Below are 72,089 nucleotides of genomic sequence, written 5' to 3' on the forward strand. Positions count from 1 at the left end.
TGAAAAATACAAAAAAAATATTCTGGGGCATTTCACAACTCAGAAACTTAGTTTTTTATATGGATGTTTTGTGAAATAGATAGTGTTATACTGAAAATTCATGTTTTCTCATGAAAATTAATCTTTGTCCAAAAGACTGAAATTTTGAAAGACTGGGTTGCTTTTTGATTTAAAAAAACGTTAATTGGACCATTCTTTTTAGTTAGCAGTCACACTTCAAATTTCAAACTGGATGTTTTCAATATTTCTTTGTAAATATCATTGAGAAATTTCATTATGAACATTTCACACACCAAAAGAGGCTGTTAATAACAGAAAACATAAAGTTCTTTTTGACCCTCAGATGCCATAGAAGCTCAAGTTAGAGCTGATCAGGAATCTTTCAACAAATCATTATTTCATTGAAAAATGCTGATTTATTGAAACTGAAACTGTTTGCAATACAGGGTAGGGTATCACAGATTTCTCAATTCAAAAAAAATTGTGAAATTTTTTTCAAAATTGTCTAAACGTTTTGTTTTGACATTTTCCAAACTAAAAATTCTGGTTTTCTGGTTCAAAATGACATTTTTGTTTCAGAATTTAAGCTGGAAAAGGCCTAAAAGGAAAACTTCACAAAATTATCAAAATTAAATATCTTGATTGACCCAAACAAAAAAATATTATTTATTGTTCCCAAATATTTTCTAGATTGCAATTTTTTTGTCCCGATTCTAGACGGAAAATAATTCAAACCGTCAAAAATATTTGTGGGATGGGAAGACCATTTCCCAGTCATCCCTAGCTGAACACCCGCAGGAGAGTGAATTCATTTAGATGAATAGTTATCTGTAATTTTCTCCAAAGATGAAGAAATTTCAAAATCAAATCACAAGACGTAGCACTTTATACACAGACGTAAAAACCTACATCCTGTGAGTTCTTTCATATTCATTTAATAATGTCAGAGGCCAGTGAGAACCAGCCACTTTTGCACTGGTGTCTGTGCTACATCCGTAGGATGGTCTACCTTCGCAAAATAAGTCATTCTGAAATTCCACTCCCATGGCATGTTAGAGCAGTCTAACAACCTAATGAGGCTGACATGGGTTAGGGATCACCTGGGCACAGGGATGCCTCAGCCAAACTCTTTATGTCAGCCATAGGCATGGATATTGGTGTAGATACCACTGTGCTGGGTGTACTCAATTAAAGTATTCCCCTAGGCTGGAGTATTCTTTCCATTGTCAGCTATACCAAAGTGATTAGAGCACAGCCTAGGATCTGAGCCTCTGTTTGTTTGTGCACTGTGATCAATTCTAGTTCATTCGGTCTGTTATTTGCATGACAAAGTTATCAAAGACTGGAGAGCTACAGCTAAATAGAGCAGCTTTCGGGTCTGCATGCGGGGTGTCATTTACAAACAAGCGTACCTGTCTTGTTACACTAATAATCGCTTGTTGTTCAGCAGTGAAAATATGCTGAATAATGAAAGATGCCTGAAGAAAGGAACATTAGAGTGAGCATGTAGTTGCAGTGGATTGTTTCTGTTTGTGTACACAACCCTGAGTAGAGCCGAGGGAATGTCAGGCTTGCCTAGTGGATGAGCACTGGTGCCTCTGCCAAGAGAAACTGCTCTTTAGAACACGCCTGAACTTAATGGAATCTCTCAGAGCTTCCCTGGACCATGAAAACCCTCTTTCAGGAAGACAGCTATGTTGTGGGGTATCAGAAGGCGAATGTCCAAGATAAAACCAGGAGCCTGCAATCACATCTACACAGGCAGACCCATGGCCTTTGGTAAATCAAATTGACTTTAGTATGATACCACATGGGTGCCAGGGTCTGCCCAAATGAATCCATGTGCCTGACCAGGGCCTTACTTCCATAGTAAACTCTTTGGGGCAGAGTCTGTCCTTTTGTTCTGTGTTTGTACAGCAGCTAGCATATTAGGGACCTATGACTGGGGCAGCTAAGCACTGTTGCAATACCAAGGAGTAATAAATGGGCTAAATTTCATTTGAATAGATAAGGATGTAGTGATAAAATTCCCATTAATATTACCTGGCTAATTCTTCACACCACTTACTGAAAATATGCCTTTCTGATGTGTTGTGTGGAAAGATGGTCCTGGTTTTTCAGGATTTGCTATTACGGCAAACAGTGCTATCCAAGAAGGAGTGGTGTTTGTGAAGATTACTCATTGGTCAGAGATGGCATAATACTGATGCAATGACTATAAACTAAAGTAGAGGAAAACCATACATGATCAAACCTAGAAAGTTATGAGGTCTGAAGCCTAGGTTGGACAACAGAACAGTCAGCTGGGGCGATGTTGTGAAGTGTATAGGCAGCCTTGTGATGCCAGCTACAAACAATGGAATGGATTTTCTAAAATTCAGATTCCCAAATACAATTCTAAATTAACATTACTTCAAGATTAAAGAAACCATGACTTCTGTGTGACACATGAGCTCAATTTTAAAAGCAAAAATGTATTTTAGTTCATAAAAAATAAATAAATAACAGTGCTCAAGCGGAAGCATTCTCACATTAATTATTTCTGTCTATTCAAAAAAGCATATCCCTACTTGCTTTTTATTATGCCTTGAAGCACCTTCTTTGAAAAATATGTTAAGAAGCTGCAAGCTATTTTCAAAAAAAAAAAAAAGAAAAAGAAATAATCTTTGGAGCAATTAGAGCTGAACAACAGAATGTATAAATATTTTTTTTACTTATTCCCCCCTTGGTTCAATTCCCCCATTTTCTTCCGCCTCCCATCTCGGCAGCTGCAATGTGAGCATCTTTGCTTAAACTTTGGAAGCAGGCAAGTATTTCTTTTTCATCCCTTAGAGTTGAATCAAAACCTATTCCGTAGAGTTGCTTGCCAATAGCTTTTATAAGGGAATAGGGTGTAGCTCCTGGAGGCTAAATATATCATTTCCATAGTGCATCTGTCTCCACTTTTCTAGGAGAAGCCTAACTATATTGCTGAACCTTCCCTTATAGAAGTAATTATCAGTGGACATGTTGCAAGAAAACTGTGCTTACATAAGACAAAACATTATATAATAGGAACTATGGTCCTTAGCTTGGAATTATCCAGAATGAATTTTACTGTAAGAACAAAGAATACTTGTGATGTCATGGAAGTACCATTAGAGAGCTCCTTTGGTTTCTGTTTGTTTAATAAAATATTGAATTGGCTCAGCATTGGCGCTACTTCAAGCCAATCAGAGTTTTATGTTGTATGTATGTTTTTGAGTAATGCTTATGTTCTGAGACTTGGAGCTGGATTATGAACTCCTTGCTGACATTGGTGAATAGTGATGTGAGTACTCTCATTATGGGTCTACATGTGTGAGTAACTGCTCACCAGAGCAGTCCATTGTCTTTAATGGGACTACTCAAGTGAGCAACTTCTCACAACTGTCGGTAAGACCCTTCATAGATTATAAAGCGAGAAGGGACCATTGTGAACATCTAATCTGACCTCCTGCATAACACAGGCCAGAGAACTTGCCTGAATTGATTCCTTTTGAACTAGAGCATATCTTTTAGAAAAAAATACATTGTCTTGATTTAGAAATGTTTAACATTGGAGATTCCTTCACAGCCCTTGGTAAGTTGTTCCAATGGTTAATTGCTCTCACTTAAAAATTTCCACCTTATTTCTAGTCTAAATTTGTCTAGTTTCAACTTCCAACCATTGGAACTTGTTATACTTTTGTCTGTTAGACTGTGGAGCCCTCTACTATCACATTTCTGTTCCCTATGTAGGTACTTAAAGACTGTGATCAAGTCATCCCTTACCCTTCTCTTTGGTAAGTTAAATAGATTGAGCTTTTGAGTATTTCACTATAACACGTTTTCCAATCCTTCAGTCATTCCTGTGGCCTTCCTCTGATGCCTGTCTCTCTAGTTTTTCAACATTCTTCTTGAAGTGTGGGCACCAGAACTGGACACAGCATTCCAGTAGTGGTTGCACCGATGCCAAAAACAGAGGTAATAAAACCTTTTCACCCCTACTCTGTATTCTCCTGCTTGTATATCCAAGGATCATATTAGTTCTTTTGGCCACACCATTGCACTGGGAGCTCATGTTCAGCTGATTATCCACCATGACCCATCACATGTTTTTCAGAGTCACTGCTTCCCAAGATACAATCCCCCATCCTGTAAGAATGGCTTGCATTCTTTGTTCCTAGCTGTATGACTTTACATTAAGCATACTGAAATGCATATTGCTTGCTTTCACCCAGTTTACCAAGTGATCCAGATTGTTCTGTGTCACTGACCTCTACTCTTCATTCTTGACCACTCCCTCAATTTTGTGTGAGCTACATGCTTTATTAGTAATGATTTTGTGTTCTATTTCAGGTCATTGATAAAAATGCTAAATAGCTTAGGGCCAAGAACCAATCCCTGCAGAACCCCACTAAAAACACACCCATTTGATGATGACTCCCCATTTACAGCTACTTTTTAATCTATTTACTGTGCCCCATGTTGCTTTTGTATGGTTCCAGTTTCTTAATCAAAATGTGTGGTACAAAGCCTAAGTATATTACATCAGCACTGTTATCTTTATCAACCAAATGTGTAATCTCATAAAAAAAACAAATTAGTTTGAAAAGTTCTCTTTTCCATAAATCCATGTTGATTGGCATTGATTATTTTATCCTTCTTTAATTCTTTATTAATCAACTCCTGTATATTTGGGACAGAGAGAATCCATAGCCACCACTAGAATTTTTCACACTGATCCACTGCAACCAAGATTCCTTATTTGGTACCTGTAGATCCTCTTTCCCCTAAACGTGTCTAAGGATGCTAGGCTGCACTTTGTTCTTGCCCTTGCTCCAAAACAATTGGTGATCTTTCTTCCATACAGTCAAACATCTTTTTTACTCATAAGAAATATCACCTCTTAATTTCGCGCATTTTGCTTAGCATCCTTGAAAAGATCTTTGGAGGCCCTGATTAAGGAAGTCACAGGGAGAGCTTCCTCTACCTGAAACTCAGGGAGAAGGAGAGGGGACGCTGAGTTTTAGACCATCTAAATCGCTTTGGGTTCTTGGCCCTAAGCTATTTAGCATTTTTATCAATGACCTGAAATAGAACACAAAATCATGGCAGATGAAAAGGGAAAGAGAGCTTTGCAAACACTTTTCAGGTTAGCAAGGGAGGGAGGGGGCAAGGCATCTTAAAGTCAGTTGTCATTCCCCCCACTCAATGAAGATTCTTTAGCAAGGAAACAATTATATCAGACATCAGGCAGCATGCGTATTTTCTTGGTGACACAATAGTATAGGATTCAGAGTAGCACATATTTGCTTCTCTTGCTCTATATTCTAACAAGATAGAAGCTGTTTGTTATATTATTTACTAAGTTCCTCCAATCTAACCTTTTTATGAGTATGGGTTTCCTACAGAGAGCAAAGACAAATCTACTCCCTGAAGACATGTTAAGAGAACACTAGCTGAAATGTTGAATAATGATAAATTCCTTTGAATTCCTTGTGAGCATTCTAATCCACCATGATGAAACTTTCATGTTTTGTCAGCTATTGTAATTTTGCTTTCACAAATGCAATACAAATTCTTCCTGGGTAAGTGACTTGCACATTTAGCAGTGTCTTTCAGAAGAGTCTCGCTATTGTAGTGTTATAAATGGCATGTGTTTCAGAAGCACTCAGAAACACACAGGTGCCTCTCAATGGTGTATATTTGAGTTCCAATTGTTTTTAGTCATCTGCAGCCAGCTTTTCATTTTGGATAATTACCTTATGCTTTATTAACGGCAGACTGCTGCATTATTGCAAAATTAAGGTTGCATTGTTAAAAATCACAAGAAGTCAGGACATGAAAAGATTAGGATCCCAATTCTCTGTTGCCCAGCATTATATGTAGTTATGAAACCAATGGGATTTGGGTTGAAGAATAAGGCTCCTGGTTCTCAGTGAGGACAGTGTTCATGCCAAGTTTCAATTTTCAGATTTCAGCTGGTTTTACTGTAGCCTCCCCTACCTCCACCCCCAGTTGTTAGATTTTGCACTGTAAAAAAAAACATTTGCTTTTTTCTCTCCTAAAACTCAAAAATAACTCAAAAATCCCTCCTCTTCCCAAAACAATTTTTTTTCCTTTACTCAAAGACTAAACATAGAAAATGACTGCCCAAAATGTGAATGTTTCATAAGGATATGAGGGTAGTATATAATGGAAAAACACTTCACAATCGTAGCTAAAGGACTTGCCTTGTATAATAAAACACAGGATCATATGTGTAAATGGAATATGAGTAAATGCAATACAGTACATATCATACATTCAGTAACAGCAGAAGAGGCAGCCCAGCTAAAAATAATTATGAAGCTCAGCAGCTGTAATTAAAGTAATTTGATGGGTGAAAGGAAACGTTTATGCATCTTGGCAGGAAAAGGTAGTTGGAGGTTTTGGATAGATGTCTTTTATATTTATCTCATGTACTGTACATTATAGTAAATACAGGCACTGGAGAGCTAACTTGACATCTTACTGGAGCAGGGAAAGGGTCAGACTCAGAAATTGTGATTTCTCTGGTGGTTTTCTTACTCCCTAAAGTACATTGGGCTAGATTGTGCAATCCTTCTGTTACTCACAGAAGAAGTCCTATTGAAGTCACTTGTATGAAGATTACTTATGTGAATAAGTGCTCATCAGAGTGATTAAGGATTGTACAATTTAGCCCAATAATAACAGAAATAACTAGCACCAGGGGTTATTTTAGTTAGTCAGGATTGTAAAAAGATATTAACCTTTACATTTTCCTTTTCTTTAACATCAGTGAGTTACTTGACTAACCCCCCACATGATGCTTGGAAAATGTAGAGGTCAATATTTTATCATACTAAAGGAGTGTGATCACACTAGTGCCATCGTTATAAAAACATTTTTGACATTAAAATAAAGAATTACCTAGTGTTTTACCAGGGAGCTGACTTCAGTATTTCCAGCAAAGCTGAGTGGATGTTGTCTGCACTAGCGTAATCATACCTTACAAAAACAGGGAGCTATCTTCACATCTCAATTTACATTATTGATGCAGTATGAAATAAGTCCCGTAGTAGATGAGGACTCTGGGGATTCTCTTGTTTGTCTCCGCATGTTAAATGTCTGCAAGGCATTCCACATCAGAGATAGAAATGCTTAAGTGCATAATTCTTCCTCAAGGCTTTGCTGGGATTTAAACGAACCTTCTTAAACTAATAATAAAATAATCTCATGTATACAAATGTTTCTTTTGGAGAAAGCTGACATGTTACAATGACAGAGTGTTTATGACTCACAAACACCACCTCCACCACCAGGCACTGCTTTATTTAGAAGCAGCAGGCAGTGGAGTGAAAGAGGCAACCTCTAAGTTTCATATCAGGATAAAAGTAGCTAAATGCTTATTTAACAGGGATTAGATATTAATGAAGAAAAAATGCTGGATTTCCAGGACTCTGGCTTTAGGGAACACTCTGTTATTTTACTGAGATGTGTAGTTATGTCTAAATTCAGATTGCAGTTTAGATATAAACAGATGAGGACTTCAAGAATGAAATGTAAACATTCCCAAGTTCTTACAGCTCTAATTTAAGAGAAGTTCCAAGAAAGTATTATTTTAGTCTTAGCTCTGTTTATATTTGATTTTTAAACGTAAAGAATTACTTAGTCAAAGGCAGAAAAAGAAAACAAGAAAGGTGGCTCTCACTGATTGTGTATATTGTAGGTGCTTTACAGCATGCAGTGATAAATTTCCTCGGGTGGGAGAAATTTCTGTGCTTAGTAATCCCTAAAGAAAAAATATTGAAAAGTCTATGACTGTACTGTTCTGTTTCCAAAAGAATGTGCAGGACTCATTCATAAAGTTATAACAAGATTTTAGAAAAAGGCAACATTTTATATTAACTCCCACTTTCTCATGACAAAATGATTGCAGCTTTCTAAAGCCACAAATTAATATTTTTCTTTTTGATAAAACTGGCTAACCCTGACAGTGGACCAAAGCTTGCTCTTTAAAGCATAAGAATATAGGAACAGCCATACTGGGTCAGACCTATGGTCCATCTAGCCCAGTATCGTGTTTCCAACAGTGGTCCGTGCCAGATGCTTCAGAGGGAATGTACGAAACAGAACAATTTTGAGTGATCCATCTCCTGTCATCCAGTCCCAGCCTGGCAATTGGAGGTTTAGGGACAACCGGACCATGGGTTTCATCCCTGACCATCTTGGCTAATAGCCATTGATGTACCTATCCTCCATGAACTTATCTAATTCTTTTTTAAACCAGTTATACTTTTGCCCTTAACAGCATCCCCTAGCAATGAGTTCCACAAGTTGATTCTACGTTGTGTGAAGAACCTTTTGTTTGTTTTAAACCTGCTGCCTATTAATTTCATCGGGTGACCCCCTAGTTCTTGTGTTATATGAAGGGATAAATAACACTTCCCTGTTCACTTTCACCATATCGTTAATGATATTATAAAGCTCTATCATATCCCCCATTAGTCATCACTTTTCTAAGCTGAACAGTCCCAATCTGTTTAATCTCTCACAAATTGAAGCTGTTCCATACCCCTCATCATTTTCATTGCCCTTATCTTGACGTAGACTTTAAGGGCCAAACATGATCATGCTAGTCTGACCTCCTGCACATTGCAGGCTACAGAACCTCCCCCACCCACTCCTGTAATAGACCCCGAAACTCTGGCTGAGTTACTGAAGTCCTCAAATCATGATTTAAAGACTTCAAGTTACAGCAAATGGTTAATTACCCCCACAGTTACAAATTTGCACCTTTTTTCTAGTCTAAGTTTGTCTAGCTTCAACTTCCAGCCATTATCACCACTCAGAGAAGTAAACTGAGGCAGAAAGAGGTGAAGTGACTTGTCCAAGGTTATCCAGTAGCTCAGTAGCAGAACTTGAAATGGAACCTGGATCTCCCGAGTCCTAGTCCAGTGCACTATCCCTAAGGCATACTGCCTCCCAGTGAAATAAAAATGTTTGCTGTATTTAGACTAGTGATAGGAAAATATTTATCAGCAGTTCTAACATATTTCTGGCAACTCTCCCAACATATTGTAGCGTCCTGGCCATCCGTCAAGCTTCAGGCTACTCAAGAACTTCACTAGCTTAAATTGATAAAGGTTTGGGAGAATTCCTGCTGGACCTCCACACCTATGAACTCCAAGTGTGTATCCTCACTCAGTGACACTCTGTATTGTGTTAGGTTTCAGTGCACGAGAGATGCCCATTCCCTCATATGTGGCTAGACAGATCACAAGTCATGATTATTACTCTTGACTGTTAAAAATTCTATTACTTTCTACTACCCCATCTGCCACAGCCCTCCACCCTATACTCTGCATGTTTCTCTTATCCACCCCAAAGAGCCTAGAATCTAAAAGACATGGCCTTCATGTGAAAATTTCCAGTGATGGAGAATCCACCACAACACACGGTAAGTTGACTTTTTGGGACAGGAACTGCCATTTTCTATACATGTGTCCTATGCCTAGCACAGTGGGTTGAACTCTACGTACTATTACAATAAATATTTAATAATAATGGTAATAAAAAGCAGTTATATCGGTTTTTCTTTTTGACTACTCAATTTTTCCTTAAAAATTAAAAAGAACATTGCAGAAACCATTCTTCCTAATTACTGAGGTTACATATTATGGATCTGATCAGATCTCAGTTAACATAGTGTAAATTGGGGGTAACTGTTGATGTCAATGGTGTTATCCCTCAGAATCCCTGTGCTATACTAGGATAAGTAAGATCAGATTTGAGCCCAGTATTCTTAGAACAAAAATATTAATTTCACATGCAAAATCTCTTGACAAATAGTAATAAAAATATTATAATTATAGACCACTATTCACTAGGTCCGATTCTTAACTAGTATAAAGGAGTACTTTCCAATGAAATCCATAAGACTGTGCCCCTTTACACCTAGGGAGGATTTGGCCCATATACTTTGAGCCTTTCCTCCTGTGGTGCACTGTAGCTTAGTTGGCCTTTCTTCTCCTTCCCACCTGATTCTCTCACTTTGATATACTGATGGAATGAATGAGATCATATTACTGCATCTGGCAGCTACAAAGTTTATCTTTTCGGGATATTTAATAAAAGGCCACTAATAATATGCTAATAATTTATTTCCTATTTATGTATGTACATATCTTTCCCATGGCTAGAATTTTCCAAATTCCAAAACATTCAATATGAGTTGCCATTTCCTAGTTCTTCTACTAGAAGGCTATTTGTAAATCTTGAGAGCTCATAAATGCCCTCATTTATGTTTCCCACTAGTCCCAACCATTCTCCTTACTGAAAATTCCAGCATCACCTTGTGCATTTTTCCTCTTGCAATCTCTCATGGGACCGCATAATTCTCGTGCCACAGTTCTTGCATCTAGGTGTTATTTCTCATGTGATTTTAATGAAAGGCAGCTCTGCAGCCACGAAAAGTCCCCTGACAGCTGAAATGGTGTAGATGCATGGGCAGGGCAGAAATCTGGATCTTCATATGTCTTGTATGGTGCAGAGCCCTTCTCTATGGAAAGTCCCTACAAGGCAGTTACAGGTGGGAGTTGGGCATAGGCAGGCTGACGGGGCCAGGAGGAGGGAAGGGGGCAGAGTATATGCTACTATACAGATCCTCCTCCAGTCTTTCTCCTACCATGAAGAGGACTCTGTAATGTTTCACAGAGGCTACGTTAGCCATTGGACACCTCACACATGCATGTGCCCCAGACCCAACTCAGCTACTCAGGATGGGTGTTGGAGCAGAATTTATCCCTATGGGCTTGAACCTGCAGTCCCTGGTCTTTCTTTAGTCTAAGAACTGCATGTTGCTTTCTAGATTGAATCATGTAGTCAAACCAGACAAAAGACCCACGAAGGAATGTGTCTGTGCAGATGTTTTTTGTCTTGTTTGAATAGCAGAAGCATACACTGAACTAATAATACGTTGAATTAAAGGGTGAGTATGTGTTCATAAATGAGAGCGTGCAAGAGAGAGAGGCTACATGTTGGTGTGGTCATATGACGGTTTAATTGGCATAAGCCACATAATTTACTTAAGGCTTTGCCATTTGTGAGTAATGCAGAAATTTAAACCTATGCTCATAAAACATTTGTTGTTCCCTATACATTAATCTTTTGTTCTTATGAACAATCATGTTACATATGTCACACATGAAGGTGTGTTGTGGTATTAAGTTTTTACTGACATTTCTTTGGGATGACTTTGTTGCTTACTCATAAAATATCTACCTAAATATGTTTTTGCTATGACACATATTTTAGAAAAATGTTTAGAGTGTTTTAAAAATTGGGATGATATTTTATTTTTCGATCCTTCTCTCTGTAGGCATACTAACTTCATAGGCACCCCTGGGTGAGATCAATATCAGTTCCAATACATTTTTAAAACTCTTGGTTAAAAGTTGTAGAAAAATTGTTAAACTAGGTCTTCTAGTATGTCATGTTTTCTTGGTTGAGTAACTTGTGAACTGCCAGGACTAGCTATAAATACCCCCAAAATGTATTCTTTATTTATCCACAATACACAGTCTTTACTTCAGTAACCCAATTTTAAAACTTTCATTGTCCTTGGTGAGATTCCAGTGGGTTTGCCAGCCTTGAAGCAGAAGGAAACTCTGTTGGCAAGAGAATAAAGTCCAATATACATTTATGGTCTAGAATTATCACTCTTAGATAGTTGACAGGTTCCACATCCTAGTGCAAAGCAACTCATATTTTATCCTCAAATCCATAAATCTTACTCCCACTTAGATTGCTTTCTTAATTATCTCCCCAACCTTCTGCAGAATGGTCTCCTTTGCTAGATTTGGAAATATCTTCATTTCATACCACTTCATCTTCTTTGTTCCAAGCTCTTTTAATTGGTAAATTAGCCCATTTCTATTTAAAGAACAACAATTTTCTCTATTTTTGGAAGAGCAGTGGGAAACTTTTACCTCACCTAACCCTGTCATGTACCATAACCCTATATTGTTCTGGGAGACAGCCAAAACTTTTCTCAGGGGTGCTATTATTTCTCTTAGCTATAAAGATATTTTAGATTTGAAAACTAAAATTCCGAATTGAGACAGGGATTTCAAGCACAAATTTTCCATTTATACCCAAAGCTAAATTAGAGGCTGTCAGAGTATCTTAGAATAACCTTATAGATCAGAAAATTGCCTCATCTCTTACTTTATAAGCACTGATTTTATTTGCTTGGTAGCAAGCCAAAGTAAGTGCTGGCTTAGCAAACTGGGTCCCAAAGAATGTCCAATTTTATTCCTTCCAATAGGTATTCCAAAGGACAGTTAGTTAGCCACAATATGAAATAATATGGCCAAGGTTTTCTAATCAGTTGATTATATTCTGAGTGGGATGACAAGCCAGTTCTTTGTTTGCTGTTTCCTGCTAACAGTGAAATCCTACTTTCTCTTGGGTTCATTCAGAGACGCTGAACAGCTGTGAAGTAATAGATGTTGTTTAAGATTCACAGACTAGTGAGGTACTGGATCCTTGTAGATCTGGCAAAGTTCTGTGTGCACATGCCCCCATATTCAACAGAAGCCTAGCTGCATTTGAAAGAAACTTGCTGCTCCAAGAAACTCTGTACTCGAAGTCATTGTTGTCCTCTTCCAAAGACAGACAGACCTTAGAGCTGTGTAAAACTATTTTGGCCAAAACTTTTTTGGAGACCAATGCAGGTTCAGCTAAGTTTCACAAATTCATGTTTGTTTCACTGAATTGTTCATTTCAGTAAAAAAAAAATTTCATTTTGACATTTTTTAAATTAAACATTTTTATTTTTTTGGTTTGAAATTACTTTTTGTTTCAACATTTCGTTTAATTTTTTTTAATCAAAAAACTTGTAGAAACTGCTGAAATTGAAAAGAAACATTTGATTTTGTCAAAATAAAACATTTTTTCTACCCAAAGTTAATGGTTTTCAACTCTGTGATTCACCAAACTTTTTCTTTTTACATTTTCAGTCTGATCCAAAATTAAATTTGTATTTGACTTTTGAAACTGGTGGAAATTATTTCATAAACAATTTTGCCTGGGGAATTGTACCCACAGAAAGTGTCACTTTTCTGCAACGTTTTGGTAGTCTTTACACTATTGCTTAAAATATTGTAATGTGACATTTGGGCAGATCTACCCCACTGGCCCCGTTGTCTAAGGTCAGGAAACCACAGTGGAGATAGATGAATGAGATCTCCAGCAGCTATCACCTCCATTACCTTGTACAACAGATTATTTGCAGGATACAGAATTTGGAAGCTGCACGTGCAGTTTGTATCCATAGGGTGACAGAAGCTGGGTAGCATACCCAGATGTATACCACATGCAAATGGGCTGTGAAGGTTTTGCCAGAGCATAAAGCCATTTCTGAATGTGCTGCCCTCAGAGCCCCTGGTGGCATTCTCCTTGTCATGGCTCCTGGGATGCACGTACGCACGCATACACGCACAAACACCAACACAACTGTGACTGGAAAAGCCAGACCAGAGACTTTAATTAGCTAATCAGCTAGAGTTAAAAAATTCATGTTAACAAGAGGCTCTAATGGTGTCTAATCTAATACACTGGCAGTGAAACAGTGATGATTTTAGGTGCTGTGTAACTCGGCTAGAACCTTCATAGAAGCTAGTAACACTCTGCCCTGCTTTCATTGAAATATGTGGTTACATTCATTTCAGTGAGGGTTTGTTGGTTTGGGGGGGTTTTCCCTCTTGATGTTTGATCAAGCATGTTGTTATTCCAAACACCGCAATCTCCTAAGGAAGGAGGTGGTGCACAGGGAAGAAGATAACTGTGCTGTCTGCTGCTGGGCAGGTAACCATACGTTCGGAGAATCTGAAATTATTCAGACCACTTAGAGTTCCCACATCTTGCAACTGGAACAAGAGCTCTCCTGCCTGTGGAATAAATGGTAGGCACACACTCTCTGATTCTCTAGCTAGTGCAGCTCTTCTGCTGACTACTAATCTTTCTGCATGTGAGAGTCAGACTGCTGTGCTTGAAATCTATACCTCCCTAGCCCCCCGTACCCCCCACCAGACATTTACTCTGCCTGCTCTACATCTACCTCTCTTTTGAGGTGCTTCTCTCTGATCAAGGTCCTTTCTGTCTGGTGCATGCCCTTTCCTCTTCTCCATATAGACATTTTCCTTCAGTCCCTTCTCTGTATCCTCTTGTCCCCGCTTTGTCAACTACACTATATTCTTGATTCCACTGCAACTAGATCACTCACTCCATATGCCCCTGCTGCTTACCTGCTGTCAAGGTTCCTCCCCCACTCTGAACTCTAGGGTACAGATGTGGGGACCTGCATGAAAAACCTCCTAAGCTTATCTTTACCAGCTTAGGTCAAAACTTCCCCAAGGTACAAAATATTCCACCCGTTGTCCTTGGACTGGCCGCTACCACCACCAAACTAATACTGGTTACTGGGGAAGAGCTGTTTGGACGCGTCCTTCCCCCCAAAATACTTCCCAAAACCTTGCACCCCACTTCCTGGACAAGGTTTGGTAAAAAGCCTCACCAATTTGCATAGGTGACCACAGACCCAAACCCTTGGATCTGAGAACAATGAAAAAGCATTCAGTTTTTTACAAGAAGACTTTTAATAAAAAATAGAAGTAAATAGAAATAAAGAAATCCCCCCTGTAAAATCAGGATGGTAGATATCTTACAGGGTAATTAGATTCAAAAACATAGAGAACCCCTCTAGGCAAAACCTTAAGTTACAAAAAAGATACACAGACAGAAATAGTTATTCTATTCAGTACAATTCTTTTCTCAGCCATTTAAAGAAATCATAATCTAACACATACCTAGCTAGATTACTTTCTAAAAGTTCTAAGATTCCATTCCTGGTCTATCCCCGGCAAAGACCCAGCATACAGACAGACACAGACCCTTTGTTTCTCTCCCTCCTCCCAGCTTTTGAAAGTATCTTGTCTCCTCATTGGTCATTTTGGTCAGGTGCCAGCGAGGTTACCTTTAGCTTCTTAACCCTTTACAGGTGAGCGGAGCTTTCCCCTGGCCAGGAGGGATTTCAAAGGGGTTTACCCTTCCCTTTATTTTTATGACACCTGCTTATTTTCATCTTCTTCTTACGTGCCACTCAGACCATCTCCCACAATTTGGTCAGGTGGCCTGGGGGTTGTGGTGAGAAAACTGTCTCTTAAACTCTCTTCCTTCTCAACCAGTCATAAATGGAAAGTACGGCAAATGGAACCATATGAGGCTCAATTTCATCTGGAAATTTCAAACCTGTGATGTTCAAATAGTTTAATAAATTCCCCATAACACATTCCTATTCTCCGTATAATACTCAGCTGCAGGTTTCAACTGAACAGGCATCCCTACCTTGGCATACATCTCCATCCTCCGTCTGCCTGGCATTGTGAGGTTCAAAGCAGTGACTAGCTAGGGTATATGTTATGGTCATTAAATGCATATTTCCTAGTTCTGTGCAGAATGAGGATTTTTTGAGATGGTCAACATAACCTTTTTTCAAAAATATTTTGCTCAAAGTGTATAGTTTCGTAGCTCAGTATTAGCTGAGAGCACTGGTATGCACACCAGTTTCCTATTATTGTCTTGTATACTTCTATACTTATCAGGAGAAATAGTTAAACTGGCATTTTATAAAAGTACCGGTTCTCCCACTAGAGTTAATATACAGTATTTTCCCAGATCCTTCATGTCTCAGTCTCACTTTTAGGCCCAGTCTACGTTAAGAAAATTTGCACCAGTGTCTAGCTACGTCAGCGAAGCTACACCTCATTGCAGACCCCTAATGTAGGTGCCCTGCACCAACACAAACCAGGGTTTATTCCAGTGCAACTTAATCTAGTGGCATTAGGGGTCTGCACCAGTTTAGTGCAGTTTTGTATTAGCACAGCACATCTACATTAGGGTTTTGTGCTCATGTGACTACATGGATGTAGTTTCACTCATGCAGATTTCACTCATGCCTTAGTATAACCCATCTCGCATTTCATTTTTCTCAGTTGGTGATGAGCTACAAGCATTACTGACTAATTTGCAAGCAAACAAATTAACTATTCATTAAGTTCAATGGGACTATTTAGGTGTGTAAGTGTTTGCAGAATCAGAGGCATTACTAGGTAGGGAACGGCTTGTTGTAAAAGGTGGGTAATTCTGAATTTTTGATGAAAATGTTTCTTGAAAAATTGAAATTGAGAAAAATTTGACCAACTCTAGAAGTCAGTTAATAATTTTTAGGAAAATGACTTTGTTCACAAATAATATTTGAGATCAAGTGATATACTTCAAATCTTTTAAAAAAAAATTCCATACTTGAAAAAAAAGCAGCAAAGGCTGGTGGTGCTAGAACTTCTTTCATCATGATATGAAGGAATGACAGGAGAGACCTTAGGAAAAAAAGTGCAATGTGATATGTAATATTTTTGACCAGATCTCCTTCCCCTTCCACAAGGTGAAGGAGAGACATGGGGTGCAGAGGTGCTGATGTTGTGGCTGGGGAATGCTGTTGAGGAAGAAAACTAAAGTTAATTGGTAGCCTTTTTCTTCGGATGATCGTTTTAGGATTTACTTGAGCCCCCTTGGGGTAAAATATCTGTAGAACATCACTGTTGTGTTCTGCATTTTTCTTTCAGCAACCAGAACCGGGGTTCTCCTCTTGTAACTTGGATATGGGCAAATTTTAAAAGAATTATTTTGAATTTTCCATCTACAGTCAGCTACGGGCCCAATTCACTGAATGTGCAAAACAGATCTGTAGCGGCAACTTCAAATGTGTGGTGCACTATTGGACTAAGACCAAGCATGGGAAATTTCGTCCCAAAATTAGTTTTTGTGAGAAAATTTTTTTGATCAGCTCTACTCAAAACTAACTTTATTATCCATAATACAAAAATCAAAATGTTTTGACATTATCAAAATTAAACATTTCAACTTTATTGAAGCAAAATGTTTAAATGAAGTTGAAGTTAAATGTTTTCCTAAAATAAAATTTCAGAACTTTGTTCTGATTTGTAAGGGAAAAAATTGAAATTTCAAAATTTTCCACAGAACAGGAATTTTGGGTCCTGACTAGCTGGAGTTACGGTCTTGAGCAGTTAATGTATAACACCACCCAAGGAACACTGAGACTAATTAATCAATCAGAAAATAAATTCCAGTTCAAACTACACTTTGATAAGAAAGTTGTTGATTTTCTGAGAAATGTGTGAAGAATGAAACAGCTGTACCGAGGTCTCTTAAGTGATCCTCATTGGGGCCTACCAAAAGGCTACAAAATACCACTGGAGCCAAGGCATTTTTCATCATGTAGGTGTAGTCACTGTTATGATAACTATAGATTGGTTCTGTTTTGATAGTGTTGTCCTACTCTCTGCTGATAACAAAACTTTCACACGATCAGTGTTTTTCATTAACTTTCTTGCTAGTGTCGGTGTTGTTTCCTAGGCTTCTCTTGCATTTTGATCTTTTTCAGGAACTTGCACAGATCTGAAGACCCTTTATCTCAGAGATGTGTGTCAAGACATGGGAGGAGAAAGAGAAGAAGGGTCAGGCTCAAAAGCTTTCTACAGATCATCCTTTCAGCATCTGTTGTCTTCACCTCTTGGAGGAACAGTTACAGTTCTGCCCTCAACAAAAAGGTGACACAGTTTAATTTCACATATCACAAGACACTGAATGATTTCCCAATAGATCTCAGAATGGAGAAACAAAGATCCCATGGTGAAGATGCTGAGATTTTTATGGTGGTAGGCACAGTATAAAGCTACAGAGCGACTTCACCATAGACTACCATGCATTACACCATTATGGCCTTGTCTGCACTGGCATTTTTCTTCAAATTCTCATTTGAAGAGGGACATGTTGCCAAAGTCACAGCTTACCAGATGTCACTCTCTGGCAACTCCCTCTGATGGATACAAGGGGTGGACTGGCTTTGGAGGTACCCGCCTCACTGCCAGAGAGATTGTGGTTGTGATGACAGCAGGTCCTTGCAGGCGGGAGAAAGTGGATAGAGGAAATCCACAGTTTCAAGAGGTCCCAGGAGGACAATATAAAAAAGGCTACAGAGTACATAGCAGCACCCTGACATGTCCTGAAGATTAGTCGTCATCCCTGCCTGTGCAATTGAACTTTATATACAGGCAGAGAGCTAAGCAGAATGTGTATAAAATTCCACTGAGATAGGGTCAAGAGTTCAACTCACTAACCTTGCTCCCTTACATATTCACACACTTCAGTTATTTCAGGACTAAGAACTGAAGGTAGCTTTAAAGCTGTCTTCTGCCATTTTTGCTGCAGGGGTCCCCTTTGCTGTCAAGTTCAGTTAGCATTTGTTTAAACAAGAGATGTAGATACCTGATAAGTGGCAGCACCTGGCTTAAAGATGCATTATGGACAGAAGAAAGTAAACAAAGCAGCTTTAAGATTCCAATATGCAGAGGTCAGGACAACATCTGTTTTGCCTTGTGTACATATTCATACACCGTTTTCAGTTCCAGAAGTCACTCAAGCACCTAATAACTTCCTGCTTCAGGTGATGCTTCAGCAGACTGTTTTCCTCTCCAGTTTACTCGGGATTTTTCTAGCTTTGACAAAGTGGCTAAAGTATCCACAGATTCTACATGCCGCCCCAGTGTAATTGAAATGTCACAGCTGTCAGGCTGGAGGCCAGGGACAAGCAAGGTTAACTAGATTTAACTAGATATGTGTGTGTGCATGTTGCCAGTGTTTAGAAAATATGCCATATTGGCACTATTGTCAGATACATCAAGTCTGCAGGTAAGTCATCTACCAAGCTAATGCTTCCGCAGTTGCATGCTATAATAAATGCAGTTTGGTCTTCCTCAAAAGTTTATTCAAATAGTTGATATTTTGGATGGTGGTGTGGCAGAAGTAAGCTGCAAAATCACCATTTTCACTGATGCAAATGTATGGTCAACCATTGAGACAGCAATGGTTTGCAAACCTCTGAAAACAATGCAAATGCAGGAACTTTAATTTTGCATTTGAGATTCTTTGCCCACAGTCACCATGTTGTGGAATACTCTTAGGACCTGATCCTGTGTGGTGCTGAGCACCTCTTGGGATGTGTTGAATGCCCTCAAATTCCAGTGTCTGCAATGATAGGGAGGATGTTCTGCCACAGACTTCTTGTATGACCTTGGATAAGTCACTTAATCTACTCTGGTCCTCTGTTCTTCCTGTATAAAATGAAGATAGCACTTCCCTATCTCATAGGGGCATTGTGAGGATATAAACAGAGGTACTTTGAGCACTCATATAGCTACCTAGATAGACAGGGAAATCAGTATTTCCCAGCAGGCCTTAAGGTCTCTGCAAAATTTGTGGGGCACTTGGAGATGTGATTAAATATAACCAATCAGTCTGTTCTGCACTTACTGAAACAATAGTCCCATTGAAGCCAAAGGGACTGATCTTGTAAGTAAGGCCTCGATCTCTGTCCCTAAGCTGACCCAACCAGACCAATATATGCAATGGCATATTCATATTTATTTATTCTTATTACAGTAGAATCTAGAGGATCCAATCAAGATCAGGATCCCATTGTGCTGAGTGCTAAACAAAGACTGAGTACAAGGCAGCCCATGTCTCAAACAGATTTCAGTATAAATAGTCAAGGCAGAATTATTATATCTGTTTTAAAAGCAGGGAATGAGGTACTCAGAGGTTAACTGACATGCCCAAAATCACACAGTATGTAGCAGAGTCAGGAACTGAACCAGGTGCAGCTGAGTTCCAGTGCAATGCCTTAATCACAAGACCATCCTTTCAGCATGCTTTTTCTGGCTACTCAGGTTTTACACTGTCTCAGGGCTTGTCTTCATTACCGGGTTAAGTCAACCTAAGTTATTCACGTAGCTGGAGTCAACGTAGCTTAGGTTGACTTACTCCAGTGTCTTCACTGAGCTGCGTCGACAGGAGACGGTCTCCGGTCGACTTCCCTTACTCTTCTCGGAGAGGTGGAGTATCGGGGTCAACCGGAGAGCACTCTGCCATCGATTTAACAGGTCTTCACTAGACCCGCTAAATCAATCCCTGCTGGGCAGCGTCGATCTCCCTGTAGTGAAGACCAGACTCAAGACCACCTACCTTATTCTTGAGGCAATGTGGGTAAGGTAATATCTTTTATTGGACCGGCATCTCTTGATGAAAGAGACAAGCTTTTGAACTTACACAGAGCTCAGGTCTGTATAGCTCAAAAACTTGTCTTTCACTAACAGAAATTGGTCCAGTAAAAGATATTATCTCACCCACCTTGTCTTCTTAATATCCTGGGACAAACACAGCTTCAGTAACACTACAGATGACTTATTTTTGCCATTGGCTCTTCTCACATCATCTTAATTTTCCCTCCAGCTTGAATGTGAAGCCTGATGATGCCATTGCAAAAAAAGATGAGCAATGAAGACATTTTGGGATATGGATTTCAGTGCACTTGAGAACAATAGCACTATTTACTGTAAGGTAATTTTGTATAGTGTTTGTTATTTTTTTATTCTCCATTGCTTGGAATATTCCCTTCGGAAGTGTGGAAATACATTTCTTTTTCTCCAGTTTGTCAGATAGTGTATTAACTTTTATTCATTTTCATTGCAATTGGGATGGAGCTGAAATTAACACGTCCATTTTCTTGTTTGAACAACAGAAACTTCAGTGTAAATTGCATCCTGTTATGCAGACATTTTTGTTCTTCCATTGATGGCAACACAAAATTAGATACAATCCTTGTGAATTAACTCTGTTCAGAAGCCAACAGAGGGAGCACAAACCTTTAGGGGTTTTTTGTGAGACTTAAAGGAAACACAATATCTTATTTTTGTATTTTCTCAGTGATGGCGTGACAGATTTTAAAACAATCTAGATGTTTAGGTTCTGAAAGACTTTCCCAATCAGACTTTCCCTATCAGATAATAACAGCTAGGACACATTTGTTTTTAAAAAGTTACATGCCTTCTATTGGAAGTGATTGTTCCTTATTTTGGAGCAACCTGGATGCTTAGTGCATTACATCATTTATTCTTTTCGTCACTTATCTTCTTGACTTTTTGTAGATTCCCTTCAAATACAATACTAGCATTTACTTTAGCTATTTTCTTATCCTCTTGCTCTTACAATCTCCACTAACCTCCACTGTGCTGTTCTTAGGTTCAATAAAATTATACACTCACACTCCTGACTGTGACTCAGACTTTGAATCTGCACTTCCCAGAACTCATTGTGAAATGCTGTATTTTTTGAGCATTTGCATAAAAAAGTCATCTGTTGGAAACAGGAGAGTCAATTACCCTACAAAAAGAAAAGGAGGACTTGTGGCACCTTAGAGACTAACAAATTTATTTGATCATAAGCTTTCGAAAGCTTATGCTCAAATAAATTTGTTAGTCTCTAAGGTGCCACAAGTCCTCCTTTTCTTTTTGAGGATACAGACTAACACGGCTGCTACTCTAAATTACCCTACAAGTAATGCATGAAGGTAGTTTAGTTTCTCCTTTCTTTTTAACAGGCTTTGCAATTTAGCTCCCTTTGTAGATGAATTACCCTTCATTTTGGTTCTAAAAATGATTTCTGTGAAGTTTTCAGCTGGCTTCTTAGTTTCCCTAAAAGACAATGGATCAGGTGCTCAGCTGGGGTAAGTCAGTATAGCTCCAGTGAACTCACTGAAGCTCTGGAAACGATGTGGTAAATTCTCCATCACACATATTAGATGCAGGAATCATTGGGTGAAGTTTTATGTCTTGTGTTATGCAGGAGATCAGATTAGATACCCAAAGCCAGTTTTAGCAGCACAATAATGCTACCCACTAATTTAACAGGTGGGAAATTTGGTTGGATCCACAAGCTGTCATCAGAACATAAAGGACTGGACTGGGTAGGTTTTAGATTAAGTAGGTATGAGATACCGGGCAGTGGAGGTGGGTGGGTTGCAACCAAGCTATTAGCTGGTGCTTCCAGTGGCCAGTGGGAATAAACGGTCCAACAAACAGAAAATAAAGAGACTTGGGATTTTGCTGGTGGACTCCAGATCCATGGGCATAAGGGAGACCTGAAGCCCTTGCAAACTGGAGTCCCTCTTTGGTACCTTCTGTCCCCTTTGCAGTGGGGAGGGTGAGAGGCTTCAGCAGAGCAAGCTGAATCCTTGAGGCAGGCAGGGGAGAGTCTATCCTAGCTTATGGGCTATATGATAGATGTCCTTTATACCCTGCGCTTGACACAACCATGCCTGGTATGGGGAGATGAAGCAGATACTGCCACTCTCTCCAACGTTAAATTTTAATAAAGTTGTGGCCTGCTGCTTAAAATCCATCCCAGTGTCTGTCCTCATATAAATACGTGTCCAGATCAAGAATTCAGGAGTTCCTTGCAGCTGGTCCAAAGTTCAGACACATAGTTCATTCTTTTCTCTTTTTCAGTTAATTTGATGCTGTCCTCATGATCATAACAGGGAAGAGATTGTAGATAAAGCTAGAAACATGCACAAGTGGTATTTATTGCTAAAAATGTTATTAGTTAGTAGTTTGCTTTTTTATTGGACAGTCCCTGCATGCACACATCTTCTTGCATGCATACAGATTACAGCTGGGGCCTGATCCAATGCTGATTGAACCACTGGAAATACTCTCATCACATTCACTGGATGTTGGATTAGATCTGTTGGCACTTCTCACCTGTGCATCTGTTCCTGGGAGCAAGGAGGGATTCCACTTCTTTCGTATAAGTGCAAGGGTATTTTGGAACATGTATTGTGCAAGGTTCAGGATTCTACCTATCCAGATATTTAAAACAAGCGACCAGATGCTGTAGGCTTACAAAAGCTCTACACATAACCAGCTGTGCCATATAAATCTCAGGCTTTTTTATCATCAAGCTGTGGTTTGTTTGTGGTGTTTCATTTTTCCATCAGCTAGACATTCCTGTCCATGCCTCCTGTTTCTTGGAATCACATAAATGTAGATTTATTTATGTGTGTGTTCCAATCGAAAACATAAACTCTTTCAGCCGAGTCATCGCGCATTGTCTGAGGGGATGCACATCACAAGGTGCATACGCCACAGCAAGATGTTCCTTATAACACTGCACAATTATTTTAAGTAGGTCTCTGCTTTGGGCCATCTGTTGTTTAATATAATAATACATACTTTACACTTGCAGCAGCTTTCAGCTGACACTCTCTGGCCTCTTTACAAAGGTGAATATGCATTATTATTATCCCAACTTTACAGATGGAGAAACTGAGGCACAGAGAGGTTGATTTCTGAAGGGCACATGCTGAGTCAGAGACAGAATTAGGACTAGAACACAGGCTTCCTGATTTCCATTCTCTGTTGTTGCCTCCCACTGTTTTAAATCCATTTTTCAGTCAATTCATGATCCCACATAATACCATCTAAACTCTGTTTTGAACTAAAGGCTAACACTGCGCAATGAGCGCTCATAGGCATGGTCAACAGAATATCATGGTGACTAGGTACCATATAAATACCTACACATACATAGGCAGAATTCAGCAAAGGGAAATGACTTAAAAGTCTTGCTAATTTTCTCACTGAAGTTCAAGGATAGAAGACTCCAATCCAGGAGATCCTGAATGGATAGCCTGAACACTAACAAAGTAATGCATTACCTACAAACAGAACACAATGCAAAGTTTCTTCAGAGATCTATTTGCATGATTAGTCAACCATAAACTTTGCATGAAGAATATGCTTATGCTTAGAACTGGGCAAATGATGGGAATTATTTGTGAAGCTTTTGTGAATTCTAAATTGCATTTCATTTCAGATATGTCAATCCCTTTACTCTGCTACAATCTATATTCGCATTTCGGTAGACACTGATGCCAGCAACTTTTATTCATATGAATGTTTAACAGGACTCAGATTCATGCACACAGGTGTGCTCACACACAGCTAAGCATCTTTGTGTGCAATCCCAGGTAGGCGTGCTGGAAGAAAATGGAGACCTGTACATTCAACCAATATACTTGGCAAATTATGAAATGTTATCATATATGGGATGGACACTTAACACAGCAGTTCCTCGATCAGAGGGCTTCTACTCAGACAACTGATCAAACAAGATGAGAAGGTTCTGTGATTGTCTCCTTCACAAATCAGAAACACCTTTAACTTACTGTGACAAGAGAATATGGACTATAGTATAAAATGAAAACAATCAATAAAACCAAATTTCAAGGAGTTATGTCTTACTCTCTCTCTCTCAAAAGCTAGGAAGTCGCTGGATATTTTTATGCTATCAGAGTATCACACTCCATATTGTGGAAAGAAGGAAAAGAAAAGGTTTATAATGTTCTGCTGATTTTAAGGTTTTCAATAGCATTCATCACATAACAGTTAAGCACTTCACAGGTAAGTTAGTTATGCATTGAGAATCTCTAACGAACTTCACCGAGTCTTCTGCTCTTCACTTTTCCCTGGTTAAAGGAGGATCTGTTCAAACGTGTGTGTGTGTGTCTTCTGCTCTTCACCTTTCCCTGGTTAAAGGAGGATCTGTTCAAACATGTGTGTGTGCGTGTCTTCTGCTCTTCACCTTTCCCTGGTTAAAGGAGGATCTGTTCAAAAGTGTGTGTGCGTGTCTTCTGCTCTTCACCTTTCCCTGGTTAAAGGAGGATCTGTTCAAACGCGTGTGTGTGTGTGTTTTCCTTGTTAGACCTGATTATCTCTTGCTACATCTCTGCCCCGAAAGTTCTCCCACATCTCCCTGAGAGAATCAAAACCACAGGCACCTTTTCTGTTCATACAGGTGAGGGGAAACCGATCATGAAACAGAAATAATGCCGTGTGACTTAAGTGCCCAACTGCATGGTTCTGGGAGCAAATTCAGACTGTAGAATACTGGCACTGAGTCGTTGATAAAAGTGTGCTCAACCAATAAGAGAGCAAAAGCAGTACCATGTGATGTAAGTGACCGGTCACATATTATATGTATATTCAGAATATTGGGTGTTTGCAGAGAACAATTCGAGAACAGACCGGCTGAAGTATGTTCACACCAACAATTTGGCAAACAGTTTTGCAGAACAAAAACATTCCGAAAAATTGTGCTCTGTTTCCAGACAAGCTGCAAATAGGAGAGGGGGAAAGGCTAAAATTGCTGAATAAATTGTTTATTTCAACTGGTTTGACAAATTCTATTAATGCTTCTGGTTATTACTTTCCAATGGCTTTACACCACTGTTCAATTAATGAAAAAACTGTAGCAGAAATTAATAACTGTTCTTGATCATTACAGCACTCTAAGGAGTGGGGTAGGCCGAGTAGCATGCACCTGATAGGTGGGCCAATATAAATGTACTCTGAGTTTCTAACTAGCCCTTTTTCATGAGTCAGTGCCCTGGCATCTGCTCCCAAACTGTTCCCATCCTGTTCAAAAAACTGACCTGCATATAGATTGGTCTTAATGACCAAATGCTTAAAAATTCATTGCACAAGAACAGCTGAAAGCAGTTGATTGGTTTGAACTTTATTGTATGCACCTTGATTCCCAGATCTGCAGTAAAGAGGAAGGTCAGCTGGTAAACATTTGAGCGTTTAAAAATAAAAAGGGATGGATTTTCTTCTACCTATCCCTTTTATGTTCACCCTCAATGCAGAGCTGGATGTACTGAGTTATTTCTTTGCATGTACGATTTACATCAATCTGGACACTGTGGGCCAAGTCTTCCCTCATCTGGTGTAAATCAGCATACCTCCTTTGAAATTAATGGAGCAAGGCTGATTTTGCACCAGCTGAGGATCTACTATGACTTGGTATTTCTACAAAGCCACAAGTATCCATGGCCCAATCCTGTGAGATGTTGAGTACCCTTCAATTCACAACGATGACTTCAGTGGGAAAGTTTTGTCCAGGACCAGACTCCAAGATAATCATAAATATGGGGTGGGAAGGAGGGATGTGACACAAAAGAACACAATGTGAGCTGTTTAGGTTTGTTCTGCTTTATGATGGTGCCAATGATTCTTGCTTGATTGTTTTAAATTTGAAATAATATTGAGAAATTAAAGGTGGTTTGTTTAATTTCATAAAGTGATGGCAGAGGGCAGGAGTGGCAATTGGTAAGTGGTGGAAGATGTTCGGCTACTAGGGTGATGGAGCCATATAAAAGCCTGGATTGGATTGAAAGCAAACCAGTAGAAATGTGATTTTCAGGAAGGACTTTTAGGAGAAGGAAGTTACCTGCCTTACAGGAAGAGAGAGGCAGTTCTAGTCATGGGACAAAGACACACAGGGAGGATTAGCATTTCTGGGGCCAAGTTGTTTTTTTGGCGGGGGGTGGGGGTGGGAGGGGAGGGGGTTGAAAGTGTTGTTCCTGTATCCAGATGGCTGGTCCTTTTGGAATTAGCCATCACCATTGATAGAGAGATATCTCCCACCTAGTGTTTACAGACAAGAGGGTGGCGCAAATTATTCATTCATGCCATGGGTCAGTGAATAAACACCACAATGTACTGTGGTAACATACGAGTTTATCATATTAATCAGGGTTGGAACACTGCTGTAGGGATGTGCATTGTCCCCTCATCAGCCCCATTGAGCCTACCCAGAAAAGATAATACCGCTCCATTACCTGGTCCCACAAAGCCCCCTGCAAGTGGATATACTCCTTTAAAAGGCATGCCTGGGGCAGCTTCAGCCGGGGTCATTCTTGATAGTGTATTTCCACTGGAGCCAAGAGGAAGAAGCCCAGTGGAGGACACATAGCAGGAGTATATCAGTGGTTCTCCACGGCTCTTCCAGGTTCAGCAATGGGGTTTTATTGCAGGACGGCATGATCTGGCTCCATTTATTTTCCATAAAGAAGTGTATAATAATATTAATACTTTGATATCTATGGCCCCTTTATTCCAGTTACTCCAAAGTGCATGGGGGAGGATGAGGAAGAGACCTCAGAATTCTTGATATGCAGATCATGGTGTGATCACTAGGCAATGCTTCCTCCCTGCAGTGGTGTAACTTAAGAACATAAGCACGACCATACTGAGACAGCCCAGTATCCTGTCTTCCAACAGTGGCCAATGCTAGGTGCTCCAAAAGGAGTGAACAGACCAGGTAATCATCAAATGATCCATCTCCTGTCACCCGTTCCTAGCTTCTGACAAACAGAGGCTAGGAACACCATCCCTGCCCATCCTGGCTAGTAGCCATTGATGGACCTATCCTCCATGAACTTATCTAGTTCTTTTTTGAACCCTGTTATAGTCTTGGCCTTCACAACCTCCTCTGGCAAAGAGTTCCACAGGTTGACTGTGCATTGTGTGAAAAAATATTTCCTTTTGTTTGTTTTAAACCTGCTGCCTATTAATTTCAGTTGGTGACTCCTAGTTCTTATGGTATGAAAAGGAGTAAATAACACTTCCTTATTTACTTACTCTACACCAGTCATGATTTTATAGGCCTCTATCATATCCCCCCTTTGTTGTTTGTTTTCCAAGCTGAAAAGTCCCAATTTTATTAATCTCTCCTCATACGGAAGCCATTCCATGCTCCTAATAATTTTTGTTGCTCTTTTCTGAACCTTTTCCAATTCCAATATATCTTTTTTGAGATGGGGTGACCACATCTGTACGCAATATTGAAGATGTAGGCGTACCATGGATTTAAACAGAGGCAATATGATATTTTTTGTCTAATTATCTCTCTCTTTCTTAATGATTCCCAACATACTGTTAGCTTATTTTGACTGCTGCTGCACATTGAGTGGATGTTTTCAGAGAACTATCCACCACAATAAGTCCAAGATCTCTTTCTTGAGTGGTAACAGCTAATTAGGACCCCATCATTTTATATGTATAGTTGGAATTATGTTTTCCAATGTGCATTACTTTGCATTTATCAACACTGAATTTCATCTGTCATTTTGTTGCCCAGTCACCTAGTTTTGTGAGATCCCTTTGTAACTCTTCACAGTCTTTGGACTTAACTATCTTGAGTAGTTTTGTCTCATCTGCAAATTTTGCCACCTCACTGTTTACCCCTTTTTCCAGATCATTTATGAATATGTGGAATAGTACTGGGTCCCAGTACAGACACCACTTTTTATCTCTCTCTCCATTCTGAAAACTGACCATTTATTTCTGCCCTTTATTTCCTATCTTTTAACCAGTTACTGATCCATAAGAGAACCTTCCCTCTTATCCCATGATAGCTTACTTTGCTTAAGAGCCTTTGGTGAGAGACCTTGTCAAAGGCTTTCTGAAAAATTGAAGTAAACTTGCAAGTTTACCATGTGCAGTCCCACTCTTCCTGGTTCCTTCAGGCCCACTGCTTGCCTTTTTTGCCCTGCTGTGCACATGGGCTATTATACACACCCAAAAGGTATTAAAGCATGATGAAATAGGGGTATATAGCTATAAATGCTAGAGAGATAGAAATGCTCTTGTTCCTGCTGCTCCTGACATACCTCCCATTGCCTCTTGATCTTTTCACAAAAGAGCCTTTATGGACTTTCACGTTCTTCTGCTTTCCCTGCAACATTTTAGCTGATTCACCCTTGTCTTTTGGTTCCTCTTCCCTTTTGGATCTTCTTCCCTTTCTCATTAGCTTATTCACAAATTGATATATGCCTGGACTGTATCCCCAACTGATCTCAGTGAGTACTTCTCACACTTAGAAAGGATCCTATTATGTTATACTCTGTTATAATAGGTTATACCCCCAATATCTCTTATCCACCAATCCACTCTCACCTGAAGACCATAAGTCGTGTTAATGGCTTATTTACCCCTGTGCAGCACACCCACACCACCTAAATCATATTTAATCCCTTAAAACAGGGTTTCAGTGCTGCTTAGGCCTTGCCTGGGCCCTCTGCACAGGGCTGAATTTTACTAATCTAGTTTCTGCTGAAGTTGGTGGCAAAACTCCTTTAACTTTAGCCCTGCAAACTCTAAGTCAGTTCTTACAAGCTCCAGGATTTATTATTGCTGTCTTCCAACAAATACATAAAATTCACTTTAGGTCAAACCATCCAAGCATAACAACTCTAATAATTATATTTTAATAGCGTTGACTGTGTTAAAGTTTGTTGAAATCTGATATCTGACACTAGCTAATATAAGCAGTATCATCCCATTTTTTAATAAAACTGTTACTTTAATGATGAACTCAGTTGTACTCTGCTGATAAAGTCTAATGATTTTAAACGTGACTTTTTATGCCTATATTTATAATTTTCATTTTAACTAAGATTATTCCGTTATTTCAGAATACAAGCAGTAATGTTCCCCCATCTAAGTACATTGTGTTCACCTCAGAGAATTTAGGTAACTAATTATCCAGAACTACTGAGGCGGTTACTGTTTGCTTCCTGTTCTATTGCACAGTAATATAAGTAATGGAACAAAAATAATCCAAATTCTTTGCTCTGTATTCCAGTGGCTACTTTTGGTTATGTTGCTTGCAAATTTTTGTGTAATGAGGACTCTGGATTGGCTTAACAAGCTTGACATTGTTTTTTTTTTTTTGGGGGGGGGGGGGAGGGGAGGGGGCTGCAGATGTGGATTTTTACATCGTTTTTAATGAAATCAAGCCCAAAAGAGGCTCAATAAACAAATGACAATGTTTGGAAAAGAGAGGAACTCATTTCCTTTGATAGGGTGCAGAGAATTTAACCAATCTGTGTTTATAATTACTGTCTGGTTTAGTTAGTGTGAAAGAATCTGCTTGCTACCCATTTATAAATAAACAAACTGGACCTGCTTTCCCATTCTGCAGCAGTCCCGTTAGTTTATTTTCTTTTCATTTGACTACAGAGCGCTTACTGTAGGCTTAATGCTTAAATTGTATTTTTGTCTAATATTAAACATATTCTGCTCTTTATATCATCATAGACTGGTTTTCAAATTTTGCACCTTGTCATTATATTTTCTATTAAATGCTGCTACTATATCAAAACCATTGTTGTTAGTTAAAAATAGTTTGTAACAGGGGGAAAAAATCTGTTGTCCACATTTTGAATCTTGGGAATTTACCAAAGATAGCATTTTTCTTGGCAGTCTTCTGCACGGGCCAAGTTGCTACTGCCTAGTTAATTGTAAACCAAAATCAAATTAACAGCCTTTGCAGGCTTTGGCTGCTACAAATGTGGAATCTTAAACAAATTATAAATTCAGTATTTGGACCACCTAAACTGACTCCCTTTAGCTATAATGAAAATCAGGTAGTATTTCAAAGCAATAGAAGCTCCAGCTACCTCTATAATTTAAATATTTTGTATGGAATCTCTAAAATCTGTAGACATAATTATTTAATTATGTGTTTAATTATTGTGAAATCTTTATATAGAAATCTGCTGGTTTTCTTTTGAAGTCTGTTGCTGATCATTTGGAGAAAATATCCGAGCTTCATGTCAGCCTTACACACCTTTTTTTTTTTTACTGAGAATTGGCTGTTCTTGTTTGAAATAGGGCATAAGAAATCAACATTTATTTTCATTTCCTTAGAAGGATGTAATTTAAATGGCAATTTCTTGCTACCTAAAAAGATTCTCAAAGGTGATATGTTATTTGGCAAGTGACTGCTTTTGCTTGCCTAAATAAGTATCATGATCTTATGATTTCATGAATTCTCTATTGTTATTACCAGAATATTTTTTTAGCTGGGACAGGAGTTTACCTTTGTTTTGGAAATTGCTTAAATCTGTCTGGAATTTTTTTTAAAAAAATCAATAAATGCATTTTACTGTTAGATATGTGTAAAGCAGTAAGCACTTTCCAGATGTGGCTATGGGTAGAAGTAAAGAAAACTGCTCTGTTCTAAGAGAGGAAAAACTGTTGACATTTCTTTGAAGTATAATCTCTTTTGTTTATTTGGGTTTTAATAGCTTCCAGCAGTTAGCTGCATATTTTTAAACTGATGTTGCTTGCATACTTATTTTCTAAGGTTTGTGAGTGGCATTCATTGACTTCCATATCTCTAAAGGCTAACCTGTATATTGATGAATGAAAGAAATTGATGAGAAGAAGAGAGTTTTAAATAGAAAAGTGCTCAGACTAAAACCTGAGATCTAAGCACTCCTGGTCTGTTAAGGTATTTGACATTCAAACCTCTAAATTTGGATTTTACAAATTATTTTTTTATTTCTGATTTCACTGGTGCCTATCTGGAATTCTGAGCTTAGTACCAAATTTAAAACACCCAATTAGTACAACAGTTTTGATCGTCAATTTTCCAGTTACAAATTCTCCAGTTAATAGGCTTCCATCAAAGAAGTGAGTAGACTCTGCCTAACCACATTATATCATAAGGCCCTATTTAAGTCATCCATCAGTCTCCAATCCCTCTGCCTATTAACCCCCAACTCCCTAAAATCTGTCTTTGGAATGGATCAAACAAAAACGCTACAGTCTTCTTCCCAAAACTTTGGTGCATTTGAAATTTGGATGTGGCTCTAAATCTGGGTGCTTGACCTCATTTCTAGCATGAACTAAGATGTTAGAATATAATCACTTCTCCATACCAAGATAACTAAATGGACAAAGAGGAAGAATGACCCTATTGAAACAGCATTGGAGATGTCAGTTCTAGTTCATGTTACACACTGTGTAACACTGGGCAAGTTTCTTAGCATCTGATCCAATGCCCATCAAAGTCTGACTAACTGGGCATTGGAGTAGGCCCATTGACTCTCTATACCTCATTTATCGCAGTTGTAAAATGTGGATAATAATTTTTAACCACATTTGTATAGCGATTTTGAGATATCTGGCTGAAATCTCTCACTAAATGCTATGAATAAAGAGATAAGAACTATCTCGAAGGTGTGCTTTTGTAACATCATATTTTTAAAGTAGTCATTGTGTAAATGTGTGTATTCAAAGGAGGAGATTTAAAAGACTGGAATGGTTTTATAAGTAATGTATTATTCTAATAATAGGCTGTCCTGAGCTTGGGTGTTAGTGTCATCCAAAGCCAACTGAAGTCAATGGAAAGACTTATATTGACACCAGAGCATTTTGAATCAGGCCCTGAGGCCTCAATTCAGTGTTTAACTTTTAGCATGTTCTTAAAGTCCCTTTGACTTCAAAGGTAAGTTTATGCTTAAGTGCTGTCCTGAACAGGGTTGTTTTCCTGAACTGGACCTTGTATTGAACAATGTAAGGCAGTGGTGGGCAATCTGAGGGCCACGGGCCGCATGTTGCCCATCACTGATGTAAGGCCACCATGCTACAGAGACTTAGGCATGTGCTAAGCTTCATGAACTGTGAGAAGTGCAGCAAGGTCAGCATTTGCATAGATGTTAGCAGGAGTGGGGGCGCTAAAGCGTACTTTGCATTGCACCTTACATGTACTTTACCTGCCCAGTAGGTGTAAGGTTTAATATTAAACGAGTGATTTTTTTTAAAAAAAGTCAAATGACAAGGAAGTTTAACACAAAAATCATTACAGCTGAACTGACTGGCTGAAGAAGGTTGACATTGAAAAATGAAAACTATTTTGGAAAGTAAGTGAAAACTTTTTAAAAATATATGTGCATGCTCTTGGCACTTCATAATGATTTATATAACATATTGTATGAGAATACAATTTCATTTCATTTCAAATGTAATGCTGGCTGGTGTCAAACTTGAAAAAACAGAGAGCATTCGAGGTTGAAATTTTTTTCTTCAAAAATAAATAAGGTTGAGAATAAATTTTTCATTCTGTCGAATCAATAGCTTTTATTACTTATACAAATGTGAGTGCCTATAAAATGTTTTCTGTGGAAAAAGTTTCTCAATATAAATCCAATGCAGCATTTCGGCTTCAAGAAAGGTTCCAATTGCCCTAAATACCTTAAAAATACAAACACTAATTACCCTGGTATATATTGTTTGGTACATCTTAATAGTCAGTTGTACAAACTGAGGGGGTGGGGAAGCTGAGCAAATTAACTTACTTTTGGTTTTGGTTTAGAATCCATTGCCAAACAATACTCCTTACATATTAGTAATAAATTTTTTTAAAATGATGCTACTTGAACAGTTGCTCTAGCTACATATTAAGATTTGCTCTGTTTTTCATGTGTTTTCCATCAAGGAAGTCTGTGGTTACCTTCCTGATTCTGCTGGACTGGAAAAACATAGCTAATATGGTGTGATCTGGAGAGAGCTTTGATGCAGGGGCTTTACAAATAAACCTCCAGATGCCATATGGTTTACATTCATCTCTCAATTTATTTCCTATAAATGTCTATTGAATATTCCATTGAACCAACACATGTGAAACTAGAGCTGGAAAACAGAGAGAGGTATAGAATGCTTTGTGGCAGCATGTGATTATCATATTTCTTTTCCAATATTGCTACCAGCCTTAAGTGCACGGTAAATTAGTCAAATGCCAAAGTTCTCAAGAGTTAGAGGGGAAAATAAAGAAACAATATTTTAAACCTTTTAAAAACAAACACTCCCTTTTCACATGTTATAATGTATCTTGCACACTGGAGCTGGCCCTTATTTGCAGTAATTCTGACTTGTGTGTTCAGTTTCTGCCATTTGAAAATTAAACTTCTGCAGAACTCATTTATGGGAAATAAATGCCATTAAAACACTGCAAAGGAAAAACAAATGGTAGAATGAAAAGCCTAGACATATATTTTTGCTTGATTAACTAGTCCCTTAAATCATCACTCTCTGCCCTTCGTAGTTTCCTTTCTTTCTGGGAGTCATGCAATACCACTGTAAACATTTTCTATAAGACGAGACTTGGTCAATGGGCCATTGTCCTAAGGATTGTGTTTACTCAGAAAGGAATCTCGCCATTCCAGATGTTCCCCCTTTCTTAATTGTACCATTTCTGAAGGATCATCTCTTTGCATGGCAAAAGGAGATTACACAACATTATTTAAAATCTGTTGTATCACTCTGAGCACACCATGCTTCTGAGTCTTCTGCCAAGCTAGACCCTACTGCTCCACAATCCCATCATTATTCCATGGCAGCAGAGCAGAACATGCCATTCTAATGCATGGCCAGCTCTCATCCTGGATACTCCTTAACATGAGGGCCTTACTATAAATGAAGAGTCTAAAGTGACATGGAGTCTAAATTAACTGTTGCCACTCAAAAAAGAGATCTTGGAGTCATTGTGTAGGGTTCTTTGAAAACATCGGTTCAATGTGCAGCGGCAGCCAAGAAAGCTGAGAGAATGTTAGGAACCATTGGAAAAGGGATAGATAATAAGACAGAAAATATCATAGTGCCACTGTCCAAATCCATGATATGCCCACATCTTGAATACTCTGTGTCGTTTTGGTCACCTCATCTTTAAAAAGATATATTAGAATTGGACAAGGTACAGAGAAGGGCAACAAAAATGATTAGTGGGATGGGACAGCTTGTGTATGAGGAGAGCTTAAAACGACTGGGACTGTTCATCTTAGAAAAGTGATGACTACATAGGAATATGAGAAAGGTCTATAAAATGCTGTGGAGAAAGAGAATAAGGGAAGTGTTATTTGCCCATTCACATAACACAAAAGACAGGGGTCACTCAATGAAATTAATAGGCAGCTGGTTTAAAACAAATATAAGGAAGTATTTCTTCACACAACACACAGTCAGTCTGTGGAACTCATTGCCGGGGATGTTGTGAAGGCCAAAAGTATAACTGGGTGGAAAAAAAAGAATTAGATAAGTTCATGGAGGATAGGCCTATTAATGACTATTAGCCAAGATGGTCAGGGAGACAACCCCACCTCTGGGTGTCCTTATACATCTGACTGTCAGAAGCTGTGACTGGATGACAGGGGATGGATCACTTAATAAATTTCACAGTTCTGTTCATTCCCTCTGAAGAATCTCACACTGGCCACTGTTAGAAGACAGGATAGTGGGCTAGATGGAGCATTGATATTAACCAGTATGGGAAATCTTATCTTCTTATGTAAAGTTCACCATCAATAGTGAGCTTGCAGCTTGGACACTGAGCTTAAAAATTGCATGAGAAAGTCCCAATGTGGGGGTTGGGAAGGGGAGAAAAAAATGAGGAAAAAAGCTTGATCTTGATTCGGGATTAATTTGTTTTACAGAAATAAATTCTTCCATAACCTTAGTCAAAACATTTTGCCATCTTGGATTTGTGATTTACATTGATGAAAAGGAACACAACATTTTTTGTGTGGAAGTAGCACATCTGAAGAGTGGAGTTTCCCTGCCAGTGAAGAAAAATTGAAAGCTTAGCCTTCTCAATGACTGGATTTACCCATAGACCTTGGGTTTGAGTTCAGGGGGGCGACGGAGTGTCTCACCTGCTCAAAGTGCCAAAACAAGGCCTAAACCCCACGTAAGCCCCATCACACAGTATTGGCCTTGATGCTGGAACGACTGGGTGAAATTCTAAAGGCTGTGTTATGCAGGCGGTCAGGCTGTGTGATCAAACTGGTCACTTCTGGCCTTACAATCTTTGAAACTATGAATTGTTACATAGGCCTTGCTGGCCCTCTACAGACCAAGGGTGAATTTTACCCTGAGATCCTCGGTATTACTGACCCAGTATATTACTGAATCTCTTTGTTATTTTAGCTGAGATTGTGGCATCAGACAGAAAAGCTCCATGTCTGCAGCCAAAAGTTTCATGCACTGTAACCCAAAAATAGGTTTCACCAGCATGCCAGTCATATCAAATAGCAAAAACAGTCAAGAAGACAACTTAATCCACAGATGAAAAAGTACACTAAAGTGAAGGTAACTGATTTTTTGCTGTATGCATCATCCTTGTATGTTCTGCTGAGACTGGGATTGGGAAATCCGATATTTAACACACTGAACTTTGATGTCTTAAACAGGGACATTACTAAGATATGTTTTCTTGAATGGAAAAAAATCCTGTCTTGTATATTCTCAACCATAAAAGATGTTTGAGACACTTTGTATATATTTTTCCATGTTTTATTATTATTTATTATTTATGTTATTATTATTGTTTATTTTATTTTATTATTGCAAAATAGAATCTGCCAGATACTGTTAGGCAGTAAGTTTAAGAGTTTCCTTAAAGAAACAAGGTAACTCTGAATGGTGGAGTATAACAGTTTTGAAAAGACATAAAAATAAACATTGGTATTGTTCTAATGGCCATGCAAAGGCTTTGACAGAAATATTGATATATTTATTAGACGTATAAAACAAATTGCATTTAAAAGGAAAACAAACTGCTGTCCAAAGAATTATATTGTATACTATTGTGAAAATGTCAGCTCTTCCTTATTCAATTGCAAGAGCAATAAAAGAGATGTGGGTTGTTTTTGTTTTACTGTTATCATGTATAGTAAATGTAATTTTTTCATTTTTGCAAAATGTTATCATTTCTACTAAATTTCTTCCTACTGAGTCACCCCCATTTTTATCTGGTTTGGGGATTGATAGTTCATTTGCCATGCCTATCCCTCTGGATGGGAGAACGTGACAGCTTTTGCCACCAAAGAAGATGTAGATTTCCAAAATGAAGAGACAAATGTAACAGATCATACAATGGTACATCAGTACTGAGAGGAAGAGGATGTAATGAAAAAAATACCCACCTCCCTCAAAAAATTTCCCCCCAGGAGCAAGATGTCCACTTTATTTTAACAGTTCTTAAAGCACCAAAAAGTTCATCTTAAACCTAAGAGCAGCTTTGACTTGCTGTGTCTTAAAAATGCCCTTCTTACTGGTCGGCTCAACCAAAGGAACTCTGAAACAGGCATGTTATAAATTGATGATCCAAAAAAAGCTTGTTCTCCCTTTGGCCTTCCAAGTCCCAGCTGCATTATTCCATGCTGATCCCTGATTAATACACTAATTTAAACACAAAATGCTGTTTTACTTGACCATTCCCTACCTCTTACAGCTTCAGATCCCCAGTTAACAAAATGATTTAAAACTACAGATCCTGCTCGTCCTTTTTTCTCCCTACTCCCAGAAGCAATACACAGCTCCCATTCCTGCTGTCTCCAGTGAATGCATCTCATATAACCAATCAGAAAGCTAGCTCCCCACCCAGCACCCCTGCCCTATTTCAATGATTGTTCCTTCGTTCCAGCCCTCGACAAATTCCTTCACCCTCACCCAGTGGTGAGGAACTGAAATGCTAAAGGGGCTCACTTAGTTGATTCAGGATTCTGGTGAACAGCTCATTACGGGTCTAGGAGTAACAATGAGGAAACTCAAATGTGTTCAAAGATGAAATCAGATTGACTTTCAAGGATGCATTTTCAGAAGCTGGTCTTAAAGCTTAAAGTCTCTCATTATTTGGTAGTAGTTACACTTTCAGTCATCATTATTATTAATTACTGAGGTCCAAAGGCAGGTGCACAGTGAAGTGGAGGTGCAGGAATAAGAAGCCTTGATGGCTCCTGTAATGGCTACACAGATTTGCAAGCCTTATACTTGCTACTGGAATGTCTACACTGCTATTTTTAGCCCCGCAGCCCAAGCCCCTCAAGCCCGAGTCCGAGTCCGGTTACATGGGCTTTGAGACTCAGAACTGCAGGTTTTTCTTTGCAGTGTAGACGTGCCCTCAGAGGGATGCATCTGAGGAACAGTGTCTGCTGGTGTTATTTCTGGGGTGTTGCCTCTTAGAGCTGTGTGGACAAAGGTGATTCCAGTTTGCAGAAGATTCCAATATTTTGAAATTTGGCTTCATTGAGATTAGGAGTGAAAACCAAAAATTCCGAAATGTTCTATGAAAGGGAATGGAGTCCCAGCTCTGGGACAATCCACCTACCTGGCTAATTCAGAGCCAGGGACCAGGGAAACTCTGGGGTCTCCCTTCCCATCCCCACTGCCTCCCTCTAGGGCAGTCTGCAGATCGGGGAAGCTCAGGCTGTCAAGGAGCTAAGCATGGGAGTTGGCCATTTACTGCCTGGGTTCTATTAGAAATTCACAACATTGGAACCGCTCTGCAAAAGTTTCTGATTTTGCCAAATGGGCAAATTCCATTCATAGATTCATAGATATTTAGGTCAGAAGGGACCATTATGATCATCTAGTCTGACCTCCTGCACAACGCAGGCCACAGAATTTCACCCACCACTCCTGCGAAAAACCTCTCACCTATGTCTGAGCTATTGAAGTCCTCAAATTGTGGTTTAAAGACTTCAAGGAGCGGAGTTTCATTAGAACTTTTCCAGCCAGCTCTGGTTCATCTTACACACCTCCCATTTTTAAGGGCCAATCCCACAGCTGCAATCTGGCCCAATAATTAAGGTCCAGCTACAGTCACAAAAAATGCTTTCAGTGATTTTTAACCAAAAGGAGCCTCTTGCAGGCAGCTGCTCAGTGCCTTATGATATCAGCTAGGCACCATGCTCTTGGGAGCTCGCCAGCTGGCAGCACCAGCTACCGTCAACTTTCTTCACCTCATCAAATGGGGAACGGCAAAGAATGGCTCGCTTACAGGGTGCAGGTGGCCCCTGTGCAAAGGGGCTAGTGCAAGTGCTCGGGTGTGCCTTATTCCTATTTTGAGGGTTTAAGCAGATTTTAAGAGATTCACAGGCATTGTGCTGGCCCTCAGCACTGAGGTGAATTTCCCCTCCCCCCCTCCCTCATCTGCATCTGTGCAGGATTGGGCCAAAAGTGTGTCTTGATTATTATGAGCAAAAGTGTGCTGGCACTTGACAAGGTGTATTTTTAGTCTAATAATGCATTAGATGTCCCATAATTTTATTGCGTTACCGTGTTTTGTACTGCCTAATGTTTAGTCATGTAGATGCTGCATAATTCAACGTTAAAGATAGTTTAGAAATGATTATATAGATTATAAATACTTTCTCACATTTTCTGACTGCATGATATACTGGTCAACCCATTATTTATAATGGCTGGTTTATTAAAATTATTCTGGGTGTTCAAAGCTTTTAAACGCATTTCTGTATAAAGTAGTAATCCTGAAACTATGGCTCTGAGGTACTTTTTTGCAAGGCAGAGGCTGGTCCAAAGATCTTTTCCCAGAATGCCCTGATTCAACACAGGAAGCACTGAGCAAATTCACCAATCAGTTGTGTAGGAGCTGCTCTGAGATTCATACTTCCCCAAATCCTGAGCAAGGGGAAGGCGAAAAGCCATTCTGGGGTCATTCCCAGCACTTGTTAGAAGACGAATAGGAGACAGAAGGCTTGATCTTTCATTGCTTGCACCTTGTGTAGTCCATTTACACCTGCCATTTTGAGTTGGTAGCATTTGACATGCACCATATGCACTCACATTCCAAGGGGTTAAACGAATGTAACAAAGTACAAGATAGTGGAGAATCATGTCCGGAGAAAGGAGAACTACCCTTTCAATTTCCTGCACTTTCCATGCAGGATTCCGCAAGAGAAGGAGACCGGGGAATAGAGAGATGTCTTCTCCCTCTCTGGACAGACTGGTGTCTGGGAGACCAAAAAGGGAGGAGAGCTGAAGAGGAGAAGCCAGTCTCTGACAGAAGACAGATGGGAAGGGAGAGCTGAAGAGCCACTTTCCCATTGCATGGTGCCCAAGAGACTCAACCTGGACACCTGCTAACATAAGAACACAAACTGCATGAGGCAATATCTTCATGGCTCCAGAATAGTTCTCCTCTCCTCCACTGTGGCCAACCAGCTCTGTTGGCCAGCACGTAGGTGGGACAGATCTATGGCTCCACCCCTCCTCACCCCATTCAGATGCTGTTGGGATTATTCTGTGGCGCTCTGCAAATCCATTCAATAATGAAGCTGCTTCTTCAGCCCTAGAACGGAAGTTCTCTGAGTCTGTGAAAATGGCACTGTGGACATCTGCACTTAGTGTGTCTCATGGATTTCCATATCACCCATGCTCACATTTACAAGTAAGATGTTTATACAAGCTGCCAGCCCCGCAAACTCAACCTAGGATCTGAGAGTCAATGTGGGCGCTTTACTTGTTAAGCCTTACACCTGTAACAGAATTTCTGCAGGTCACGTTAAGTGCTTGGTGATATATAAAGAACCGTCGCCCTCAATGTGTTTGCATAAGTGTAACTGATTAGACTATTGATGCTGCACAAACTGGTATAGAATCTAGCTCACTCTCCCCTAGCTGAGTTGGCCCTGCAGTGCTAAGAAGAGTAAAAGGTAGGAAAATAACTTATTTTTGTCAATAAAAGAAGTAGCTGTGGCTCTGAATACATGCACAGGCAGATCAGTTGACTAGGAAGGGTGCCATTTTTACATGGACGCTTTTCAAAGTAGATGAGCATGTGGGATGCTCTTCCCCCAGGCCTATTATGTCTCTGTGTTGTTATATTTTATTTTTGTTAATAGACATTCTACATGGCAGGAGAGGTGTCTAACATTCAGCCAAAAGAATGATCTCAGTAACATGCCAGGAAGTATGGCTTTGACCAAATGCCAGCTTGAGCATAGGTTACAGATATAACTGATTGTAAGCAATACTTTTAAAGAATTAGAAGAATTGTCTCTTGTTTAAAAACCTCCCAACCTGCCAAGCAGGCACAGCACACCTTGTAGCTCGTAAAACATTTCTGAACTTGAGGGAGAATAAGCTTTAGCAATACTCTTTAGATTGTACACATTTGCATTTTAGCCTGATGCTACTCTGATTGTACAGGTCCTGGGGTAGGGTGTAACGTAAAGCTTTATTCCAGACAATCTATGAATGAGATGAATATCCCTACATTGGGTGGATGGAGAAATGCCCAGCCTATACACATTTAGCAGTGATAGAGAAAATATGGAGCTTATTAACAACAATAATGTCACAGACATCCACACATAGCCCAGAATTCCTGGCATAATTTAGGTTTGAGCCTTAAAAACCTATGAAAAAGCAGATGCTGTTTCTGTGTTTCACATAGGCTGAGTAACTACTACTGCTAACTTGCTAAGCTTAAGCACAAACACTTGCTAAGTTGTGAAGTAACTTCCTCTTTTACCTTTTTCTTCTATTTTATATGCTGTACATCTATTCATTTGTAATAGAGATATAGAAAATCAACCTGAACTATTGGATGCAGTATCATAAGGTTAAGAGATATTTATATACAACTAATCTTAACAAAGATGTGTGTGTGTGTGTAAATAGATAGATATAGCTATATAAGCTATTTGTTCTGTATTAAAGAAGGTAATACATGCATATGGTATTCTAAGAAGTCAATGCGAAGTGTAAAACTTTAACATGAACCAACCAAAATGTTACAAGGCCTGAATGACCATAAGGCCTGATTAACTCTGTGACTAGTAGTTGCACAGATAATTTTGCATATGAAGCAATCCTACTAGAATCCCAAGGGTGATGACATATTTATATGCCATCTCACACAATGTATGCAAGATTACCTGGCCATAGTTTACTGGGGAAATGGATGAAAAATGCTTTCATTTAAAGGATTAACATTTAATTAACATTGTTAATTAACATTGATTTTAACTTTTTCAGCTGAAGTGTAACACTTAAGATTGACCTTAACTTTTAAAATGAAAGCTAGGTGCTAGGAAAGCCTGGAGAAAGCCATGATTGATATTATGCATTATAATCTAGCTGCATGTGATCTGTGTTGAAGTTATGAAGTAATGTGCATTGTACCATATAAAAGTCTAATGATAGTTAATGTTAGTTAATTAAGATGAACACTGAATGGTATTACCCTGTCTCATATGGGTATTAACATCATATTAGAGTCTAACAAAATATTATTTTAGTTAAAACCACATATACTGAATCACTTTAAATTCTGTCAGAGAGAAATGAATTTTGAATCAAATTAGACTGTAAATTCTAAAACCATATGATATGCATAGATCCCAGCACAGCAAATACAAAAACAGGCTACAGTCTAATATGATAAATGGCTCTTCTTTATTAAGTAATAATAAGATGACAACTTTGCACTTACGTTATTCAGCATGTTATTTCTGTTGTGGTAGGACCCACAGACCACAATCAGCATTGTTCTTGGTGCTGTATAAACATATAGATCTCCCCAGTGCATTTTTTTTACTATCCCAAAGTAAGGTCATCACGTTGCTGTACTGCCCCAGGAGTGTCACAATCAGTGAGCCACAATTTCCACCCTTCTCTCTCTAGAGGCCTCCTCCAGCAATAAATGACTACTCCCTTAGTGTTGGCGGAGCTCCACTGATCAGTGAACGGGAGTCTGGAGCTAGCAGGAGACGCATTCCCTGTTCACTCCTGCCCAGGAGTAGTGGGCACAAAGAACTGGTTTGCTCACATAGGGATGGATGGGGAGTTGTTGCTCCTCTTTGTGTTCCTGCTTCGACATGAAGCTCAGGGCATGAATTAGCAAATAGAAGAGACGCTCTTTGTTCCAAGGAGCTCGTAGTCTCCGACAATGAGCAACAACACCACCAGGACTGGGGAGGATTCCATATGGAGTGGGATATGTACACAATATTAATAGGGCCCTTTGTTTTCAGTTTTTATTTTATTTTTCCCTTGGAATTTATCTGTTTATTGCCACAACAACAAAAACAGGTGAAAATCAGTGCAAACAACTATTAATAATTTTTCTGGGTAAATACCAGGGCTTATTTTGGTGGACAGAAAGACTGGGGGGAAAGTATTCAGCAGATTAATGCTTTGAATTCTGTTCATCAGTGTGATTTGCTGAAGAACTAAAACAGAACTCAAAACACAATGCCACTTCTCAGTTTAAGAAAACAATATGTCTCTAATCCCCAAATAAAACTTTGCATTTGAATAAACAGTTCCCTGTATATAAACCTATAAATATTTACATTTAATAATTGGGCCACACTATTTGCAGTGCATACACTCAACTTCTTCCTTCTCTCCTGATTTTGTTTTCTTTAAACTTTCCAATACTTCCTTGTTTGCTGAAATGTATTATGATACAGATTTTCGTTTTCTTCCCATTTTAGTATGTCATATAGCTTGAGATGTGTACATGGTAGGTGTGAGATTCATCAGTACCTTCAGATGTGCATGCACTTCAGGCATGCCTGTTTGTTTATTGTGTGCGTCTTGTGTGTGTGTATCATCGCCTCATTTCAAGAGGCAGCTTTGCATATACACACAGATTAATGGATTAATGGATTATCGTAATACATATATCTCATGCACTGTATTGTGTTTTCCTAATAAAACAATTTTTTTTCTATTTGAATGATACAAAAGTAGGGTGAAAATCAGAAAAAACTGAAGTACTTTTTGTAGTATCTGGACATTTTTCAGTAAAAATCGGTGTAAACTGAAGGAGCTTAAATATTATATACACCCATTACATATTTTGGACATTGTTTTATAAAATATAAACAAATGGTCATCAGCCATATCTGTCTATCTCATAACCTACCCTTAATTAGCTGTTAATTACTAGTAGGCATCATACAAGAAATGGGTCTTGAAGAGTGATTTTCAAGAAGTATTTTGGCTTCACATATGCATCTAGGGAGGATGGTTCCACACTTAGGGAGGACAGTATAGAAGAAGGAACAATATGCTTGGCGGAGACGCTTCCAAGCGGATAGACAAGATTAGCCTCATTAGCAGAGCAGAGTGGGCAGCAATATGGAGGCCAATAAGGTAAGCGAGAAGACTGGGTAAGTCAAGAGCTCTGGATGGCTTTGAAGGTGAGGACGTTAAATTGCTTTGAACTTGATTCAGTGGTTCAGGGGGAGGCAGTGAAATGATTCAGAGTGGGAAAATGAAATGGTCAGAATGAGGGTCCAGGAAGATAATCTTAGCCCCAGCATTTGAATGGAATAGTACAATGTGCATGTCTGAGGCCAGAGAGAAGGCTGCAGTAGTTATTACAGGAGATGATAGGGGTCTGAACAATAATTTTGGCTCTTTGGATACTTAGAAATGTTGTGGAGGAGGAAGTATAGCTACAGCTCGGATATGTGGGTGAAGAGTGAGAAGATATCAAGTTTCCTCCCAGGTTATGAGCTTGATTGATGGGGAAGATGGTGGTGTTATCAACATAAAAGGGAGATGGGGAGAGCATGGTGGGAAGACATGGAGCCAGATCCTCAGCTGGTGTAGATCAGGATAGCCCCATTGACTTCAGGAGACTGAGGCTGAATTACACCACCTGAGGATTCAGCACAAGGTGGTCAGTTTGGTTAAGATAAGGGAAGGAAGAGACAGAGACCCACAGAGAGAGGCTGAGATACAGTCTTAGATGGAGCGAGACAGGTCAGCCATGTAGAGATGGGAATTGAAGCCACATGGAAGAGCAAGACTTGAAAGCCTGAAGAGAAGGGAACAAAGGACAGAGCCACTTTAGGCACCCAAGTCCCAAATTTAGGCACCAGCATGGGCATTCACAAAACACCTGTCTGAGCCTGAAGGTGCCTATGTTTCACGGAGTACACATACACATAGCTACCCGCCCAGCCTGGCTCACACCAAAGCCCCAGCTGGATCCTCAGACAATGCATTCCCTGGGCTATCATGCTTCTGGGGCTCAATCCAGTAGGTGTGCTCAGAGTCTACCCAGCTCCACACAAACCAGCCTCCCTTATAACCTTTAGCCTAGTGGCTAGGACACTCACTCACCAGGATGTGGGAGACCCCTTTTCAGTTGCCCCATTTGCCTAATGAGAATAAGAGATTTGAACAAGGGTCCATTATCCCTCAGGTGTGTGCCCTAACCACTAAGCTATGTCAGGGGCTGCAAGCACTTTGGAGGACAATGACCTTGACAAATTAGAGAATTGGTGTGAAATCAACATGACGATATTCAATAAAGATAAGTGCAAAGTACTTGATTTAAGAAGGAAAAATCAAATACAAAGCAACAAAACAGGGACTAAGTGGCTAGGCAGTAGTACCACTGAAAGGGATCTGGGGGTTATAGTTAAGGCTCCATGTCTGTCACAGAGGACATGGATTCCATGACTTTCTGGGACCTCCCTGACTTCTTCAGCAGCCAGTGTGGCTGGCTCTGGGCCACAGGTGGAAAAGTCTCGGGCTGCCGCACACCCCCACTCCCCAGGAGCAGCTGTGTGGGTCCCAGGCTGCATGCCACTGCCCGCTCCCCACCCCCAGCACCTGTGTGGGGTCCTTGGCTGCATGCCGCCACCCTGCCCCTCCCCTTTTCCTAGCACCCCTCCCCAGTACCCACGGGCCCGTCCCCCCCAAGCACCCATGGGGGTCCTGGGCAGCATGGCGCCACCCAGCCTCCCTCCCACCCCAGAACCCACAGCACTCCCAGGCCGTACATCACCCTCCTCCCCCACACCCTCTGCACATCCAGGCTGCGCACCACCCCCTTCCCCCAGAGCACCCTTGGCATCCCCGGGCTGCCCCCAGATCACCCATGGGGCCCCCCCCAGGCAGCCCCCAGAACACCTCCAGCACCCTCCGGCCACTCCCCCCAAGCACCCAAGATTTAGTCAGGGGTATATAGTACAAGTCATGGACAGGTCACAGGTCGTAAATTTTTTGTTTACAGCCGATGACCTGTCCATGACTTTTACTAAAAATACACGTGACTAAAATGTAATTATAGTGGAGCACAAATTGAATACGAGTCAACAATGTGAGGCAGTTGCTAAAAAGGCTACTAGCAATTGTCCCGCTTCACTTGGCACTAGTAGGTCTCAGATGGTTTATTGTGTCCAATTCAGGGTGCCATACTTTAGGAAAGATGCGTATAAATTGGAGAGAGTCCAGAGAAGTGCAACAAAAATTATCAAAGGTTTAAAAATACCTGACCTATGAGGAAAGGTTTAAAAAGCTGGACATGTTTAGTCTTGAGAAAAGAAGCATGAGAGGTGTTGGGGGAAATGCTAGGCTTCAAATATGGCAAAGGCTGTTATAAAGAGGACTGTGATCACTTGTTCTCCATGTCCACTGAAGACAGGACCCGAAGTAATCTGCAGCAAGGGAGATTTAGATTAGCTATTAGGAGGAAACTTTCTAACTAGAAGGATAGTTAAGCTCTGGGATAGGCTTCCAAAGGAAGTTGTGAAACCCCAATCACTGGAGGTATTTTAGAACAGTTGGGACATCACCTGTCCAAGTTTACGTGGTAATGCTTCAACACGGTGGGCTACACTAGATTATCTCTTGAGGTCTCTCCTAGCCCTACATGAGTCTATGATATTTTGGTGTGGGGTTTTCAGTCTCTCGTGTTGAAGTTGTTCCACTGTGTGTGAAATACCTAAATCAGTAAGTATGCACTAGGCCAAAGTAGGTGAGAACAACTCTATAGTCCAGTGGTTAGGGCACTCACCTGAGAAGTGGGTGTCCCATGTTCACATCCCTTTTTAACAGGCAACAGAGGATTGAACGGGGGTTCTGCCACATTCCAGCTGAGTGCCCTAACCAATGAGCTAAAGGTTATAAGGGAGACATCCTCCTCTGGCCCTTTCATATGCAGTTAGGCATGCGCCGCTGCCTTTCTTGCAAGAAACACCATAGGCCCCTGACTCCAGGAATGTTTTCCCTGCTGTAAAGCCCAAGTGAAACTAGGCACCAAACTCTCTGAGAAATGTGGGGCTTAGGACCCACTCTCCTTGGTATCTGCTATTGGCTCCCCACTCAGCATGCTGGCTTTCTCCCATCCTTAGGTGCCTATCTCTTCCTATACATTGTATAGGGAGCCTATGTGCCTAACACAGGCTTTATGGATACCACTGGGTGGATTGGTGCCTAAACACTGAACCTTGCAATGGCTGAGTCCCTTGTGATTCTAGCCCTGGTGGTGCTCTTTATTTATAGCACCTAAGAAAACACTAGGTATTGTACACACACATGAGAAGACAAGGTCCCTACCACACAGACAACAAGCGGATGAAAGATGGCTGCATATAGAAAAATCCTATCCAGTTGCCTTCCTAAGGTAACCCTAAATGTCATGTGAGATATGAGTGGATTGCAGCACAGGACAGCATGGCTATCTTCTTAAAGCTAGTGACCCCTCTATTGGGTCAATTGAACCTGGACCTTCTAGCTCCAAAAAGAGACCTCTATTACTTGAGTTAAAGGACTAGGTTTCAGAGTAGCAGCCGTGTTAGTCTGTATCCGCAAAAAGAAAAGGAGGACTTGTGGCACCTGTAGCCCACGGAAGCTTAGGCTCAAATAAATGGGTTAGTCTCTAAGGTGCCACAAGTCCTCCTGTTCTCTTTGAGGACTAGATTTGTTAGCTGCACACAGCGGCAGGCAGCTATTTTTTGTCGATGGGCCACAAAGCAGAAGATGCAGACACATCGGGCCAGCGCGTTACATGAACTATTTCTATTTTTAATAAACGTTTCCTGTCTCAGCACCTTGCATCTCACATTTAGTCTCTAATTCTACAAGAATGCAGGAGCTACAGGGAGTTCTTACAGCTATGCAGAGAGTGGCGAGTTAAGGCAAAGTGGTCCTATCAGTTTCGAGAACGTGTTTGTGCTAAGAACAGAAGTGTTACAATGAGAAAAGACAGAAGAGTCTCAAACATACCAACATTAAAAAAAATCCACATGGAGTCCCTGTGCGCGCTCACTGCCTCGGACTATCCCTTGTTGTGTTTTTGAATGGCACCCCTAAGAACAGGACCCAGGTGTTATGCTACAGAAGATAATATTCTGAGGGTAGCATCTGACCCCTCTGTGAGCTCCAAAGGCAATTGTGTTGGTAACTTTGCATTTGCCTGTGGGGCTCTCACATAATTAGGCTATTCATGAGCTGTGGGGGTTGCTTTCTACTTCTGAATGCCTTTTTTTTTTCCCCTTTGACATATCTTTGATTCTTAGGAATTTATGCACTTTTATTCACTTCAGAATCCAGTAATGTACAAATCTCTTTTTAAGATCTACAATATATGCATTCACCCCACGGGAAGCTTCCCTGTGCCCATATTTGTTTTTTGTGTGTAAATATGCACAGTGGCCTCGCCTGATGCTCACACATGAGAAGGGCTCACAGCGAGGTGACTGAATCAAAATTAAAACCACCAATTGGCATTAAAGGTCACAGCTTTATTAGAATTCTTCATCCAAATATAATTAACTGCACACCAATTGGTGGGGTGGAGAGACTCCGTCAGGCTGATCCCGAGCTAATTTACACCCATGACACGCCATTAATGTGAATGGCGTTACTTCCGACTTATAGCAGAGATGAGCCTCCCAGCCCTATGTAAACCAGGAAGGAAAAAGTTAAGATCCACTTTGATCTTGAGGAAAATGGACCCCATTTTTTTCTGGGGGTCTTCACTCATCCCATTTTCATGTGGGTCCTTTCTGTATACTTCTTGATGATGTCCTATCAGTGTTCTCATTATAGGTAGGCTCTGTTTCTGTTGCAGCTACTTGGTATGAAAACAGAATCACAGAGGGCACACATACTACTAAATAAAAGCAAGGAAGCAGGAAGGCAAGAACAAAACCATGTGGATAGAGGTTATTGGAGCTATCCAGTCATCTTTCCGAAAATGAAGATCTAACTCCCACTGAAGAGAGTATAAACAATGGCAGGTAAAAGATAAACTGAAAGACTGAGAGGAAATTTGAAGAGCAAATGAATAGAGTCATTGACATTTATGAGGAGAGATTTCAAATGAGCCTGCTTAAACCAACCACTAAATGACAGCAGTTACGAAGAACCTTTGTCTTTTGGGCCCATTATTCCAAAATTGTCCATGACATGGAATTTGCACCTTCCTCTGAAGCATCTGGAACCAGTCACTGTCAGAAACAGGGAACTAGATTGGATAAACCATGCAACTCTGATTCATTAAGGCAGTGCCTATGTTTCTGTGCCTGTAGATTGCAAAGCACTTTAATAACATTAGGTTGGTTAGCCTCACATCATCTTTAGATATGAGGTAATTATCATCATCTCCTTTAATATATGAGGAAACAGAGATTTAATGAGTTGCACAAAATGAAGCAGAATTCTGTGCCAGAGCTAGGAATAAAATCCATATCTCCTGACTTCCAGGCCTCAACCTTAGCCATAAAGCCAGCCTATGAGTTCCTGGATAGGTGCTGAATTTGGAAAGTTTGACCTCAACACTATGAAGTTAAGTCATCACAACCGTAAGTTTATGAAAGAAAAATGTGTAGGCAGAGTGGCGTTCCTGATGAACAATATTTTTTTCCAGAACATTACACATACATGCTTTAAAAAAGGAATTTTTCATGACAATGCTTAATAATCCCAATTGCTCAGGCCCGGATCCTTGAAGTTATTTAGGCACCCAATCGAGTGTGCTTCCACATTCCTGATGTTTGAAAATAAAAATGCACCAAAGATCCACATCTGTACGGGTATAAATACAAAGTGAAGTGGTGTTATTTTGGGACATTGTTCACATCATCTATTTATCTCTGGAAGAATTTTTTTTTAAAAAAGTTGTGCTCTGTGAAAAAAAAACCATGTTGTCATAAATTTTCATGTCAGTGCATGAAAAGAATATTCGTAAGCCCATCATTTGTTAACAGGATCTGTGCAAATGTCTTTTATACATCGCTTTCACACTGTTATTCCTTACTGTCTGTCTGACTTCATCTTTCTAACCACAGGGTTCTTAAGTGATGCAATTCCCAAAGTTGAAAGCACATACCGTGTCTGCAACTCCTCAGAATGAGAGTTACTATCATGTGTAATACCAAGTAAGCACTTTTCTTCCTTTAGTTGCTGTAAAAAAATTAAAAATAAAATAAGGTTCCCATTGTAACATTTTAAATGCAAGGAATATGTTAAAAGTCTCTCAAGAAACCAGGTTTCCTTTATGTCACAACAGTTAAGAAGCAAAATGTGTTTTCTTTCTTTCACTTTGTCAGAATACAGTGCCGCAGTCTGAGGGTCAGGACCTGGGTCAAATAAACAACTTTACTGTTTTGAATTTTTTAAAGGTTGAAGCTCCAGATAAAACAACTGCCGTTTGCACACACTATGCCCTGGGATCACATGACATGATTGATGATAAGTCAAAACAAATTTTGTTTATTCAGCTTTAAAGTGAATGTGGTACTCAGATTTTTCTGTGGTTTTGAATGTTATTAGACAAACAAGGTACACATATGGGATGTGGGAAAGGTAAAGCTCTGTTTCCCAAACAACGTTTCCTTTCCGTACTGTTAAGGCATTGGCAAGAAACTTCATGGCAATAAGAATACAGCATGGTTATTATATTCCACTGGTTTGGGAGTTTAAGATCAAGTACTCCCAAAGAGGTAGATTGTGACCCACACCAGGGAGTAAGAACACCTCCTTGTGGCCCTGCATAGGGTACCTTGACCTTGGGTCTGAGCACACAGGAGTAAGTGGGTGCCCGGTTACTCAACCCAGGGGCAGATCATTGGCACTCTCATTCCAATACACCAGTCAGTGCAGCTGCATTCAAAGCAGAGGGTGTTATAATTTCATGCTGGTACAGGTACAAATTACTACCCCTCCTTCCTTCAGAGCAGGGGGAGTCATGAGTGAATTGCACCACCCAAGGACAATGTCTGCTAGAGCTATCCCTGGGGTGGTGCAACTTATAGGCCACCTCATACAAAGCTGGGCCTAAAGTTACAATTTTTTACTGAATTTATATATTAACTGTTCACTAGTATCTATTTCTGCCCTGACCATGTACCCATCCCTTATACCAGAGACCGTTTTGGATTTCTCCTTCTGTAACTGTAAATGCTTCACGCTGGCTCATGAAATCAGCTGTTTTTATGTAGAACTTGATTCTGCCACGCTTATTCATGCTGAGTAGCACTTTACTCCAAGAAGATATAAAATAGATATAGGCATGGTATAAAATGCAATTAATTCTGCCTTCCCTGCATGTGTAGGATGAAATTCTGAAGTCAATGGGAGCTTTGACACTGCAGAGAGGCCAGGATTTCACCCCTAGACTTTTCATTGAAATCAATGGGATGTTTAGGTGTGCAGGACATGTTGGCCTGGAACCTAATGAGAGAGCGAGAGCGAGAGAGCTGTATTGTCATTGCACATTTGCGTTTGTGTGAAAGAAATACAGTCAGAGTGGAGGATGGTAGCTCACAGTATTTTTGATGTGATGATTTTATGGCTTTACTACTGAACTAACACAGCAACGCAAATGCAAAGGGTATAACGCTGGAATAGCACTATTATTTCTGAGACAACATAAAGAGACTGAAAGTAGTTTGTTTTCTTTAAAATCCAACTTTCTTACCAATACATCTGAATTTGGGAAGTAAGAAACTCATATTTTGTAAAGAGGAAATCCAAGATTTTTTTATACAGTAACAGAGTTCAACTGAAAGCAACTATTGGTTTCCATTTTTCTTACAGGAAATATCATACCAAGTCATTGGGAAAATACAAATGAAGTAATTTTTTTCCTACAGACTCAAAGATTCCCTTGAGTAATCTTAGTAATTTCCTAACACCACTATCGTTTATCCTTGCCCTTCCTTAAGCATATTTTTAAAGAATTCTTACCATAGTCTCTTCCATTAAAGCTCTTTGTGTTATAATGAGACATTTGTTATAAACATTAGTGCATATAATTAGATTTTAGGTTGAAACCTTATATCAGCAAACTTATATCGTAGGGCATCATAAATAGCAAACTACTGAAGAAATGATTAATATACTTTTTAAATTAAATGTTTTTATAAAAAGTAGTTAATGCAATTTAAATAATAATAAAAAAGGTTGATGGCTAATTTCATCCCACTTAGTGTATTGTAATTATGTGATTACCTATAGAAACTCCATAGTATGGTATTTGAAAGATCAAAGTTAGTGAAAAGTCAGCATGTAATTAGTTTCTTGCTTTGGAGCATTAGGTAGAATTACTGCAAAGAGGCAAAACTATCATTTTATAGAGACCCTTAGGAGATTTATAATGATGGTAGACAAATATATGCATACAATATCAGTTGGTATGCTAAAATTTAATTTTAGTGAGGAAATGTGGTTGAAGGTGATCACAATACATGGGGATGTTCTTATTTTAATATTGGTGGATGTTATTATTAGAGAATCATATCAAAAGATATGTCACCAGGGAGAAAATATCATTTATAAATCACTAATGAGTAGCAAACAGTGTTAGCTTGGAGGTATAAGACATCTTTTCACAATGTGCATTTATGATCAAACACAAAAGATCAAGTGTGTGGGGGGGAGAACAGTAGATCTATATTTTATCTTTTAGTTCTCAACAACATTTTCTATGGTTAAATGAGGTTACACAATGGATAAATTGAATTTCACCCTCATTATAAAGGCAAAAAAAAGATGCTTACTCTTTTTCTGTCTAATATAAGGCTCTTGTACCTTGGCCCCAACAATGTTGTGTCCCACTAGGATAAATCTCATTATAACACCATCTTTTTAGGATGTTTTGTTCCCAAATATAATGTTACAAGGAAGGTAAGTAGTGCAATTAAAATTTGGAGGTCAATGGTAGCCTGGTGTTGAAGTGTTTTTTTTAAATTTGTGATCATACCTAATGCAAGATACATTATTGCTTTTCTGAACACAGTCTATTCCACTACAAACCTGTTCTGCCAGCTTCTGTGTTGATTAAAGAACAGAGGAAGAGTGCCATAACGGTTGTAGTTGAAATGTCATGCTCCTGCCACTACTGTAACTTTTTGCACAAATTCCTTTATCCAGCTGCATGTCATGAATACATACAGTCTCAAAGGCTGTGGGACAAATTTCAGATTTGAGCCACTTCTGCTCCCCTGGAAGGCCAGGAGAATTTTGCCATTTGATTTCAATGGGCATAAGATTTGGCCCATTATGTATTGTGTAAAGACAAGCCATATTTTAAGGCTATATCCACAAGGGCCACAGTATGACATTTCAGTGCTTCAGTACTTTGTGGATCACCATTTAAAGATCTCATAGGCCTGTATTTTATAGAGCGATTTGAATGGAGAGTAGATCATGTGGCAAATAAGCATACAGGAAGAAGTCTCGTGGAAGAAGGTACAAAGAAGAGAGTAGGAGAAGTAAATACTGATAGGAGGTCCAGGTGAGTGGCACGGGAGAAGCCTAGCGATCAGAAAGAAAGCAGAAAGAACTGAGAACAGAGATTAAACAAGATCATGAGAGCGCAGTGCTAAACGGTAGGAGAAGGAAGAGGAGGCAATCTGAAGGGATTCGCATGGTCAGGTAGCAGTAGCCAAAGATGGCATTTACAGCCCCATTTTAGATAATTTAGGGGCATGAGGTAAGAAGCAGGGAGATCAGAAAAGAGGAGGTGGCTGCAAGCATTGAGGCAAAAGAAGACGAGAAGCTTGGCCACAAGGCCATTTACTGCACAGCACACTGGTGTGTAAGTTGACATACAAAAAGAGCATGAGGGAACTTTTAGTGCATGGTAGCAGCAGCCAGGCAGCCAGCTAATGTGTAGCAGGCTGGTGCACTGCAGATTTGCACCCCAGCTTGCAGAGTACTAAGGGCTAGATCCACAAAAGGAGTTAGCTGCTTAACTGCCACTTTAGGTGCCTAAATCCCATAATCAGGCCCCACTACAATTCTCCAAACCCCCGCTCAGTTGCTGCCCAATACAGCAGGTGTCTAAACTTGCCCAGTTCCTAATCTTTTGTAGTAAAAGTTCACAGGGCGTCTATGTTTCTGCCTGTGAGCACGCACATGGCAGCCCCACACCAGACATCCAGATGTTTAAGCCCAGAGCAATGCATGATTTAGGGAAAGATAGGTGTTCCTCCACATAACTGGCTTGTGGGGCCTGATCGGATAAATATGTTCAGAGCTTGCCTACTGGATCAGGCCCTGCATGAGAACTCACAGACAACAGCTGGGGAGTCCTCCCTCGTAATTTGTAACCCAGTAGTTAGGAACTGAGATCTCCCTGGGATGTGGGAGAGCCCTGGTTCAAGTCCCCTCTGTCTGTGACGGGGCCCCAGTGTTTGAGCAGGGATCTGCTATCTCTCAACTGAGTGCCCTAATGAGTGGGCTGTAGGATGTTCTAATATGCGGGTTCCCTCAGTCTCTCCTCTTCAGGCTGCTCCATTGTGGTTAAATAAGGAGAGCCATTGGGTCAGAGAGAGAGAACACAAACATGCGAATGACTCTAGATGCGGCTGGTTAGAACACTCAAGTGGGATCCAGACCCCCCACCCCAGGCTCAAATGACTGTTAAATTATTTATCCAAAGTGCAACAGTTGAGACTGAAGGAGCCCCACCTCAGAATATCTCATGGCTAGAAGCAAGGTCCTCCATCACCACCAAACACTGTAGATGCCCTACCCCAAGAGAGGGTTTGCTGCTGAGGGTCCCAAGCAGTGGGCGGCGTCTCCCAGCAGCCTGGGCTTAGGCATCAAACTCCCTGAGTCAGGTGGGGCTTAGGACACATCCCCTCACCTTGGCATTTCCCATTGGCTGGTTTAGGCGGGGAGCCACCTGGGGTGTTGGCATTTGTGAATCTTATTCTGAGGTGCCTGTATCTTCCCCAGTCATTGAATAGTTGCTTAACGGCCACTTTAGACACCTACATCCCTGAATAAGGCCCCACTGCAATTCACAAACCCCACCACTTCACAAAAGCCTAGACTCCCAACTCAGGCATTGTGAATCCCACTGATTTTCTCGGTGCCTAAAAGGTAGTCACTGAGCATCACCACATCTAAGCACCTTTGTCAATCTAGCCCTAAGTCTCTGTGGGGACAAGCCCTTAAGGCACATAGGCCTAAACTTTCAAAAATGGCCTCCAATATTGCAGACACAATTTTGAGCCTGAAATTAAAAGCAAGCATCATTAATTGCATCCCTAACTGAACCTATGCAGAAGCCTGATGGCTATTGCCAATCTTGTAGCTAGACAGCCGAATGGGCACAATTAATTGCCTCTGCAGTTTTGTGGCCATATTTAATTATGGGAACAAAAATTGTACCTGCAATATTAAAGATGACATTGAGGCCCAGCTAACCACTTGGAATTGTGTAAGTAGGGAAAGAGAATGAGAGACAGAGAGACTTCGGTCAACAGCAATATTCGAATGTGAGTTTCATGGACTATGGAATCAGGGCAATTCAATGCAAATGAACACTGGACGCCCTACTAGATTACATCAGATAGATGTTATCTTATATTCAAGGGAATGGAGGAGGACGGAGTACAAAGTATCTTCATTTAATAAGTTCTTGTTGGGCAAACTGGACCATCTAATATATTTGTGCAGCACCTGCCATTCTTTGGATGCTACTGGAATAAATAATAAAAATAGACATGAGATGGGTCTGCACTATGAGTTCCTCATTTGCAGAGTTGCATCACGAAGAATGGCACTGAAATTAGGAATGTCAGTGGAAGTGGATCCACCTGCCTTTTTTCTAGGTAATGTCCTTTGTATATCATGAAACCAAGGAAGGCAACTTTTGTTGGTTGCTGGGACCACCAAAACATAATACTGATGAATTGGAAATAACAGCTGACCCATTGTATGGAAATACGGCTCAGTGCTTATGAGGCACCACGAGAGCATGCCAAGGCAACATCGTCTATTATGACTGACTTCGGGATTCATTTTAGGATCTATGCTGTAGCTGAAGCTCATGCTACTATACTGGTCTCTCTCTCACACACACACACAGTTATTGGGAATGGTGATAAATTCTAGTGTTTGTGGGTGAGAGGTGGGTCATTTTGTATGATTTCATTTGTTCTAGTTTGATCTAAACATCTTGCTCTTTATTCTCTCTTCCTCCCTTCATAACTTCTTCCTTTCTTTATGATAGAAGAAATTATCACTTGCTGTTATTGTATAACAAAACAAGTGCATAATTATCAAGGCTTCCAGAATTAAATGCCAGGCTGTGCACTAGATCAGAGGGTAATATCACACATTTATTTTTCCTGACGTTTCCAAATAAAATATTATAAATTCTGCACATCTGAATGTTTGTTTTTTACTTTATGTGGCGTGCTCATGTCCTTCTTTGAAAATCTCTTCTATGCATATTCACATAGGCACCTATTTCTAATATCTAGAAAGCAAAGTCGTGTACAGAACATGTACCCAGCTAGTGGCATTCAGCCTCAGCATAAGAACAGCCATACTGGGTTATACCAAAGGTGCATCTAGCCCAGTGGCTCTCAACCTTTCCAGACTACTGAACCGCTTTCAGGAGTCTGATTTGTCTTGGTTACCCCAAGCTTCACCTCACTTAAAAACTACTTGCTGACAAAATCAGACATAAAAGTACAAAAGTGTCACAGCACACTATTATTGACAAATGGCTTGCTTTTTCCTTTTTACCATATAATTATAAAATAAAAAAATTAGACTATAAATATTGTGTTTACATTTCAGTGTAGAGTATATAGAGCAGTCTAAACAAGTCATTGTCTGTATGAAATTTTAGTTGGTACTGACTTTGCTAGTGCTTGTTATGTAGCCTGTTGTAAAACTAGACAAATATCTAGATGAGTTGATGTGCCCCCTGGAACACCTCTGCATACCCGCAAGGTATACGTACTCCTGCTTGAGAACCACTGATCTAGCCCAGTATCCTGTCTTCCATCAGTGGCCAATGCCAGGTGCTTCAGAGGCAATGATCACATACACCCCAAAGTGGAACACAATGAGTTTGCTCTCATAGTAAGCGAGATTCTTAAACTAAGATTAACCTTGAAGCTCAAAATGAGATAAAAACAAATAGAAATTTCTCCACAGGAATAAGAGCTTAATATAAAGGACAGTATTTCATAACTCGCAAAATTTTAATTAAGAAAAAAAGCTGTCAGGATATATTCTATCTTAGCAATCATACATTTAAATGTGTGTTCAAAGAAGCACTCAGAAGGTACATTATTAACTAAGTAGATCTGTGTATACGCCTTTGAAGCATTGGACATATCACCCACACAGTCCTATGATGATCAACTCTCTGCCCATTATGACTTCCCCGATGCAGTATATGGGACAGTCTGATCAGTGCCAAATGAAAGAGGTTGCAGTTTGTAACAGATCCATAAGCACTCAGAAGCCACTGTACCACATATTGTGGGCACCGACCACAAGTGGTGATAAAACTCTGGACCTTCTACTCTAAAAGCAGCCCCCAATCCCCACTGAAGCTAAGAAGGTAGCTTCAGCTGTAGCACTATTAGGGCTTATAGCACACACCTGAGCACATCTGATATTCCAGCCAGCAGAGGGCAGTGGTAACATACACACTAGTAGGTGTATTACAAGATGTATGGTGAAAACCAAAGTAATGTTGGTATTCTTGTTTCTGTCCCTACATGGGGAGCTAGGGAAAGCATAAAGCAAAACCAAGCGGGCCACTAATAACATGTGAATGCCCTCACACAATGTACCAGGGGAATGAAAGCTAAATGAATAGAACAGGCAGAGAACTACAGAAAAAGGGCAGCCATTGTGCAAGGACATTTTAAGTCAACGCAACTCCACTTTCATCAGAGAAGAGGCCAGAGCTGATTGAAATTTCAAAATTTTGACCCAAAAAACGTGAAAAATGTTCACCTTTTTTGAACCAACTCTAGACCAGACATTTCCTCATCAAATAATTTGAGGAGGGTCATCAAAGAAGGAAAAATGTTTGAGTACAACAATGCATGTAACAACTTTGTACAGTAACAGAAAATGCTCTAATCAAAACACCTAAATAAAACTTGTCACGATCAGCAGTATCAATTAGGGCTTAGTGAGAGATTTGGTATTCAACGTCTGCCACCAGTTTAGAGAAGCCTGGCTCAATCAAAATGTCACTGCTGTCCCCATTCATTTGTGTGGGTCTCTCTCAGGCTGGTGGTGTCTTTGTTTTTAACTGCCATTTCTTTTCTTTTCGGGTAACAACTACTTCAATAGACCTGATGCTCTGATTTGCTCACACTCGAGAGGGGGAGAAAGAGAGAGCGAAATTCATGCAGAGTTATGAGGAGATACAGGCTGAGCATCAGTGGGTTAGGAAATGTCATTAGATGACAGCATCTGTTTTTTTCTTAGCAGCATTTTTCAAAGCTTTCTCTTGCCAGGCCTATCAGAGATCCTTCTCTGGCCAAGTTAGCCCTGCTGCGAGTCTAAGTCGTGCAGCTGATTGCTTGTGCAGGAGTTGACCTGTAGACTCACTTTGCAACAGCAGAATTTGCCCACATAGGGATGCCCTAATTTCACTTTCTATTGAGCTTCAATACTAACGGTTTACACTGCACTAGGGACAAGGCTTCTGAAAAGTGTTGGGGACTGGCAACAATTAGAAGAAACTTCTTTGACTGGAAACTTTCAGAAAAGGTCCAGGTATCCCAGTATGGCCGCTTAACACTGCTGTAAAGCTAGCTTGATTATCTACCAGGGAAGTTGCCCCTGTGTAGGAGAATCCATGGGTAGCATGGACCCAGTGTAGTGGCTCTGTGCCACACACATGCTTTACAATCCCCAGGATGGGGACATGTCTTCAGAAAAGAGGGTGTGGCCGGAACACAGCTGAGTTCCAGCAATGATCCCTGTGTGCTGGAATGGCCTTTTGGAGCCATGGAGAGCCAGGTGCAACTTAGAACAGATTTACTGCAGAGTAACTGAGAACATAATTGGACATGGTGGGGCCAGATTCTGCCCCACATTTTGGGCACTTTACACTGTGCCAGCAACATAAAAGGAGAAGGAACTACCTTCTTGTTTCTCATTGCCACCTTTAAATCAATTTTGCAACAGAAAAGCTTCAAAAACAGACTCCAGCGAGAAACTGCTGAGCTTGAATTAATATGCAAACTAGATACCATTAACTTGGGTTTGAACAGAGACTGGGAGTGGCTGGGTCATTACACATATTGAATCTATTTCTCCATATTAAGTATCCTCACACCTTCTTGTCAAATGTCTAAATGGGCCATCTTGATTATCACTACAAAAGTTTTTTTCACCTGCTGATAATAGCTCATCTTAATTAATTAGCCTCTTACTCCATCTTTTCATGTTCTCTGTATGTATGTATATATATATATATATCTTCTTACTAGATGTTCCAGTCTATGCATCTGATGACGTGGGCTGTAGCCCACGAAAGCTTATGCTCAAATAAATTTGTTAGTCTCTAAGGTGCCACAAGTTCTCCTGGTTTTTTTGCGGATACAGACTAACACAGCTGCTACTCTGAAACCTGAGTTCTTTGAGTCTATCTATTGAGCTTAACAAAGAGAAGGTTAAGGGGTGACTTGATTACAGTCTGTAACATGGGTGGCAGGTATTGTAGGCTCAGGGGTGCGGGGGAGGCTGTGCCTCCTCAAACAGCCTAGTGTGACCCCACCCCCAGGCCAGGCCCCCTCCTGCAGTTCTCCCCAGTGCTTTGTCCTAGCCCAGGCTAGCTGGGGCTGGCCAGCCTGCCTCCCAAAGGGACTCGGGGCAGTTGGTGCTGGGGCCATGCTGCCCACCCCAAGCTCAGACCGCGCCACCCAGCGTACTGGGGCTGAGGGTGCTGCAGCCATGCCATCCGGCTGCCTGGCACTGGGGCTGGGGGCCATGGTGGGGGTGCTCTGGGCTCCTGCAGGGGAGGAGGGACAGATGGTGAGGGGGTAGGGGGGCAGAAGGGAAGGGGATGGGGGCTAGCCTCCCCCAATGGCCGAGTCACTGGCTGCCCATGGTCTGTAAGTATCTACATGGGGAACAGATATTTTCATAATGGGCTCTGCAATGTAGTAAAGAAAGGTCTAACACAATCCAGTGGTTGGAAGTTGTAGCTAGACAAATTCAGAATGGAAATAAGTTATTAATTTTTAATGGTGAGAGTAATTAGCCATTGGAACAATTTACTAAGGGTCATGGTGGATTTTCCATCACAGGCAATTTTTAAATCAAGATGGGATGTTTTTCTAAAAGCTCTGCTCTAGGAATTATATTGGGGAGAATCCTGTGACCTGTGTTATACAGGAGGTCCTACTAGATGACCATAACGGTCCCCTCTGGCCTTAGAATCTGTGAACCTAGGTGAAGCATATCACATTGTGATAACTATAGTCTCATCTTACACTATTATTTACATATTATTAATTATTATTATGCCTGTAGGTAGGGGAACCAGTTCAGACAAAGAACTGACTCAGCCCTTTGCCTGTTTCTTAGACCTAGCCCAAAGCAAATCCTTTCTGAGTTATGAAACATTTTAATTTCCATGGTCCTCAGCACTTCCTGGTTCCAGCTGAGAATGGAAACACAACTGCCCTAGCACTGTGAGAAAAATTACTCTTGACCTGGACCTGACCAGAAACAGGAAGTAATAGAAATCTCACAAAAAAAGTTTCTCCTGAGATTTCCAGCCAAAAGGGCATTTTCTAAACTTTTGCTTCCCTTGGTACAGCACCACTGACTCCATTTACACCAGTGTAATGGAGATCAGAATGTGGCCCTAATTATGTAGGTTCCTCTGTAGCTTTGCACAGGATTCAAACTTTTGTGTGTTTATCCAAACCAAACCTCCAAAGCTTCTGAGCTTCACCCTTCACTAATTATTTGTGCTTTTTGGAAGTACACCAAGAAATTTGTTTATATGCATATACAATTAACCCCTTGTTTAACCAGACCGGGGACTGGGCTTTTGAAATGGAAACATATAGAATGATGTAGTATATATTTCACATAAGGCGAATCCTATCAGGAAAAAAAAACGATGTTTTTTAAACTCTAGGATATCTTCATGCACTCTGCACAAACCAATGCATGGTTTCTGCAAATACCAGTGAGGTTTCTCTTGAAGGAAAAAGTAATGAAATGGAGCAGATCTCAATCCAGCCACAGCAGCACCAGTCTTAGCATCCACCAGGGACATAATCAGAAATCACATACTCATTGCTGAGGAGCTATAATTAAACTAGATTTAATTTTAATGGAAATTCTTCCCAGAAAAAAAAAATATCCCACTACCTCTAATGTTGTTCTATCCCTCAAATCTTTTATGGAAACAATGACAGAAGTCATGTGTTTTGCAGGCTTAAATATTTTCAAAACAAATAGAACAGCTTGAAAATAAAATTAATAAATAATCTTACATTCATGCTGAAAAGTTGCTCATGCCAAGGTTGTGTGGGTTCAACAGCATCAGCTGCTTCCTGCAGACTCGTGCCTCCACCCAACACATGTTTTAAATAATAATCAAGTTAAGTTCAGCCCTTGCAATTATATTTTTGTCTTAATACTGTTGTATAGAAATGGTTCTTTTATCTCCCAACTTTATGTCAGACAGTACTGGTCCTATCTAGGGATGTGACACCCTGATAACTTTAAGAGGATTAATACAAAGGAAATGTGTTTTATTCATTTGGATTTGTTTTATTAGTACCCTGGAATTTGATTAGGACTGGCAAGCCGACAGTATTGTTTGCCAAGTACAGAGAAAGTAACACCAAACGATAAGTTAAATGCATTGTCATTTATTATTTGTGAAACATTTAAGGTAGGTATTCTCCTAAGCACTTCTTGCTAGACTTACAGTGTTCTTTGTAAACAAAGGGCACAGTTGGTATGATCATTTATAACAGAAAACCAAGAAAGATTTTTCAGTGCAAATGCATGAAGCCAAGTTTTCTTCTGTTACACAGAATTTAGTAAAATTAATCCAGATTTACACTAGTGTAAATTCAAGGGATTTGGTCTCTTGAAATTATCACTGTCTAAAGTATATGAACCTTACTGAATTTACACATGTAGAATAGGATTTTCAAAAGTAGTTGGCACTGGTCTAATGTTGCTCCCATTGAAGTACATGAAGTTACCCACTGACTTGGCTGTGAGCACAGTTAGACCAATGCTAAGTCAGCCAGCATGCCTCTAGGTTTCATTTGCATCCCTTCCATCCAGTGGGTTGTATCTTACCAGCCACAGTACAGGATCCTCTATTTAGCCAAAGAACAGTCTCAGACATGGGGCAGTGGCAGTTCAAGTTTCCCAAATGGTCTAGATAATACTTAGTCCTGCCATGAGTGGAGGGGACTGGGCTCTCGAGGTCCCTTCCAGTCCTACGATTCTATGATTACCCAAGAAATGTTCCAAGGGTGCTTGCCCTAGCCCTGTCCTACCCTCACACATTGGCGTAAGGAGCGAGTTCAGACACAATAGCTTTTCTCTGGTGAGACTGCCAACAAAGGGACTCAACACCTCCTACAGCGATGATTTCTGAGATGTGGAGCCTTTCCTGCTGCAGACAGGGCTGCTAAACTCATTTCATATAGGCCACCAAGGGCCTACTCTTGAGATGGGCTGAGCACTTCCTATGGAAATCCCTAAATAACCAATAGACAGTAAGAACGTATCGGTCCCAATTCACCAAAGCACTTAAGCACATACTTTGAGTCCCATTATCAGCATCGGGACCTTATTATTGTTTCTATTTATTATTTGTATTGTAGTTGTGTCTAGGAGCCCAGTCATCAGCCAGGACCCCATTTTACTAGGCATGGTACAAAGCACACGCTTTAGTGCTTTGGTGAACAGGGATTGATTTAAACACATGCTTGAAGTAAAGCACGTGCTTAAGCGCTTTGCTGCAATGGAGTCACAGTCCCTAGTGACCTGGCCTGGATTTGAATCATATTGTTACACATTAAGGACACGTGGAAAGACAGTTTATAAATATTTAGCATAAAAGAAAATCTAATGCAACTAGCCAAGCCACAGGCACATGTTTCCTTTGCCAAATTTCTTTATTACTGGGAGGATAGTTACAGTAAATAGTGGTAAATAATGCACTCACAGAATCCAACTGTGAATAAGTGATTCGTTACTATATAGGAAAAAGCGATTTTTATGTTTGTGTGCTCCACCCGCACTGTCTCTAGCTTGTAACATGATGATGTTTGCTCTTGAGCAAAGTTCTCATTAGAGACCCAACTTGGTCCGACTGCACAGAATCACGCTTGGACAATACAATAGAGATGCTGCAGTGCCATAAGATACATATTAAACTATTTTTTCACACACTAAAATCACCACTCCCTGTCACCACATTTACCTTGGTGTAAGACATCAGTGACTGCATTTATTCCTGATTTATGCCCGTGTGAAAGGAGGAGAATTAGCCTCAGTGATATGCAATATGTGTGCCCAGTGTATGGAACACATGTTCTAGAACATCTATCAATATCCCCCTCACACCAACCTGTTTATTACACTTATCAGTGTGCATTCTTAGGAGGAGAAGCCACACACATTGGATAAAGTTTGTCATGTCTGAAGGAGACACTATTTGAACAGGGGGTTGCTGTGAGCTATAATAAAGGGAGTTTACTAAGCCTATCTTATGGCCGTTCTCTTCCCATTTACGAATATATTATTATTGACATGATAGTTCAGAATTAGTCAACAGTTCCATTACAAACCCTGTAATTCAGGGAATTATCAACAGAATGTACAGATTCACTCCAGGTTGAAATTTGATATAGAAATGAAAAAGTTTAAGAGATGATATTTTTGTTACATTTGGTGAATTTTAAAGTTGGGTTGGCTGCTTTTGCTTTGTAATGAGGATCACAATGAATGTTCTGGGGTATCAGAATGGGCTGTTTTCATATGATATTTCTCAAAAGACTGCTGGGATTTAAGGCTGAGAATTTGCATACTGTTGTCATTGGAATGTGGCTGCTTAGCTGGAACAATAACTTTTTCAAAATGTGCATACTTAGAGAGCGCAATCTCCCTCACTACATCAAGGTGTTTAGAGAACTAGATCGACATCTGTCAGGGATGGTCTAGCTATCCTTGGTCCTCCCTCAGTGCCGGGAGAATCACTAGAAAACCTCTGAAGGTCCCTTCTAGCCCTACATTCCTACAAGTCTATGATTCTACATCCAACCTCACCGCTGTGGCCACCAGCAACTGAATTGCTGAAGTTCCGCTGCATAGTAGGTGGCTTGATGTTGGGGAAATGGAAGCTGGCTAGTTTGGTAGAGCAGCAGGACCAGAGGTTTTACCACTGTGTGGAGCCTCCAGTCCTCTTCCTGAGACAGGGCCTTGCTGTGCATGTAGGTGAGCATCAACAGGCTGAAATAGGCTCCAGGGTGTGGCTGTCAAGCCTTTCTGTGGGCACATGGGCAAGAAGATATCTCTTTCTTTATCCTCACATATTTCTCTAGCATTTATGCTGGGTTCTGAGCTGGGAATTTGTCTTTTTTGCATAGTCCAGACCACAAAACTTACTGTATACCACGTTGTCTCCTTGTTTTTGCTTGGCTGTGGTACGGTTTATCAAAACTCGGCCTCTGTCAAACATGATCAGTGCTTGAGCAATCATGAAGTCAGTAGTTTCCAATGGTCAGTTTTTCTTTACCCATTCTTGCATTTATTGGTACACACAATGCATACAGAGCATGCTCCCAGAGGAGTTACTCACATGTCACTTCCAGGATATTTTGCTCTTTTAGAACTGAGTTCTTTCACCTGGAATAATTTGTGTCTATGTGTTTGCATAGAAGTTCAGGTTGCATAAAGGTAATCCAGGCTGGATTAGCTTTTCTGGGAAATCTCTGTAAGCCAGAGAGGGACAATAAGCAGCCCTACCCCAGGGCCCACCTAACCACCATTCCTCCCCATGGCTCACCCAGTCTCTGCTCTGCCACCCCACATATGTGGAAAGAGTCTGGATCATGTGGAGAGATGGGGCCATGGTGGCTGCTGACACCCATCCACATTGGTGGACAGAGATCTGCATTCTGGGTGAAATCCTGGTGTCACTAACGTCAGTGGCAGAACTCCCATTACTTCAATGGGGCCAGGATTTCACCCATGGTGTGCAAACTGTGAGGCAGCAGGACAACTCAGGACACTCTTTGTGCCTAATTCTCAAGACGTGTTGAATGCCACTTGGAACAGGAACTGAGTGGGGTGGGAGCCACCTCAGGGCACCAAACGGCGCCATCTCAGGGCTATTCTGTCTTTGTCCAGTTGGTACTGCTATTCCACCATCCAGAGATCACCACGATGCAGAGGAGCTTTGGACATGACCCTTTGCCTTTCTGGTTTCATAACGTTTTACACCCACTTCACAGTGAAATGATCACTGATGGTGCAATGTAATGAGGACATAGTAATAAATAATAACAAAAATTTATAATTAATAAAGATTTTTTTCTCCTTGTTCCTAGGGGGGAAATAACACAAATTTAAGGACAGAAACAATCCACTGAATTTCAGCAAAGCTCTGCCTTGACCATTCTTCTGAATAGCCATTGATTCGCATTTTCTCCTCCCATAGCAATCGAATGCATAACAAAGCTAGGGCTTCTCCTGAAAACCTTTTGCTTTCCAAAAATATGAGGAATTTCTAGAGAGAGCCTCCAAGGCTGATTGGCTACCTGATTCCAACCAGGGTTAAGCAAAACCTCTGGTTTTCCACACTTCCAAATATTTGTGGTGACACAAAGGATTAGCCCAAAATGTCAGCATGTTTTCAGCATGTTTCACAAATTTGCCAGCATTTCCCAGGCCTTTTGGTGAAATTCTGCAGATATTTTGGAGTCATTTTGTAAAATCTTCCAATTTTGCTAGGTTACAAAATGCTATCCCAAAAATCCCCGTGACCTTTCTTATCTTTTTATGAGCTTGGAAAGATTGTTCAACGAGATTAGATTCCTTTGAATGACCAACAATTAGCCCAGCTTTCATTATAAATAAAGAAAACTTAAATTCCTCATTTCAGCGCAAATTCAGGGCAAGTCCCATTATGTTCATACTGTTTGCAGGATGAGCAGTTAAGATTGTGTGTATATATACAGAGTGGTAAGGAGACTGTCCTACCCATTCCAAGCTCATTTTCAACACTTCCTCCCACCTTTGAACAACTGACTTCAAAACTAAATGTGCACAGCTAGTTTACAGATCTTTTCAAAATTACGAATCCACTGAGATTTTTCTAGCAGGTACCCAATCCCTAAGAGAACATTTTAAAAAATCTTCCTCACTCTAGTCACTAATAAGATACAGAAAAATGCTGCAGACATACGTTACCAAGTCCGAAGGCCTATACTAGGTATATGTGCACGCAAATGGCCAGTTAGATGCATAACTGGGTGAGCAAGTAAATGTCTGATTTGGATGCCCAGCTCTGGTAATTCAAATGTAAATCAGGTACACTGTTGCGGTTATATTCTGTATGTGTAATCCCCATTTATAGAGTGAGGCCCTGTATATATATCTCTCCAGGACCAGGCCTATGCACCACTTAAATTCCACTCAAGTCCTCAAAGAAAAAGCTTAAGTGGGCCTTAAGTGGCACGAAGACCTTTTGCTGGCACTCAGCCTAGGGCTAAATGTCACCCTTAAAAATGTGCATGTGTGAAGTCTTTTGTCCAAATTGGATCCAACTGTACTTTATGTATTGCACTCAGCCACAGAAGCCCTTATCCAAAGCCCACTGAACACTTTCTAATGACTTCAGCCGTCTTTGAATCAGGCCCGCGTTGAGCAAAGTTTTTATTAATTATTTTTAATGGAGTAAGTGCCTTTCACAAACATGTGAACAGATTAGCCCATCTGAGAGGCTCTAAACTCCTAGTGCTTATATAGTAGTATGTTCATGGTTCTGAAGTTGTCTTTTATCAAAAGTTGAGGAATTATTTTAATGACAAAGCAATTAAAATATTTAGTTCATGTAATCTCTGATTTCACATTTTCAAACATCAGAAATAATGTAATGAATCAATTGTGATGATTACATTTTCCAAAGTTTGTAATGATGTTTCTCTGATAGCACTGGTATATGCAAATAAGTACCTTCATTTTTTCTTTTTGATACAATTTCATTATTTGTATTGCTACTAGTGGTTCACCAATAAAGGCAAACATCATATTAGGATTCATGACAGTTTTCACATTGTATTATCAATATGTGGAAATAATTGTCTGCTCTGAGATTAAATTACATTATTGTGTATCTTTTTCATGCCTAATAAATAATGATGGATGGCTTTTATTTTCATCACCACCTGCAACCATTTAGTCACCCCTTGATTGTCAAAGATAAAATAATAAAAGGCAAGTGTTATGTTGCAAGCAAAAGAATGCAGTCAAAACAGTTGCATGTCTGCCTTATTCTGGTCCCTAAAGAGCGATAGATGGTGGTCTGTGAAAGATAGCAACCTGTAAGCTGTTCACATAAATTGAGCAAGCGGGGGGGGGAGTGGAAACATTTTTTTCTAGTGGAACAATAATTATTTCTTAGTGCATGATTCATAAACTGAAATTAGGTTTCTGTTCTGATGTGCAAATCAGTTACATGGAATTAGAATGCAAAGCAGAGACATATCTTAGTGTTTAGCCTTTTTTAAATAGAAATGAAAATACCCTGTAAATTGTAAAAAGTTTAAAATGCATGCTAGGTAATTCTGAAATCCAGAGAAATAAAACCATGCATAATAAAAAGCCCACTCTAACTCATTCTTCCCCCCGCCCCCTCCGCCCCCCCCCCGCCCCCACCCAGCTGTAAGGCTTACTAATAAAAATAGACATAGGGTATTTTGGAAATGCTAAATGGTCACGTTTTTTGCCAGTATTTACATGCTTATATATGGTATATGGTTTATTTCACTTTTATACACTATTGCCTTTCCTATTAGAAGTGGTTTTGCCTTGGAATTGTTACAGCTCCTACGATTCATACAGATCCCCAAGCTCTTTTTAAGATCACAACAAATGGCTTTGACATTTTTGAATTAAAGCTTACATGTCACAAGCGTTTAATCAAATTCACCCTCCTCAGCTCTTTCGACCATTATCATATTTTGCAATGTTTGTGTACTTTTCTCTGGAATACCATAAGAGCCTTGCTAACAAATAATAAGGCTACACTTAGAATGGAAAGTTATCACTGAATAATTTCATTAACAGTGAGTGTATCAAAACAAGCTGAAGACAAATTCTTCCTCTTTCTTTTAAAAAAATATTCAGTTATGAGTCAAAGGTTTCTTCTTTGTGTGCAGTTTCACATGCTTGGCTCTATTCTCTTTAAATCACAAGATGACAATCTTCTCAGGCATGCCAGAGAGTCAACCAAAATCCAACGGTAATAGATAATCCTATCAAATGTCAAGTTACTGAGGAGAAATGGTTTGAAAAATAGGCCAACAGTCCATTATTTGATTTACCTCAAGAGGATGTTCACATTTTACATAGTTTATCTTCAACAGAGTACACTTTTTATGTTTTGCCAAATTGTTTAAAAGCATTTGTTTAAAAAATATAGAACTACTTTTCTTGTATGTGGGGTATTTTAAAAAAATTACTACAAATTTCCCTAGATAAGTAGCATGTGCTGTTTAAAATAAATATGTTTTTCCATATTGTGAAAATTACAGGCAGCAGTGTAACCCAAAGAAAAATGTGTTTACTGATCTGAATTTATAGGGGAAATTTTAAACAAGGTATTACACTAAAAGCTGCCTATCAAGATTTCTTCAGGTCTCCCCAAGGCTCTGAAGAGCTGTATGTTTCAGCAGCCTTTTAACCTAGTGGCATGTCTGATAAATACACTATATTGTATAAGCAGACTATTGCTTGACCTCTGGAAATACCTCTACCTCTGAAAGCTACCCCAACAAATCATAAAGTTGGACCTACAAGGCATCGCTGAGCGCTGATGTGCTTGAATTGTCTTTGTGGTATAGTGCCATGCATTTTGAAGAAACCAGGGCTTAGCCTCTGCTACACAACTCCCCAAATTAGTATGCACTCAGCAATGCTGGGCTAAAAATCCCAAGAAATTGTGACTGTGCCTGGATGCAGAAACAAAGCCAGCCTGAAAAAGCTACTGGCCTGCCTTATTGGTAAACAGGAAGCTCCAGCCTGACAACCTCCAGAGACGACTTGCACTTTCTCCAGTTGGTTCCCATTGCCACCTACATAAAACAAAGAAAGGGGGAAAATCATATGCAGAAACTGCACCCTCCATGAAAATGTTCCCCTTAATTACAGCAAATCATTGCAATGCAATGGACATTTTGTCTCTGATCTTCGGACGTTATTGTGTCACAATAACAGCTACATTATACTGGTTGTTACTTTTCATACACAAGGGTTTTAACTTAAAAGCCATAATGTGAGTTTGCTTTCTCTCTCTCTCTCTCTGGACAGAGTAAAGTAACATACCAAGCATCCTTGTAGCCATAAAGTTCAAAAACTTGCCATGCTTGAAGATCGCAAAAGGAGTCACATGTTTTTGGTTTTTAGTGCCCCACAAAAAAAATAATTAACCTTAGTGTGATAAAAAGTAAACAGTACATAGGAGGGATAAGGGAGAGGTGAGAGAGAACATAGGGCAGAAATCAAATCAGTAATTTAGATATCTGTATACTAATGAGAGAAGTCTGGGGAATAAGCAGGAAGAACTCAAAATACTAGTAAACACACACAAGTATGACATAGCTGGCATCACAGAGACTTCTTAGAATAATACACATAACTGGAATATTGGTACAGAAAGGTTCAGCATGCTCAGGAAGCATAGACATGGGGGAAAGGGAGGACGTGTTGCCTTATATATTAAAAACGTATACACTTGTACCCCAGTTTAGATGGAAATAGGAGACAGACTTGTTGAAAGTCTCTGGGTAAGAATAAAACAGGTAAAAAACAAGGGTGATGTCATGGTAGGGGTCTATTACAGACCACCTAACCAGGAAAAAGAAGTGGATGAGGCTTTTTTTAAACAACAAACAAAATCATCCAAAGCATGGGACTTGGCAGTGATGCGGGACTTCAACTACTCAGACATCTGTTGGGAAAATAACACAGCAGGGCACAGATTATCCAACAAGTTCTTGGAATGTATTGGAGACAATTTTTTATTTCAGAAGGTGGAGAAAGTTACCTGGGGAGAGGATGTTCTAGATTTGATTTTGACAAACAGGAAGGAACTGGTTGAGAATTTGAAAGTGGAAGGCAGCTTGGGTGAAAGTGATCATGAAATTGTAGAGTTCATGATTCTAAGAAATGGTAAGAGGGAAAACAGCACACTAAAGATAATGGATTTCAAGAAGGCAGACTTTACCAAACTCAGGGAATTGGTAGGTAAGATCCCATAGAAACGAAGTCTAAAGGGGAAAACTGTTCAAGAGAGTTGGCAGTTTTTCAAAGAGACATTATGAAGACCACAAGAGCAAACTATCCCACTGCATAGGGAAGATAGGTCTCTGTATGGCAAGAGACCACCCTAGCTTAATCAGGATATCTTCAATGATCTGAAACTCGAAAAAGATTCCTACAAAAAGTGGAAACTAGGCCAAATTACAAACGATGAAAATAAACAAACAACACAAGTATGTAGGGGCAAAATTAGAAAGGCCAAGGCACAAAAGGAGATCAAACTAGCTAGAGTGATAAAGGATAACAAGAAACCATTCTACAAATACATTAGAAGCAAGAGGAAGACCAAAGACAAGGTAGGCCCGTTACTCAATGGGGGGAGGGGAACAATAACAGAAAATGTGGAAATGGCAGAAGTGCTCAATAACATTTTTGTTTCAGTTTTCACCAAAAAGTTGAGTAGTGATTGAACAGCTAACATAGTGAATACCAGTGAAAATTAGATAGTATCCGAGGCTAAAATAGGGAAAGAACAAGTTAAAAATTACTTAGACAAGTTAGATGCCTTCACAACACCAGGGCTGATGAAATATATCCTAGAATACTCAAGGACCTGACTAAGGAGATATCTGAGCCATTACATATCTTTGAAAAGTCACGGAAGAGAACATAAACATAAACATAACATAACATAAGAATGGCCATACTGGGTCAGACCAAAGGTCCATCCAGCCCAGTATCCTGTCTACCGACATTGACCAATGCCAGGTATCCCAGAGGGAGTGAACCTAACAGGTAATGATCAAGTGATCTCTCTCCTGCCATCCATCTCCACCCTCTGACAAACAGAGGCTAGGGACACCATTCCTTACCGATCCTGGCTAATAGCCATTAATGGACTTAACCTCCATAAATTTATCCAGTTCTCTTTTAAACCCCGTTATAGTCCTAGCCTTCACAACCTCCTCAGGCAAGGAGTTCCACAGGTTGACTGTGCGCTGAGTGAAGAAGAACTTCCTTTTATTTGTTTTAAACCTGCTGCCCATTAATTTCATTTGGTGGCCCCTAGTTCTTATATAATGGGAACAAGTAAATAACTTTTCCTTATTCACTTTCTCCACACCAGTCATGATATTATATATCTCTATCATATCCCGCCTTAGTCTCCTCTTTTCCAAGCTGAAAAGTCCTAGCCTCTTTAATCTCTCCTCATATGGGACCCATTCCAACCCCTAATCATTTTAGTTGCCCTTTTCTGAACTTTTTCTAATGCCAGTATATCTTGTTTGAGATGAGAGGACCACATCTGTATGCAGTATTCAAGATGGAGGCGTATTATGGATTTATATAAGGGCAATAAGGTATTCCCTGTCTTAATCTCTATCCCTTTTTTCCAGAGATTCCAGAAGACTGGAAAAGGGCAAATATAGTGTCCATCTATAAAAAGGGAAATAAGGACAACGCGGGGAATTACTGACCAATCAGTTTAACTTCAGTACCTGGAAAGATAATGGAGCAATAATTAAGCAATCAATTTGCAAACAGCTAGAAGATAAAAAGGTGATAGGTCAGCTTGGATTTGTCAAGAACAAATCGTGTCAAACCAACCTAATAGCTTTCTTTGATAGGTCTTGCATGACCTTTTAATAAAAAAACTAAGGAAATATAATCTAGATGGAGCTACTGTAAGGTGGGTGCATCACCGGTTGGAAAACCGTTCCCAGAAAGTAGTTATTAGTGGTTCAGAGTCAAGCTGGAAGGGCATATCGAGTGGGGTCCCACAGGGATCAGTTCTGGGTTCTGCTCAATATCTTCATCAATGATTTAGATAATGACATAGAGAGTACAATTGTAAAGTTTGCAGATGATACCAAACTGGGAAGGGTTGCAAGTGCTTTCGAGGATAGGATTAAAATTCAAAATGATCTGGACAACCTGGAGAAATGGTCTGAAGTAAACAGAATGAAAGTCAATAAGGACAAATGCAAAGTATTCCACTTAGGAAGGTGTAATCAGCTGCACACACACAAAATGGGAAAGGACTGCCTGGGAAGGAGTACTGTGGAGGGGGATATGGGGGCCATACTGGAGCACAAGCTAAATGTGAGT

Source organism: Caretta caretta, chromosome 7 (assembly GCF_965140235.1).
Source record: "Caretta caretta isolate rCarCar2 chromosome 7, rCarCar1.hap1, whole genome shotgun sequence".
In the NCBI taxonomy this organism is placed as follows: Eukaryota; Metazoa; Chordata; order Testudines; family Cheloniidae; genus Caretta; species Caretta caretta.